The sequence below is a fragment of the Sander vitreus genome, chromosome 11 (assembly GCF_031162955.1).
Source record: "Sander vitreus isolate 19-12246 chromosome 11, sanVit1, whole genome shotgun sequence".
Taxonomy (NCBI): domain Eukaryota; kingdom Metazoa; phylum Chordata; class Actinopteri; order Perciformes; family Percidae; genus Sander; species Sander vitreus.
This window is the reverse complement of record NC_135865.1, coordinates 25,962,888-26,023,835: the sequence shown is the minus strand read 5'-3', so window position 1 is coordinate 26,023,835 and position 60,948 is coordinate 25,962,888. Positions and strand designations below refer to the sequence as shown.

General features: G+C 39.8%; 1 protein-coding gene across 1 annotated transcript; it reads right to left on the bottom strand.

The window, feature by feature from the left end:
- Positions 1 to 362: 362 nt before the first annotated feature.
- Positions 363 to 50,788, bottom strand: LOC144525579 (aryl hydrocarbon receptor-like). Its single transcript, XM_078262539.1, has 11 exons — positions 50,313 to 50,788; positions 38,984 to 39,174; positions 18,843 to 18,952; positions 12,742 to 12,831; positions 10,921 to 11,035; positions 10,183 to 10,310; positions 9,185 to 9,381; positions 8,968 to 9,077; positions 7,012 to 7,153; positions 2,809 to 4,594; positions 363 to 1,629 (listed from the first exon to the last, which is right to left on the bottom strand). Exons 1-11 carry the CDS (start codon positions 50,369 to 50,371, stop codon positions 1,546 to 1,548), a joined length of 3,012 nt encoding a protein of 1,003 aa, XP_078118665.1. The 5' UTR covers positions 50,372 to 50,788; the 3' UTR covers positions 363 to 1,545.
- Between the last annotated feature and the right edge of the window lie 10,160 nt (positions 50,789 to 60,948).

Here is a 60,948-nt window from a genome sequence, read left to right as displayed (position 1 = left end):
AACTGATACTGTACATTGCTTAATAGTTGTCCATCACGTTCTTTTAATGAACACTGGGTTTCATTATTTGGTTATCTGTCTTAGGGCAGGTTTGCGGTAATAGATGTGAATGTTTTTAACTTAAAAGTTGATAAAGCGCACTTAAATGCACCATTAGTTTTGTTAAATGTCTCATCTAGAGGGGAGGCCCATGTTCAGTGTGGACCCAGTGCATCATTCTGAGGAGTTGGCCCATGAAATGGGACACAGCTTTTGTCAGTGTGGTTGAGCATTTTTGAGAAAGAATAAGCTTTCCCTAAAAGTACATCCATTTTCGGTTTAACATAGAATATTGGGCGATCATTTAGTCTTTTACTGTAACCTTTTTGATTGTAACTCATGCTAGTTATTTGAGCATTTTGTTTAGACGAGTGCATGACTACAGTTTGGGGGAATGTGGCGTAGTATGTTTGACAAGCTTGAAGTGATTTTTGATGGACTGATTTCTTAAAGCTCAGTGACATACTTGCAGTTTACTTTTAGTTCCATTGCTTTTTAGACACGAGTAAGGTGCATCTATAAAAAAAAAAACAAAAAAAAAAACCCCACAAGTACAGGTCTTAATTAGCAGCAGTGCATTCACATTAACTCAACTGCAGCTATGCTTCTCGTTTTAAAAAATGTCACAGAAATGGAAATAATGCGACAAACCAAAATGTTTGCATCCCTGACAGAAGTTTGCAAAACATTTTTCCTGATTTCTTTTCCTATATTTCTGACATGTTTACTGTTGGGATTTGAGCTATCTCTGCATCTCCAACCGGAAAGCATTCTCCATAAAAATGCATTTACACTGCACACGTGGATTACATGTTGAGGCATTCTGTACATATGAGATTTTTGTGAGCCAAAGCAAACCTTTTGGTGAAACAAATACAATTACAACATGTATTTATACACTTTACATCAACCACATTTAAGGGGTCCATTTAAAATATACAGATTTATTTATCTGTAATAATATTAATTTCAAGGTACAGCTGAGTCTTTACACTGATTTTTACAAAGATGATAACTTCTCTTAGAAAAAGTCTCCACTTTGTAAGCATCAACGTTTAGAATGAAATATATATATATATATATATAAACTGCATGTTCTTTTTTTTTTTTCATTTTCAGGTATTTATACTTGGGAGATAAATACATTTACGTCCCTGGCTGAAAACAAGGATGTGACGAAAACCTGCTTTCCCTTATAAAAACCTATTTCTTTGGCTATTTGGATTCACTTGACCAATCCTCCTAGCTGGCTTAAGCTCCATCCTGGTAAATGCACTTGTGGCTTCATACTTCATTATTACTATAGTGTATCTTCACTAAAAACTGACAAGCAACAGCTTCTAAAACATTACAGACTGGACAAAGTATAACTGATACAGAGTGATATAAAACATATAACGACGAGGGTAGGCATGAGAGTCTGTGGATAAGCACTGATACAGGCAAACTATACTGAGTTTTGTCCTCCTGGATGTGTCGCGACAGAAATAACAAAATGGCTTGGCTCTACTTTGTCAAGTACACAGCGGCAACATCAAGAGCAGGAGCGTCGAAAATCCCATTGCTTTCAGCGGAGACTCTTTCCCCCTGCTGAATAGAGCAGAGAGGACACGTGGTTAAAGGAAAATGTGGTTAAAGGAGAAATCCAGCACAAAATGAACCTAGGGGTTAATAACGCACGTGTACCGAGTCGACTGTTCTCTGGGACATGTTTTCATGCTAATAGAATGTGACCAGTTTTAGCGCAAACCGCTAATTAGCTTATAAAGCTAGTTGTCGGGGCAGAGGGTAAAGTAAAAAGAAATCTCTATTTCTAAACCACTGACAAGGCTCAAAATAGCACCAGATTTCCACGGTCGCATAATGAGGGTCCCTACATGTAAACCGAAGCACTGAGAACTTTGTAAGTGTACAGACAGTTTATTAAAAAGATAGTTTAGAAAGACAGTACCGTTCACGTATACAGACAGGTGCCATCTTGGGAAAACAGTCACGACCAGTCGAACGACGGTCGAAGTGTGGTGCTATTTTGAGCCTTGTTAGTGGTGTAGAACCAGTGCCCTGACGACTAGCTTTATAAGCTAATTAGCGGTTTGCGCTAAAACTGGTCCCATTCGATTAGCATGAAAACATATCCCGAGAACGGTCGACATGTGTTATTAACCCCTAGGTTCATTTTGCACCGGATTTCTCCTTTAAGAGTTTCTGTTTGTTTTTTTGCCAACAGTCGCACAAAAAAAAAAATCAAAACGCTTAACTGAAAAATTAAAAATGTAAAATAATAGTTTACGTTATTTGTGAAAATTAAGTCATAAAATGAAATGTTCATAATAAACATTTAGCAAATTGATATTAAAATGAGTCTGTTATCAGTGCTTTATGCAGCACACCATACATCTCAATGAGTTGGGTAGAGTTAAGCTTTTAGCTTCAAAGATTTGATTTTTCTTCTGGATAAAAAAATAAAGATTTCGGCTTTTGCTTTTCAATTTTCTTTTCTTTATTATATTTAATGAGTGCTAAAACAATAAGTCACAATTACTATTTAAAAAAAAATCAAATATTTTATATTATACTTTACATTAGTGCAGCTTATTTCTCAAATTAGGAGAATGTGCAACACTATTATATAGACTAAACAATTAGTTAATTAAAAAAATCACAGAGTTGACAATAAAAATAATCATTAGTTGAGGCCCTACATTTAATTAAGGTCTGAAAATAATTATTTATAATGAATTATCTTGTTGGGTGAAATGATCTGTTTACCTGTGTGTGTCTTTGGTATTCCAGGTACTGCTGAATGTTGAGTGTGTGCTCTGAAGCGGGCATGTTGGGCGGAGCGGTCAGAGGGCTGACGTTGACGTTCTCCTGGCTGATGGCTGATGTGCCCACCACGGACTCACTGTGGCTCCACTGGAAGTAGCAGGAACCTTGAGGAGGACTCTGATCCATAGACTCGTCAGCCCCCACCAGGGGGCCTGGAGGCCTGGACAGAGCCAGGACGTCGCCTCCTGCTGGCCCGGATGAAAAGTGCTGGTTGAACATGCAGCTGCTTTGAGTGGCTGCCTGGCCACATGTCAGCCCTCCATGCTGCTGAGTGGGGTTCAGTCCGGTGACATCCCTTGGCCAAAAGCCGGCAGCATGTGGGAACGTTTGGCTTTCTGGCGTTAGGCTGTGGCACGCTGGCATCAGCTTGTGTCCGTTCTGCACGATGCCAGTGTGGGGCAGCTTCTGCCTGTGGCTCTGCGGCCACTGCTGAACCTGGTGGTTGTGCGTTTCAAAAGAGGGGCTTCCTTGCAGACATGTTGTGGCAAAGGGAATGGGAATATTAGGGGTGCTAGCGGAATTAAAGTCACTGCACGGAATCAGGGCTGGCAAAATGTCTATTATGCCGGGCGCGACGTTGTTTGGTTGTGGAACGGAGCTCTGCAGCAACTGTCCATTTGCTGCTACTGCAGGAGCTTGCACATTGTTTTGAAGACACTGCAGAAGTTGGTTGGACTGCGTCTGTGCTGAAGTCCCCTGAGGGCGGCCCATGTGGCTAATAGATGCCTGCCCACAGGATTGAAAAGGGCCCGAGGCGTTGGGGACGGTGAGCTCTGGAAGCTCTATAGACGGGCTGAAAATGTCCTGGAGCTGCAGCTGTTGAAGAGGGGGCAGGTTGGTGTCAACTGGAGTAATCAGGGGACCGTGGTGGGAGAGTTTCTGGGTGCTGCTGAATATCTGCGTGGACTCTACTAAGCTACGCCCTGCAATCGCTGGGCCAGTCATTGCATCCTGCTGGTGAGCATAGAGACTATTCATTGGAGAGTAAGTACGATCGGGGCTCGGTGTCTGAAACAGCTGTGGATCACCGAGTCCAGTGGCTGAGAGCCGGGCAGCCTGAGTGATGGGGTCCTGCTGATTGTTGTTGACTGCTGTGAGGCAGCTGGGAGGGCCGCCTTTTAGACAATCTTCTCCCTTCTCCTTGAACAAAACCGTATCTATGTAATCAAATATGTCATTAGTGAGGATGCTGTCCAGCTCAGACCTGACATTGCTCTGCTGATCCTGGTCCTGACTTAATCTCTTGAGGGCATTATTCCACTCCATCAGCTCTGCGTCACCGACCTCCAGGTTCTGCAATGCTGCGCAAAAGTCACCGTTTTGAGCCATTTCTTCCAGGTTGTCGATCACAGCCATCACTGACTGCTTGGCTTCCTCTTTCACTACAACAGGGTCACTGGTTGTGGCTGTAGTGCCGTCATCCTGCCACGAGTCACTGGCGATGCTAACCAGCGCCTGGCTGTCCATGAACACCTGGTCCACAGGTAGAGGGGTGTCCACTGTCCGCGGCATGTAGGCCGTTTCATCCTGACTCAGGAAGCAGTCCAGCAAAGAGCCGGGGGTCACATCCTCCTTCATTTTGCTAACTTCGCTGAATATTTTGTTGAACTGAAACTGTTGAAGGTCCACCGTGGCGTCGTTGTTGTAAAGGATGCCCTCTCCTGCGGTGAAGCTGAAGGGAAGCTGCACCCTCCTCTGACGCAGATATTCCTCGCCCTCAGCGTTGCTGAAAAAGACCAGAATAGAACACGTTACATTACTGACACCAGGGCTGCACAATATACTGTATCAACTAGCGCAATAAACACATCATGAAAGGACTGCGACATATTGCGAAAGACACTCAGAGATTTACGCACGTAACTTTATTTCTATAGCACCTTTCAGGAACAAGGCCATTTAAAGTGCTTTACATAAAACATTAAAGAGCAATTGAATTGAAAAAGTCATGGAAAAAAACAGGCTAAAAAAAGAATAAGATACAAATAAAAGAATAATAGTTAAAGTGCGGTGTGAGAAATTAATATTTTTTTTTTATTAATAGGTTGTAGGGACGAGTTTGGGAGAAGACAGGCAGGCCACAGTTACTGGGTCTGAAGAGGTAAGTAATACAGGAGAGAAGCCTTTTGTGGCAAAACCTTCCACTTCCAGTGCTCATTTTTCATTTTGTGACTTTCGATTGAATAAAAGACATATCATATTAGTCATATTTCCTCATTTAAGTTTTCTTCAAAACAGTGGTAAAATCTCGCCTCGTTCTCGTGGACCCAATCTCGTCTCGTGAGCTGGGTGTCTCGTCACACCCCTACCGAGTACACTTTAATATCTGTTTATTTATCGCAAGTAATATCCTTATCGCGACATTCAACGTTATCGCATATTGCATATCGTGCAGCCCTAACCGACAACAAGATCAGTCTCACCAAGAGAGCCAGGGCCACTGAAGTTTTTAAAGGTCCTATGACATGCTGCTTTTAGGATGCTTTTACATAGGCCTTAGTGGTCCCCTAATACTGTATCTGAAGTCTCTTTTATATAGACCTTAGTGGTCCCCTAATACTGTATCTGAAGTCTCTTTTATATAGGCCTTAATGGTCCCCTAATACTGTATCTGAAGTCTCTTTTATATAGGCCTTAGTGGTCCCCTAATACTGTATCTGAAGTCTCTTTTATATAGGCCTTAATGGTCCCCTAATACTGTATCTTAAGTCTCTTTTGTATAGACCTTAGTGGTCCCCTAATACTGTATCTGAAGTGTCTTTTATATAGACCTTAGTGGTCCCCTAATACTGTATCTGAAGTCTCTTTTATATAGGCTTTAGTGGTCCCCTAATACTGTATCTGAAGTATCTTTTATATAGGCCTTAGTGGTCCCCTAATACTGTATCTGAAGTCTCTTTTATATAGGCCTTAATGGTCCCCTAATACTGTATCTTAAGTCTCTTTTGTATAGACCTTAGTGGTCCCCTAATACTGTATCTGAAGTCTCTTTTATATAGGCCTTAGTGGTCCCCTAATACTGTATCTGAAGTCTCTTTTATATAGGTCTTAGTGGTCCCCTAATACTGTATCTGAAGTCTCTTTTATATAGGCCTTAGTGGTCCCCTAATACTGTATCTGAAGTCTCTTTTATATAGGCCTTAGTGGTCCCCTAATACTGTATCTGAAGTCTCTTTTATATAGACCTTAGTGGTCCCCTAATACTGTATCTGAAGTCTCTTTTATATAGGCCTTAGTGGTCCCCTAATACTGTATCTGAAGTCTCTTTTATATAGACCTTAGTGGTCCCCTAATACTGTATCTGAAGTCTCTTTTATATAGGCCTTAGTGGTCCCCTAATACTGTATCTGAAGTCTCTTTTATATAGGCCTTAGTGGTCCCCTAATACTGTATCTGAAGTGTCTTTTATATAGACCTTAGTGGTCCCCTAATACTGTATCTGAAGTCTCTTTTATATAGACCTTAGTGGTCCCCCTAATACTGTATCTGAAGTCTCTTTTATATAGGCCTTAGTGGTCCCCTAATACTGTATCTGAAGTCTCTTTTATATAGGCCTTAGTGGTCCCCTAATACTGTATCTGAAGTGTCTTTTATATAGACCTTAGTGGTCCCCCTAATACTGTATCTGAAGTCTCTTTTATATAGGCCTTAGTGGTCCCCTAATACTGTATCTGAAGTCTCTTTTATATAGGCCTTAGTGGTCCCCTAATACTGTATCTGAAGTCTCTTTCCCGAAATTCAGCCTTGGTGCAGAATTACAGCCACTAGAGCCAGTCCCACAATGAGCTTTACTTAGTATGTGTGTGTGTGTGTGTGTGTGTGTGTGTGTGTGGGGGGGGTTGTAGCTCTATTTCCTCATGGGCGGGCCAAATTCTCTGGGCAGCTATGGGCGGCGGGCAAAGCAGAGAAAGGGGGGGTAACCTTTCCCCTTACGACAACATAAAGGGAAGATTCCAGATCGGTCCATCTGAGCTTTCATTTTCTCAAAGGCAGAGCAGGATACCCAGGGCTCAGTTTACACCTATCACCATTTCTAGTCACTGGGGGACCATAGGCAGACTAGAGGAACTCATATTAATGTTGAAAAACCTCATGAAGTGAAATTGTCATGCCATGGGACCTTTTAAATGATCAAACACTCACGATAAAGCTCTCTGATATGCGATGATGAATTCAGGTCTTCCTCCTTTGTAGATCAGCTTGGCGTTGGACTTCACCCACACCCAGCCACGCGACTTACTCAGGAGCCTGAAAACAATCAGACCGCTCTCTCCTGTTTTAATCACTGTAAAGACAAAACACACAGCGAGATGGTTGTCAGTAAAGTGTAACTATAAGTTAATAAGTTAACTTTTCGTAACTATTCTTAAAGGTCAGCTAGGCATGTTTTGTTTTGCCCTTTATGGTTTAGTTATCATATACTGTGATTAGGGCTGGGCGATAAAACGATTTCGATATGGGATCGCAATAAAATTCCGGTCGATAACGATGATTAACTTGGACATATTTTACTCGATTTGGATAGATCTAACAGCCTATCACACAGCAGAAATAAACGCCATTCCATTTCAGAAGGTGGCGGTATTGCGCACCAAAAGTTGTCTGCCAACCGCCAAAAAACGTCAATAGAAATAGAAGTTTTTGGCTTGCCCGTCAAAGTACACGCCCATTTCCTACGCAGAGCATTGTTTGAGCTACCGGCGGTGAAGAAATGAGTGGAACTAAGGGGCATGGGCATGAAAGCGACGGTGAAAGTGAACTTGCATCATCATCCAAAGCTGAGGAAATTGTTGACAAAAAAGGTAACCGTCAATATAAACGTCAATTATTACGTGGTTTGGATATCTCAGAAGCGACAAAGCGCAGATTAACACGGTCTGCAAAACATGCCGTTGGTCGGTGTCGACCAAGACGGGAAACACAACCAATCTTTTCTGTCAGTTGAAAAGGTAACATCCCAGCGAACACAGCGAGAGTTTGAAAATGCGGGCCCATGTTAACGTTAGTCTGCCCACAAGTTTTGTCCAACGTCCTAGTGGTTCTTCTGCTGTTAGCAGCACTAGCGGGGCTGAAAAACAACAATCAATCGTGTCGTCTTTTGCGACCATTGCCCCATATGAAAAGTGAATGTGATGGTAGTCACAGCTTTTAGTTTTATTTACATTATTTTCATTTACATTACTAACTTGTACTGTTTTGTTAAGGCAGATAAAGCATGTTTGCAAAGTTAAATGTTTACATTTAGATGTTATTCAATATATTTTCACACAATATATTCTAAACCAAGCCATGTTTGCACAGTTCAGTGTTACATTATGTTATTCTATTTTTTATGTTAATAAACTATATTCTAAAGTTTAACTAATGAACCCTCTGGTTTCTTATCACGATACTCTTCAACCTGGCAGCATTATCAAATTATATAGCGTGATAAATATCGATATTGATCAATATGCAAAAAATTATTGTGATCATATTTTTTGCCATATCGCCCAGCCCTAACTGTGATGTACTCTTCTTAAAGCTTTACCATAAGGGGAACCTCTGTGTGTTTTTTGAAAGGAATAACAAAAGCAATGTCAATCTGGGAAGTTAATACATCTCCACCACAAGCAGAAAAACTGTCTGCTAAATTCCTCAGATTATCATTCTGGATAACCGTTATATTTTTTAAAAAAAAAAAAAAAAGATCTGCAGATTCCATTTGGGCCTGCTGATGAGATATTTTACTCTGGATTCAAATGTGATCTCAGTTTTAGTCAGATATCTAAAAAAAAATGTAAACCCAGGAACTTGTTATCTTTTTAAACTAATTATTGCTACGATCTTTACACTGGAAACTAGCATTTAAGCATGCTGTATCAACTAAAACAACATGGCAAAAAAAGAAGTGCCGCTGTAGCTATGATTCTCATCATATTTTCTTAAAAACAGAAGTTCTAAACAAATATTTTTCTTTGGACTTTCTAGTGAGAAACACATAGAAGTACACTTAGCTAGCTCTTGTTTGATTAGCTCTTGCATCAAACAAACAATGTGAATGTGTTGTTGCATCTTCATCAAATACCAAATAGCACTCATATTTAATGTAAAACGTACTGCGGATGTGGCTGTCGGCACAGTACATCATGTCAGCTGCGTGGATGAATTGGTAGCCGGAGCCTTTCGTACACAGTTCAGTCTCTGAATAGCCCAGGATAATCTTTCCCCTGGAGGGAGACAAGAGAAAAAAAGCAATACGTTTGTTAAGCTGGAATGAACTGCAGTTAACGAGCAACAGTTGAAAACATTGGAAGATGTCGTTTTAAGATAGTGCCTGCTATCAACGGCCATGGGTGTGAAGTCCAGCTGGTGCTTGGTTTGATAGAGGAGCATTTTAGCTCTGATCTCCACAATGGTTGGAGCCTGGACGGGCATAGCAATGGCGAAGAGTGCCAGCTGAGATTTGTTACAGTCCCCGTTCATAACCCTCTGGCCATGGAGGTACTTCAGTCGCCCCTGGAACTTCAGAGCCTGGTTTGGATAAAAAAAAACAAAAAAACATGATTAACTCAGGGGGCTTAGCATAGAAAGAGGTTAACAAAACAAAAAGGGTTTCCTGAATATTTCAAAAGAACTGCATTATAACCCCTATTTTCCACCAGGCACGTCTGCGCTGGAGGCGCCGCAGCTCCCGCAAGCAATCACGGCCTTTCAAGTCAATGCCTGATATTACACCAGTCGCGTCGCGGTGTGTCCCAGAAGCGTGCGTGAAGCGCCTCTCCGCTCCGCTAAAGACACGCGCCAGGTCTAGTTTCACGCGAGCAGCAAGGCGTTTGGACAGCCGGGCAGGAAGTTAAACAGCGAGAGCATTCAGTCAATTTACCAAAAGACAGGCCCCCCCCCCCCCAATATCGTTTATGTCTCCTCTAAAACACCACGGACAACAGGAGATTCATTTTGGAAAAACATAATACGACGTCACAGATCCTTTTTATCAGGACAATGCCAGAAAAGAGGTGTGGAGTTCAGTTACAGGAGTACTTGGAGTGGTAGATACTAGCTTAATAAACACGTGATTGTTCTGTAAAGTACTTGTAGAGACAATCAAATCTGCGAGTCGGGCAGGCAAGGCGCTCCGCTTCTGAGGCGCTCCCGGTGAGGTATGGTGCGTGGCGGAGGACGGACCAAAACCGGAACGCAGCACAGACACGCCTGGTGGAAAATCAATTTTTGTCTTGGTGACTCCATTTTTCAATTCAAGCAAAAGTAATTAAGTCACATTACACCCAAGTTTGCCAAATGTGTGACTATAACTCCAAATATCGTACGAACCAGAAAGCCAGAGGAGTTGTCCAGCAGGCAGCGGAAGCGACACACAAAGCTCCTCTCCAGGAAGGACGAGTTCTCTGGGGGAAGCTGCTCAGGACTGTACATCACTATACTACCACAACTCTTCAACACTGAGAACACAGGTAGAAAATCAAACATTACATGTCAGAAGGGCTGGGTACCGAATTCAATACTTTTTAGGCACCGGCCGAAATGCCTCTATAGTATCGAGTATCGAAAAATGCCTCGTCATTCAGTACCAAATTTCTATACCTAAAGAGTAAACCTCATCAGTGCGCCAACAAGCATGCAGCATGCTTCTAACAATATCTAACAATGTCTGTGATTGGCTGTCGCACAGAGACGGGGCTGACATAGAAGGAGCTGTGAAAGAAATACAAAGATTTGTGCCGTAACGTGTAATCTTGTCATTTCTTATCGTTTTATAAAATTGGTATCGGAAGAAAAGTATCGTTTAGGAACCGGTATCAAAGTCACGGTATTGGTATCGGTGTTGAATATTTCTGAACGATACCCAGCCCTACTGTACATGTCAGAACCATTTACCTGATCCATTGATTTATGTTACAGTAATATCGTGTCTTGTTCACACACACACACACACACACACACACACACACACACACACACACACACACACAGGTGTGGAGACTGAGCTTTATGTGAAAACCTGAATAAAAAGAAAAAAAGGCATTCTTTTTTTCCATTCACAGTTCTTACCATCTACATCCGTGCCAGCAGATGCGGGGTTTAGAGCAAAGTGAAGCTGCTGTCTGAACAAGGCCCGGTCATCAGTGTGGATGAGCTCAAACACACTCTGATGAACCACATCCGACTGTCGGCAGAGGGGAGAACACAACAGCTCGTCAGCAATTCAAGTCATTTAGACACGAGGTCAGGATCCACCTTCTATCAAAGTGTTTGTGGTGAAACAGGAGTAGGGTTGCAAAGCCTCTATTTGCCATGTCAGATGCAGATAGAAACAAACCTTTTACCACAGGCAGACCTAATTGTAAACCCTTCTAATAGAAATAAAAAAAAAAATCAAACATTTAGTCGGGCTGCACGATATTAGCAAAATATCTAATTTTGATCATTTTGACTGTTATCGTGATTGCGAAATGATTCACGACATTGGAGGGAATGATCATTTTTGTATCATTATTGTAATTTTCATTGAAAAATATCCAAATAAAAAAAATTATCGTGTGATTTTTTTTTTGCGAGGATCTGTCTGTAGGATACGATTTGTAGGCCGGGACGTCTCTGCAGCACCTCAATACTCAATTCAGAATGATTGATTTGGATATTGCACTAGTCCATATTGTGATTTCGAGTCGACTCATTGACATTGTATTGAACAACAAAAAAACATTCGCTATTTAATATCCCCCTGCAAAAAAAAAAAAAATCATATCCTCTCCATGGACTCCCTCTATGTCAGACTCCGATGCCTCATCCTCACCAACCAGCTCAATTGCTATTTAATGAGACGCTGGCAAATTATATGTACATGTGATGGCAGAGTGCACTGCTGAATGCAGTGCATGATTACAATTAGAGGTGTGAATCCTCAATGATCTCCCGATTCGATTATCATGTCTTCGATTCGATATCTCGATGCATCACGGATATATTATTATGTATTAGGATATTTAATTCATAGCTTTTCAAGCTTCAAAAACAAAACATTCTGCAGTGCTCTAATACTTAATAATTTGGTTACATAAAACTACAGCGCTGAGCACGTGGCACTTCCTGAATGTACAAAACATAGCAGAATATGTAAACAGAAAGGTTGTTAGGCCTGCATTAAATAGTAAACAGAAATAATCGATTATGGCCCGGCCGATTATCGATGCAGCATCGTCCACGTCCATGATTCGATGCATCCATTATTTGATTAATTTCAACACCTCTAATTACAATTCAGTTCAATGGGCGCACTTTTACCCAAAACATGCCACGATAAGACTTTGTATTGCTTTTTACCGGGCCAGATAAGTTCACTATTAAAAAGTATTTTTTTTTATATTAAGAATTTGCTAAATTTCCAAACTTCCTGAGTTTAACTTCCACAGAATTTTACAACAGGAGCATGTATTTGAATATGTGTTTAGCTGATTTTTTTTTTTTTTGCTAAACCATTAGTGTCTAGAGAGCATATTGACCATATTAAATGAAAGCTCAAGAGTGGTTGGGTATAATAAGTTTTGATTGACGTTTGGAAAATTTGTGACTGATGGGATGACAAAATGAATAAGTAGAAAAATATGACGACACACTCCTCCATATAGGCCACAAGGGGTCACTGAATGGTTTGATGAATAATTCAAGTGACCTAAACGTCGATGGGAGATTTTTAGACCCAAGTGTTAGACAGCACTCTCCACCCCCACTTCAATTTGTCTCCCCTCTCTCGGCTGTGACATGAATTCAAATGAGGAAAATTAACTTTTAACCGCAGTCTTTCAAGTCTAAAGGATGACTAATTGACCCTAAACAAATACTGTATCTAATACTAGTTAGCCGGCATCTCACCTGATGAAAGCCCAGGTAGTCCTTGATTGTGGAAGAGACATAAAACACCGATCCTTCTGACGTGACCACCATCGCAAACCCGTTCAACGCCTGCAAAGGGAAGAGACAGGAATCAGTCATCACATACAGTAGCTTTAAAGGGCATATACATGCCAGGTATGTAAGTGAGAGAGACACACACACACACACACACACACACACACCAAGGCGGCATGCACATATGCATATCAGATATACATGGCAACTGTAACAGGCACAAAATCACTCACAGGACAAGCAGAGACACATGCCAAAGGGCGCAAACACATTCATTAAATAACCTCATCATGTAACAAGAAGCTGTGTTATTTTTTTGATTGCGCCTCATTTTTGCTTTTTACTTTCCGTTTCATTGTAATGTTTGGTGCGAAAGGTCGTTCATTTTGAAAATGGCCACACTAATTAAAAAGAGGAAAGTCTGATCCATCGATACATATATCGTTATTGTGCATTGTTCATATCCATGTAACTTTTCGTTACATGTTTATCTGGAATTGTATCAATGATAAGGGTGTCACCAAAATGAAGTCCAGGGTTTGTACGGGTACTTGAAATCCTGGAAAATGCTTGAATTTTTATGTTGCGTTTTCAAGGTTTGAAAATTGCTTACATTTTGGATAAAATGCCTGAAAATGCTTGAAATTGTAACTGTATTTCTTTCACAACAAACACCTATCTGACTGAATAGTTTGTATAGTAAATGGAGAAATAAAATGTTGGCAAGCCTAAAATGAAACCTGCTCGCTTGCATGTGTGACTGCGATCTGCCAGGTGTGACTCCGCCCCCATGAAACCACTACTGCACCATGCCGGGAGGCGATATTACAAATCCTGTAATCAAATCGAGGATTTGGAGAATCGTGACACCCCTAATCATTAAGTTGTAGTGTTTGGTGTTACTAGGGGAGCAGTTCAGCTAGTTTACAGTAAACAGCGTCCTTATTAGCAAGGACAGCTCCGAATAGGCTTCCACTATCTATAAGTCCCCACAGAAAAAAACAGAAACTACAGTTCTGACTTGCATTTAGCATTTTACATTTCAACTTTCACCAGTTTCTATTTTTTAGAAATAGTTTTCATTGCATCGATGCATCGCCATGCAGACCTGGACGATTCTGCATCGATGCAGGAAGATGAGGAAATTTGTCTTGGACAAACAAACAATATCTGCTGTTTAAAGAATTCCACACAACATAGTGCATACACACACACACACACACACACACACACACACACATAAAGTACACAGACAAAGACTACAGCATCACTCTGCATGGACATGTTCATGTTGCATGCAGAGACTGCCACTAGCCAACTAAATTGCACACTGCCCGTTTTATAACACATCATAATAGTCGTCATAATATGTGCAGTAAGGGTAAGTCGCCTTATCAACATAAAATCCTGGTAAAAGAAAAGTAAAAAGCAGACTATACTCGATTATTGCCGAATGATGTTACTTGATAGTTTTTGTCTGTTGTCTGCTGTGTTCAGACTTTGCTACTTTCAGGAAGTGTCTTTTTTAACAGCATATGCAATAAAAAGGGAGTTCATACATATACATACATACATATACATATATATATGCATCATGATTTTGAATTGATTCAAATCGCTGACTGGATAATCGAATCAAATCCTGAGACCAGTGAAGATTAACACCCCTAGTGTCTAAACAGTCAAAATAAATACAGATTGAAGGGATGGTTCAGGTCTTTTGAGTGTGGTTGTGTGAGGTAATTCTCCACCGTCTTAGTATTAGCTAAAGTAGATGGCGGTCGGGAACCGACACGGAAGCTAAGCGATGTACTGCTGTGGACGGGGGCAGCAGATAAACCCATTTTTTCAGGCATTTTATCCAAAATGTAAGCAATTTTCAAACCTTGAAAACGCAACATAAAAATTCAAGCATTTAGCCACTGCCCCCGTCCACAGCAGGACATCACTTAGCTCATGTGCCAGTACTTGTCTGCTTCTCCAAACTAGGGGCATGCCGACCGCCATCTACTGTAGCCAACACACTGACTATGGAGCAGTACCTCACACAACCCCACTTCAAAAGATCCAAACTATCCCTTTAAATCCCATTCTGTCAAAATAAAAAACTAATATAAATCGCTATGTAATGTTATGCTACTCTTTTAACTACTGTCCATTTTGCTTTGCAGAGAACACACTTTGCAAATTCAAAATAACACCAACAGCTGCTGATTCTCAAAGGCCCTTTGTATTACACAATCACTGCCGTTGTGATCACTTTGCAGAATAAAGTGTGACAATCTGGCTGACAGGTGAGCGTAAAAACAAACAGTGACAAAGCACTGGTTTTGTTAAGAGCCACAGAGCGTGGCCACGCTTTGGCAAGAGTCACCAAGACAAGCAGCCTCACCTGTCAAAACTTCCCCCGACACGGATAGACCTGGATTAGGTCTACACAACATGACTAGCGCACAAATAAACAAAGTCTTTACTGGGCATTTATGCACCTGCTAGCCTCAGGCAATTCAGTTATCAATCAGGCCGTAAGACTTTTTCTTCCACGTACAGCAGTAACATTGAAACTGTACGAAGGTGTATTTAGACTATTTTTAATCTGAGTCTGTGCTCTTTGCTTGTTGTGATTCTTGTGTGAGCAGAGGCCTGTACTACGAAGCAAGATCAACACGTCCTGGATTTCTTTCAGTTACCCGGCTTCACCTAACCTAACAACCGCGGTCCCACATAAGCTGTATCACGATGCTGGTTAACAACTAGTTCAGTCAACCCAGGGTTTCCCAATCCAGCGGCGTGCGCGTTCACATAAAAGAGGCGGTGTTTGCACAGCACGACCAATCGCAAACATCTACCAGAGCCGCATATTTTACATAAGAAGAGGAAATTATAATTCTACATAAATATGAAGAACACAGACGTGGTTTTGCAGGCAAAACGCAATACAGTCGCTGCTTCCGAAAACAGGAAGGAAAGCTGGCAAAAAAATAGCTGACGCTGTAGATGTGTAAATCACAACACTTATTAATATCACTTCCCCATCAGTCAGGACCAAGATCTGACCATAATTACACTTGTGCACTTTCCATAAACTGTCGTTGCTTTAGCCTAGTATTTCAGTTGCAACCCTGGCAGTGGGAAGCCATCGTGAGAGCAAATGAAATATATAAAAACAAAATTCAAACTGATGTGCGCATTGGCAACACACGGCTCAAGAAGCCGAGCCGATATGTCATTCCCTCCCATTACAATCTATATATTTCATAAATATACACATCAGGGAATGCTAACGGGGTTGACGGTCTCTAAATGTTTTAACTTTTATGTGCGCACCCCTCTCTCTCTCTCTCTCTCTCTCTCTCTCTCTGCGCACCGAGCTCCGCCTGATCGTTATCAATCGAGTATTGATTGGTCAGTAGGCGGTGCTTTAACACCGGTTGATCTCTGATCTCCAGCTTAACCTGCTCCCGACCAGGTTAGGCGTTCAGCATAAGTTACCACGGCGATTGAACCCGATCACAAGTGGTCCACCTTCGTAGTACAGAAAACCCTGGGTTGAACCTGAAGTTAGCTCGTTAACGCCAAATCTCGCTTCGTAGTACAGGCCTCTGGTTAGAGATGCCTTTAGACTGAAAGGTGTGGTGGCAGTCGATCTGAGAAGTTAACTGCACGTCACCTGACCTGCTCCTCCTGACCCCAGTTTAAATTGGTTATCTTTGAAGAATAGGTGTTTCTCTCAGGGATGGGGAATTTCTCTGTTGCTTTTTACATTTAAATGGCACTCAGTCTACGCAACTACTACAGGACAAGTCCAAGAGAAAAAGAAAAGCATGTTGGAGAAGTTAATTTTATGCAAAACCTACTTTTGTACTTTATTTAATTTAATATCATATTATTACACAGAATTGCATCAGATAAAATTGTGCAAAATAACAAAATTGTATCAATTATGTGTAGTATTGTGCTTTGTGTGGAGCAACAGTTGCAGACTGAAGTCTCTGTTAGTTAACAGTGATTAGTGACAGCAGCATTATATAAATGGATCAAATATGCATTTACAATAACCAGTCACACACTATTCTCCTATATGAAAGGATTACAAGTAGCTTCCTCTGAATAGCTGGGCTCGTGGGATTGGCACTCTGTGGTTTTGGTTGACACTTGTTACAAGTGTTACGACCCCCTCCCTTTTCTGCCTGCTGTTGGATTCTCTGGCTTTCTTGGTTGAGCTGGCAGTATGGGTGGGGTCGTTAGTTAATTGGTGGACACCTGGGTAGGCCTCAACCAAGACCATTTGTACAAGTCATGTGGCATTGTTTTCTCTCTGCCTTCTCCTTCTCCTAGGCGCCACATCTTCTGGTTTGGGTTTGTTTGATCTCCTTTGTTACACAGGGTTTCCTGCAGCACTTTGTAGTTTAGGTGGCCCGCCTTAACAACACGCGCATGCCGCCTTAACTGAGTCTTCAAAAAAATAAATAAAAAAAAAATAATATATATATATATTTTATTTTTTTTATATTATATATATTTTATTTTTATATATATATATAACCGCAAGTTGCATCAACACAGTCTGTAGGAAACAAGGTAACGGCGAGTTGTAAAGATACCACCAATCACAACGGAAAGAGCATTTGCTGGCGGTGAGTGTAACTGTCATTTATTCACATTTAAAAGGGATAAATCGTCATTTCACCGTCGCGTGTGTGGAGTTTGTCAACAAATGCGTGGCAGCTGGAGCACTCCCCGGCAGAGACGGGGTGAGTGGACTTACCGGAGCGTTGGCATACGGCAGGCAGAGAGCATTTATATATGTTTCTCTGTCCTATTCTTCACATCAGTGAGGCTTTCTTCTCTGGTTTCAACGAAGTGAATAGAAATATCCATCACCTCTCGCGCGTGGATTCTCAATGTCCCGGCTGTTGCCCGGTCTTTGAGACACAGCTGTTCACAATACACGTTAGTTAGCGTAGTTAACACTACACACAGTGAAATGACGTGTCCCGTTTTTATTTCACGCATACTATCTGCTGGAGTGTGTGAAGCTATGGGCTGAGCTCTGTTATCTCAGCACAGTTTGTTTTGGAGAAGAGTTGTCCGGCAAAGTGGAAGAGTGCGTGTCACGGAGGATAATGGGAGCAATGCCAGTAAAATTAATAGCACTTTTTTTTTGAAAATAGTTTAATAAGCTTAAAATTGCACATTGCAACTGTTATTTTGAAAAGTTGGTTATTTATTGTAATATTTAGTATTTTAATTTGATATTTAGTGTAGTGTGTAGTACAGAGTCTGTACTACAGACCCCCCTGTCAAACCCGGTTACAGATGTCATTTATCCACACATCTTTCACTCATTCACACACCACCACTGATACCATTGATTCCACACATGGCATGATTCTTTTGTTAGTAGTTCATCTTGTTTCTTTAACAATAAACATTTAATTTGGCACTTTAACCTGTCTGGTCTCTCCTCCTTGTCACATGCGTTGAGCCGGTTTGTGACACAAGGGTGTAACACCAAACATGCTACCTAGGATCAGTGTTGAAGAATCTTGTTTTCAACTGCATCTAAAAGTTACACTATTTGCTGCTTGCTGTGTTTAAAAAGTAGCATTATGATGATAAAGATCCACCGGATGTCCGTCACCTTCCGCTTTCTTTGTGTTGGTACACTCCGGTGGATTTCTGAGGACTATGGTTAACTGCTCCTCAGATCTCTGCAGGGTAAATCCAGACAGCTAACTAGACTATCTGTCCAATCTGAGCTTTTGAACGAGCACATTCCACCAAAACGAGTTCCCTCCCAAGGCAATTTTGCAGAGGCACCGTTATTGCGTCTGGCGCTTAGCGCCGCTCGAGACGATTGTGACTGATTTAAAGAAATGCCAATAAACCAGAGCACCTTTTTCTCCCATCCCTGAATGCGGTGTGGACTAGCCAGACCCTCCTCTGCAGCGCTGTGGAGGAAGGTCTGGCAATATGAGACTATTGCAAATGTGACCATTTAAGATACATTTACAAGTAGCGTCTGAATGGGTGTTTTCCCCTCAGAGGTTAACTTGTCTTACCTGGAGCAGTAGGTCCCCCTCAGAGAAGCCTGCGGTGTCCATGTTGTTCCCATTCTGCCCGTTCACTCCAGAGAACATCAGACTGCTGCTGCCGCTGTTCTTCATGGTTGCTGCACAAAAGATGACAAAACGGAGGGCAGGGGTCAGCAGATGTAATATTAACATCTTTCACGGTTTAAGCTTTTTTTGTTTTTCTTCTTCCCACCAAGATACACGTACTGCTGAGATCTATGAACACACCAACATCACTGGAACTGAGTCCCTTGTGTTGGAGGCTGATTGTATAAGACTATGGTAAAAAACCAGTACGTCAAAGTTACTACTAGGTATTAGCTGTGCAAAATCTATCTAAATATAGTTCAACTGGTTTGTCTGTCAGTCTTCTTGTCTTGCTGCCCTACTGGACGTCTTTCTAACAAAACACCACATCCTGACCTTTACTTACTTTAAGTAAGTTTTCTTCCAAAAAGGCCAGTTAACAAACCTGCATTCATTATAATAATTATCTTAAAGGAGAAATCCGGTGCAAAATGAACCTAGGGGTTAATAACGCATGTGTACCGAGTCGACCGTTCTCTGGGACATGTTTTACCGCTAATTAGCTTATATATATATATATATATATATATATATATATATATATATATATATATATATATATATATATATATATATAGCTTGTCTAGCATCATTTACTGACTGGTCGTGACTGCTTTTCCCAAGGCGGCGCCTGCCTGTATACGTGAACAGTACTAGTATTTATAAACTATTTTTTAATAAACTGTTTGTACACTTACAAAGTTCTCAATGCTTCGGTTTACAGGTAGGGACCCTCATTATGCTACCGTGGAAGTGTGGTGCTATTTTGAGCCTTGTTAGTGGTGTAGAAATAGAGATTTCTTTTACTTTACCCTCTGCCCCAATGACTGACTATATATATATATATATATATATATATATATATATATATATATATATATATATATATATATATAAATATATTATATTACAAGTATATATTATATATATATATAATATATATAATATATATTTTATATAATATATTATATATATATATTTTATATATATAATATATATATATATACTATAAATAAAATTAGATATATAGTATATATTATATATATATATATATATTATATATATATATTACATCTATATATATCTCTCTCTCTATATATATATATATATATATCTATATATATCATTCATCTATCTATCTATATATATATATATATATATATATATAGATAGATAGAGATATATATAGATATCTATCTATATATCTATCTATCTCTATCTATCTATCAATAAAATTTTACTTGGCAGCAGAATCTAAATCTTGCATCTTGTCTGGAGACATACCGTTTGTAGTCTCTTGACTTTTACACATTCCAGATGCACACTATGTAGCGTGCTTGATTACTCATTTGGAAGTAAAAAGTCTATTTGATAGCTGAGAAAGTGACTTGTTTCATATGTGCCTCAGCATGTTTAAGGCTGAGATAGGCACAACAGGTTTGTTCCCAAAGGCTATAGATAGATGGACGCTCCTTTGTTCATAGGATGAGGCTACTTAAGAGGCCTGTCCACCAATCACATATGTGACTGTACTCAAACTTGAGTGATCCCAACCTCTATCTGTGCTATTTTAGAGGTCCTGTGACTTACAAAACCTGAAGTAACAGGACACCACTAGCGTTCATTTGAGCCGCTGAGTGTCGAAAACATGTCAGCCAGAGAACAAAGCCAGTTTAGACAACCATTGCCAGGTAAGGGATTACGGAAATCTTGGCAACGTCTCTGTTGTGTTTTATATTAGGGATACGTGAGGTGCCTGTTCGTTTGTTTCAAACACATAACCAAACTTCCAGTGTAGGCAGAAGTTGCATCACATTTTTAATACTACTCAAGCAGTGCATTGTATGTCCACATCGAATGACAGCCTGCACCAAGTAACTACTCAGCTCCACTGTTGGTTTTGGCTTTACCTCGGCATCTTGGTAAAGTCACTCAGCCCCTGCTGAAAGCCTTCTCACTGCTCGTCATTGTTCTCTGGGCGGCCCCGCCATGTTATGTCATGTTAAAGATCATTGCTTCTCAAATTCAGAAGAGTCCTGCTATTGTTTGGAATCATTTTGCATGTTTATGGCTGCAATGTTTGAACAAGCTTGTACTGCAAACTTTAAGCCTTAATAATGTGCAAAAATATGCAAATAAAAGTATAAATTAGCTGTAGATAACATGGCAAGGCAAAAACAGCATTAACATTTTTACATCACTGTGGTAGCACTTGAGTTTATGTACTTACTGGAGTTATATTCTGAAACTGGCTATCATAAGTTTGAAACATGTAGGATTTATCCTGAATATTAATGGCTTGTATGATTTGAAAAGGTTAATCCACACAAAATAAAATTGTGTGATGCCTATTGCTGTTACATCCATGTGGCCGCACTGTGGACATGATTCTTTTGTGGATCAATAAAAAAATATGAATGTAAAATCATGAGCGTGCAGCAGCATAAAAAAGCAAAACAAGCTATCTCAATTGTTGGTCCCCCGCCAGAAGACAGGTTCTCATTGCTGGGAGAACTGATCTGGCAGCCTGCATATCTACGCACACACACACACACACACACACACACACACACACACACACACAACACACACACAGACACACACAAACACACTGTCTCTTGTATCTGCCCCTAGGGTTTTTTTGTAAGCAATAGCCGACGAGCGCTTCCCTTATCTGGATGGCCACTACAGGAAAATCCCAGGATATGGCCTCTCCCAACCCGTCCGTCCAGTCCTGTCACGCAACTTCTTTAAGGAGGGAAGGGGCCCTGAACACTCCCCCTCAAACACAGACACATAGACACTCCCCATCCTTCAGCTCACACAGTGTTAACACAAACACCCAGACCTGCACAGCCTGACAATCACCGGTCTACAGCACACAAAGCTGCAGGTCTGACACAATGTGACCCTTTCATACAACCACTATCAGCATAAAATGTGAGTTACATGTGCAGCCGGTACAGGATACAAACCATCAAGACAGACAAAAATTTAGAATTAAACAGATATGCGCACAAACACAATTAACTATTAGTGCTTCAGCCAAACATACACAGGCAAACGTAGACTTCAAGTCCAAATAATTTGCGTGAGTATGGGGGTCTCATTGTAGCCGCCTGGCGCCTGTTTGATGTCATTCTAGTTTTCTTTCCCAGTGGGGGACTCTGCATCGTGTTTCCCCTCCCCATCGTTTCCCCGCTGCTAACAGCTCAACAGTTTATGACGCTGCAGAGTCGCTCGTGTGCACTTACAGTTCTCCATGTAGCTGCAGGAGAAACATGTTTAATGATACTTGGCCAGCGCTTGACCAGAAGTTGGAAAGACATTCCTGTGAGTTTGTGGGAGGCGGTGAAGGAGGAAAAACACAGATTCCCACTAACGTCAAACATACACACATCGCCTTCACAGAGCAGGAAAGGGGTGGGAACTAGGGCTGTCAATCTTCCTCTATAATACTATTCGAATTCCATTTGTTATTTTATTTAATATTCAAATAATATTCGAATATTAAATGCTCAAATTCATCCTGTTATTAATATTTACGATACTACACAGGCTTATGGATGGCCAATGCCACTATCAGCCACTATGTGGTTGTTGTTACACATTCTGTCCACTAGAGGGACTTCTAACGTTACAAAACAAACTTTTGAAAACAGGTGAGCGCTTCCTTATTAACAATAAAACAGCGAGACAAAATGAATGACTTTAATTTGTTAACTTTAATGTACCTTGGCTCAAGTTCGTGAATAAAATATTTAAATCCAGACCCCTGCGTGGTGTTGATCGGTCTCATAACTTTACATTTGAACCGTGTCAGTTTGTCCGTTATCGCCTGGCGGACAGCTGGTAAGCCCCGTGACGAGGAGAGAGGCCGAAAAAAAGTCATTCTTGCCCGTTTTTAGCGGCAATTCCTCGGACAGATCGCCTAGCTTGTCAGGGTGAAACGTTGTCAGGTGTGCCCTCAGGTCGCTTTCCGCCACAGTATTGTGATGATGATACCGCGTGGATGTATGCATTAAGGGAACATGTACGATTGTGATACGATTCAAATACTTTATTGTTCATCAGACTAAACAAAAGCATTTCATTTTCACATGCGTGTAGGCCAAGGCGACGAGAAAGGCAAGATTGCATATAAAACATTTAAAAAATTAATAAAAAAGCAATATTCGAATAGTAATTTTAGCATTCGAATAGTATTGATTTTTTTTAATATTCGAATTATATTCGAATGTCGGAATTCGTTCCAACAGCCCTAGTGGGAACGAAATACTGTTGCACGATATTTAGTTCAATACTGCTTGATTGTATCTGATGGTATTTAGGTGTGAATAGAAGCTAAAGACAGATTTATTCTTCGTTGAGCTGCTCTGGTGGTCTCGCTGTTCATAGCTACGGCATAAGGACTGATTTACAGTTCAGTGTGGCATTTTCCCAGCACCACTGCAACACTACACAGATGAGTATAGTGCTAATTAATCGATTAGTAGATCGACAGAACATTTTGATAATCCATTTCACGTCATTTATCACGTAAAAATGCCAAACATTGTCTGATTACAGTTTGTTTCGTTTCTCCTGTTTTATAGACTGCCCAGCTTTCTGTGGTGGAACACCCATGGGCTCCCTGACAGTAGTAGGTTTTGCCTTTGACAACTCAAAAACAAAGACCGAAAGAAACAATATCAACAATGTCACATTGGGAAATTTACAGTTTATGGATCTTGGCTAAAACAACCCCTATAACATATTAAACAGTATTGAAACTCTCATACAAAACATTTTACGGCCGCCCTAAAAGCATCTTCCAATACTTTCAAAGGTGTAGTGTGACACCAAGAGAGGTCACATTTTAGCATCACTAAACTGTTAGCTTCCTGTTTCTTGTTCCTTGAAAACAAGCCATTATAGGATTGGTGAAATGTAGAGCATGCCTTTGATGCAAGATTCCCTCCAGGCAAACATCCCTGTCACTCAGGGAATGAGGCAGCCTTTAAAGGATTTGACATCTTTTCATCATGGGGTAATTAAGTGAAATCCAAAGTACTATGAGGAGCCGACAAGTGTTTCTACATGCAATCTACTCTGACTGTTCAGGGCAAAGGAAAACAGGTCAAAGTATAAAGTAGTGTCAGTTTAGATTAGATTGTAGATTAGATTCAACTTTATTGTCATTGTGCAGAGTACAAGTACAAAGACAACGAAATGCAGTTTGCGTCCAACCAGAAGTGCAAAAAGAGCAGAAAAGTGCAATGTGATTAAGTATACACAGGACAAGAGATATAGTGCAGTGTAGACAGTAGTATACAGTTGGTTAACAGAAGGTGGTTTAGAGTAATATAAATGAAATATAAATATGTGCAGTGTATTAGCGGTTACCTTATAAGAGCAGAATAAATATGGCTATGTAATATGAACAATGTATGAACATGTACAGATATATGCAATGTAGTAGCAGTAACATAATAGTAGTAAGAATAATATAAATATATGCAGTTTATTATTATAAGAAAAACAGAAAAAATATGGATATTCAGTATGAACCATATAGACATATGTACAGCATGTACAGCTATGTGCAGTGTGGCAACAGTACCACTGTAGTGCAGACACAGTTAAGCTTGAAGCACTGAATAGTTAGAATTAAACAAAGCCTAAAACTGGCTTAGGTCATGTTTTTTTTGGGCAGTGATCAACATCAAATCAAAAATAAACCTGAAACTAAATTTTGAAATGCTTTAAGTTAAAATAAAAAAACAACAACCTATGTACACAGTGTCTACTAACTTCAATAGCATATGTATCTATGAAGTATTATTAGCATGTTGTATAGAGTTAATACACTGAAACGAAGGAGAAAAAAAAGGAAATGCTGTCACGGGTTGGAAGTCTGCCAGATTTAGAGAGAGTATAAAGCATGCCAGCAATGCATAGGGGAATATAATCTTGATTTGAAAACATTTAGTTCCAGTAGATCCTGTACAGAGATCTCTGTTCTCACGCAGATGTGCAGGAAAGGGCAGTGCTTGCAACAAATAACAGCCAATGAGCTGGGTCACTCAGTCCATAGGTTCAACCTCCCATCAGTCTTTTGATTAATGTCCCCGTTTACTTCCATGACTTTAGGGGAAGGAAACAACTTTTTCATGATCAGACAAGAGTGTCATCTCGGCATGTCAAGGAAAAGAAGGAAACAGCAGCTTGGGTTGGAAACAAAGTCCTGAGAAGAAGAAAAAAAAATGGAAAAGAAGAGGAAGGTTCTGGGAGTGTGTGCAGAGTGTGTGTGTGCAGTGTGTGTGTGTGTGTGTGTGTGTTCTTGTTTAATTGTATTCGTGGGGTCCAAAAACTAGGAATACAGTCTACTTGTGGGGTCTACTGTGGGGCTACACATGTTAAATGGTGTTGTTTAGGGCCCCCTAAGCTGCATTGAGCCAGCCCTGCAGGTTTAAAAAGGTGTGTGTGTGTGTGTGTGTGTGTGTGTGTGTGTGTGTGTGTGTGTTTTTTTTTAATCAACACTAAGCTGTTTTTTGGCTGGCTGCTCCTTTTATCTGCTTCAAAAGTAATGTCATCGGTTTTTATGTGGGCACAGAAAAAACACAAAGAAAAATTCAGGTTGCCGTGTTAGGCGTGCCTCGCATATCATATTGTCAAAATGATTCTTATCAGTCTCCAGGCGGTCGTCGAAGCTCTCGGAGGGAAGGAATCATGTAAGGGAACAGACTGAGGCCAAAAAACAAACACTTTCTTCTAAAAGATGTCTAAATTTAGCCCACAGATAGTAAGTACTTGGATGTTGAAGCTGTTGATAGACGAAGATGATTGAATATAAATGTTTGAAGTCTGGAAATATATGCAAATGATAATCAACATTAAAAGCTCATTTACACTTCTGGATAAAAATCACTGTTCAAAAATCACAGACCTGACAGATTTTAACCATGATCCTTCAATAAATCAAATGATACATCTTCTGTGTTTCTGATCCCCCCAACCAAACGTTTGAGTGGGGCACAGAAAACAAACAAGTGTTTTTTGGAAGACTCTAAATGTCACAGAAAGCCTTGGTGGGCGAACTCGGCTCGGGCCAACAGGGAACCAGGGGGAAAAAAAATATTGGGTATGAAGGGAGATGTAGCGCTGTGGTTTTAAAGCTGGAGAGACTGAGAATAAACCTTCCAGAGAATGGGAATTGGAAAAAATGAAAACATGATTAAATCTGTCTCCCAGCGGTTGCTTGCATTCTCACGAAATACTGAAAGACGAGTCATGAATCAAGAGCCAACATGCAACTTCTGTCACCCCAGTGAGATGTCCTCCTCTCACATATTGTGATACTGAGTTGACAGGTGAATTACGCTGAGGTTTTAAGGGCATGTATAAGTAAAACGCACGTCTTTCAAAAGCGACATCCTCATAATCAGCCCATCAGAATTGAAAAACAAACGAGACTGATACTCTCTCTCCTCCGAGCTGCCAGAAATTCAAACGTTGTTCTTGACCTCTTTCTTCCTTCTGTTCACTTGTGTCATGTGTATAGTTTTCTGTGTACATGGTTCAGATATCCCAAATACCAAATTATATCAAATTATAGCACACGACACAGGGTTACCACATCAACTCTGATTGCTAACAGGCCCTGGATGTTTTCAATGAACTTGGAAAGCAAATCCACATTTTTCAGCAGCAGTGAGCTACAAGCCTTTCAAAATATCCAGTGCTGCCTCATAAAGTCACGCTATGAGGCGAACAGTCCAGCTTTCTCAAAAAGATCTGCCATTTTAAGGCAGCCATAAATAGCTTGTTTCATTATCAGGTCTTTAAATCGCACTCGTATCCCCTGAAATTGCTTACGTTTGTTCTTTTCTCTAAAGCCTTTTTCTTTTACCTAACAATTTATGGGATCATTATCTTATACTCTAGGCATGCCCCCACTCGAACACCCATCCTAGGCTTATGTTTTGACAGGGATAACCCCTGAGAGTCAACCTAGGTGATCTTGTTAGACATATACAAAGACTCTGTGTTTGAGAATCCACTCATGTATACAGGGACCGTCTGTCTAAACATTTATGGCGCTGTATAACACTGCATAAATCCAGTGTTTTTAACTTTACTTGAAGCCATGTAGAGGTCTTTAAACACACTCTTAACACTTTACAGAACATTGCATCTATGTAACATCCCTCCACTGCTAGCTTTTCTTGCAAGGGCAACGATAAGACAATGACTCAGGCCGTCCCTGTCTGTGTAATCGTATTTTTTTTTATTTTATTATTCTTACATCAAAGCCAGATCATTGTCCTCTTAAGTTTCCTCATCATTTGATCCCGCCTCTGTACCATTATCTGTCTTCATTTCTTTACCTAAAATGTCAATGTTTGTTTCAGCATAAAATGGAAGCGTACACTCACTGCTACACACACTTTATGTTAAATAACAATTCAAAGTCCCTTATAATGGAACAAATGGTATATCCCATATCATGAATCATATCTGTATCTGGCCATCTGTACCAGCAATAACCGCCATAAGGCAACATAAGATAACACCACACCACATGCCACCAATTCACTCTGCTAATTTCCTTCTATTTTGACGTTGGTTTTACCATGCAAGTTGTTTTGTAGTACATTTTGTAGTGTTGTGTTTGTTATATACTTTTTTATTCATGTAGCCTGCTGTTGCTTATCTATGTATCGAGGCATACTTCACACCATCTGCCTTGGTTGTAAAGCACTTTGAGTCAGCTTATGCGGTTTTAAATGTGCTATATAAATAAAAGAAGACTTGACTTGACCATTCATCTCATTGGCTCTCCAGGTTTCACTCTTTGGATTCATTTGGGGTTGTTTGAATGGGTCTTCATGAGCAGCAGTTTGTGCCCAATATCCTTTTAGAGCTCTAATTAATCATTTCTGCAGCAGCCTCCATAATTCTCCACCAACACATGGACAAATGAAGTCTTGAAAAACTAAGAAATATTTGTGAAACATAAAACTAGGACAATCAATCACTTGTTTGCCTATTTACACAAGACTCTTACCACCAAATGAAATGACCTCTGTGAAATATGGTGAGTAATCGGATGTACTGAACAGATAACGCGCATGCACTGATTAATGAGCACTATTTTTTATGAACCACAGGAGGACTCCAGTAAACACTCATCCTGTGCCATTAGGGTTTCATTCACAATTTAAATTACTTTGTAATTTAAAAGAACAATATGTCATTTCTTTTGCCACTAGGGGTCTCTCAATCAAAACAATAACAAAAGGTTTGGTGACGTTTTGAAGTAGTGTGGGATCATGGGAGTTGTTGTCTTCCCCACCATTGTCATTGCAGTCAACTTCTTCCGGTTAGGATTTATTCAGTGTTCATCGTTCAGGAGGTTTTACCAGAGGGCCGAATTATTTCCTTCTCTCCAAAATTGAGTCAAACCGATAAAAACACTGAATAAAGCAGCTCACATTAAAAATCTGTGTTTCTCAGACACCGTTTTAGGACAGGACATCCTGGAGGGGCTGCGAGCCGAGCTACTGCTACCGTTTTCTCAGCTTGTTTTTCTGATAACTTAATATCCAGACATCTGATGACTAAACTCCTTCATGCGGTTAAATATATATAGTTTCAAACCATTTCTGACAACTTCTGGCAGACAACCACAATGCTGATGCATGTGCAAACGGACCGTTACCTTGAAAAAAATATATTTTTTATATATATATATTGGGATAAAGTACACAACTCAACAAAATATATAACATTCGTTGTCGTTTTTATACATTTTAACGCGTACAGTGACTATGTTCTTGAAAGACTCAATATGTAATATGATAATGTTCCTTCTACTAGTTTGTAAAGGTTGCATGGATTAAAGGTGCCCTGCCACACGTATTTCATTACTTTGTGGTAATGTCTGAAGTTCTACCATGGACTGGAAAAAATGCCTTGTTACCTTGTTTCAAGCCATTCTATCGTGGTATAGAAAGCCAGGAAGGAAGACTCCGCTCGATTTGTGCCAGTTCTCATTAATATTCAACGAGCTAAGCTGCTTGACTCTGATTGGCTAACAGCTAGCCAATGAGAGCCTGGCTATCAGCATCCTTTACCCAGTGCAACTGGGCGAGCTCATGAATAGTAATGAGCTCAGGTAACACCACGTCAGACTGACCAGCTTTTGTAATTGGCCTGATTTCTCCGCTTATTTCTTTTCAGTGGCTAGAGCTGACAGAGGAGGTAGCAGTTCATTTACACATTCACGACATAACACATATGGACCTAACATATTTCAAAAAATGCAAGTAAAAACGGTTTTGTGTGGCAGGGCACCTTTAATATTCTGTCTGTCACAAGAGGAGCTACAACAAAATCTCAATAATAATAATGGCGATTTTAAACAAACTCTAATCAAGTGTCTGACTCGAGAAATCAACACCCTGGTTGGAACAAACAGTAACATGTCCTACTAAAGGTGATGTCAAAGATGACTTTATTGAAAGTAGACAAACAAAACGCAGATCCAATATGTAACCTGATAATGAACAACAGATTGAGTTGTCAGAATCAGTTTTTGCCATTGAGCAGGAGAAAGTTGGCATACACTAGGCCGACACTGCATATTGTCAGAGATGTATCACATGTCACGTCAATGCCAGTGCCAACAGGGAAAGGGTGAGACAGGATGTCTATGACAACATGTTTGATGCCGGTAAAAAGCATTCAGGGGCGTTCTGTTTTAATCCACAACCTTATACCACTTTCTTACAGCAGACAGGCGTTGGACATATTCATATGGGACAACTATCTTGGGTTAATCGCTACAGTTAGTAGAGACTCCAGTCTACAGTATAGTTAGACAGCTACAATTTGACTGCTAAACCATGGAATTATGCACTATTACATTACATAATTACACGTTATATTTTGCTTCTTCATTTTCACCTACACGTGGACTCTTTCTCTCTCTAACTTTCTTCAAGGAATCAAAGTTTAAAATGATTTTTTAACATCATTATCACTAACTTAATAAAAGGACCCTGGTCAGCGGACAGGGGGCCAGGTCAGGAGGAGTGTCATGAGGTTGGCTGAAGTGTGTTGACCCAGATTTAACGCACATCACTTTGTCAGTAATCAGAGGCAACCTTCACATACACATCAATCAATCACACTGTAATTAAAGGTGTAGTCCATTGATTTACAGTTCCCTGAAGTTAGGGGGCTCACAAGAGACAGAATAGTACAAACTAGAGCAGCGGAGGCTGGTGTATCCTGCCTTTTTAATGGCAAGGTCAGGTTAAAAAAAAAAAAACACTTGACACCAGAGCCACAGAAGGCATTATACAACACAGGCTGTGGAGCACTCTGTATGACTGACACAAACGGACATTTACATGTGTAAGATTGGCGAGGAAGCAACGTGCAGCCCATATTCTAAATGTTAATGTGATCATGCTCAAGATTGCAGGAAGCACAATGTGCAGAACTCAGAAGGCAGATGTCATGAAGGGACCTGTGAAAACACTGAACAATCTCTGACTGTCCGTTTTCATACGCTAAATGTAAACCAAAGATGCTCAGTTAATGACGTGCTTCAAAATTGTCCGGTCCATTGTTTTCTCTTTTTTTTTTTAAATGAGTGCTCTCAAGGCTACGACAAACTTCCTGTTCTTTCACCTAACAGCTATTTACTAAGCGGTGCATATTTGTCTCAGAACACAATGAACATCTTCAAGTGGAAGACAATAACCCCGCAGACTATCTACACAAGGTAAGTAACAGAGCATTTAATTAATAACTTAGGTCAAAGAGAGATTCCTTATTAACTGCAGAGATAGCACAATGAAGTAAACTGTTGGTCTACAGTGAGTGCAGATCTCCAGTGACAAAGCAGCAGTATTTATGCGGTGATGGGTTGCACATGGGCTGTGTGATGTGACATGTGATTTTGATCCTGCCCTCCATTTCTACAGGGCACAGACCGTCTTTTCAGTGTGCCTGACTACTGTTGATGTCATATGAACTGAAGGAGAGGGAGTGAAGAGTAAGGCAGTGTCAGGGAGATGAGCAGAGGCATAAACACTGAGAAACTGCAGGAAGGTATATGCAATGTATAAAGCTGCACAAAGAAGAAAAATAACATGTCAGACCATCGAACTCTCCATGACTGTCTGAAGAGAATAATTTAAGTTTTTTTTTCTCCAAGTTTTTCAATAAAGTTCAATGTTCTGCCACTGGATATTTCAAATGTGCAGTAGTTAAAGCGTAACTCTCGCCAACGCAACCTAGTGTCTTTTTGTGAATGTACCCGAATCCAACTTTCGTTTTCTATTTAGGACGGAATCGCCACTTTTAAGATTTCGTTTTTCGTTTTCGGTCAAATGGCCTTTTGAATGGGAGAGTTAGGGGCACTTTTATGCTAGCCTCAAAATAGCTATTTTTAAAAACACAACATGAGATTTTTTCTCCAAGTATCACCAGGGGCTCTACACCTTAATGAAAGCATTGACAACATTGTTTGCGTACCCAGAGTTTACTAGAACAGCTCACCGTAGCTCTTGTTGTTTTTCAAAAGGCCATTTGACCGAAAAACGAAAATACGGTAAATCTTAAAAGTGGCGATTCCGTCCTAAATATGTTTTTAAACAAAAGTTTGACTCGGGTACATTCACAAAAAGACCCTAGGTTGCATTTTGGCGAGAGTTACGCTTTAAGAGCTTCCCATAGTTTTATGGTTTATTTGTGGTCAAAAACACCAGACTAACTGAGCTTGAGAGAGAGAGCAGCACTGCATTCTAGAGATGCACCGATTGACCGGGCGGTGACCGGAATTGGCCGATTTTCATGTCATCGGCCATGACCGGCGACCTGCCGGTCATTCTGACATATGCCGATTTTATGCCGGTCAAATTCACTCGGGCGCCGCATGACTTACATCGCACAACATCAGCACCACACGTGCACATGCAGGGTTTCCGCTATATACATGTAGCAGGGGGGTACTGGGGCCTGTTGCACAAAACCAGGATAAGGGATTGAGCCGGGATATTCAAGTTATCCTGGATGAATTTAGCTTTGACTTGGTTGCACAAAAGCAGGCTGAATTAAACCCAGCCAAGTAACCATGGAGATTTATTCTTTGCAGCTAGCCTGCTCCACAGCAGGCTAACAGCCAGGCTAACAGCCAGGCTAACAGCAACAGCCAGGCTAACAGCCAGGCTAAGATTAATCCTGGAGTCTCATGTGTTAAATCAGCTGCTGCTCTGATCCGAAATAAACATGTTTAACGGTTATTCCGTTGGCTTCTGAATGTGTTCTGCTTTATTTTTATTAACATGCATTACTTGTCACTATTGCGGTCACAAGTTTGATTTAAATCCTACTATTGCAGTTGTTTGGATGGTAAGAAATGGTTGCACATGCACCGGAGATAAAGTGGGACAATCCGCTGCTCTCCCCGTGTATATGCCCCGTGCAACATGGAGAGGCGGGGGGAGGCAGGGGGATCCTCCCACACCGTGCAGCGGACTCTAAAGGAGACTTTTAGCGTAAAAAACGACGACAATGGCACCTGACCAAACGTCCGTATTTTTCAAGATGGGAGTGAGAATGTGTTGGAATGCCACAAAGCTTCTTAATCTTTTTATTTTGGTGCCGTCACGCATCTTGGAGCTTGGGAGTGAGAAAAAAACCTGAATAATAGGCTATTTTGTCACTTACTTCTTTTTCTAGTTTTTGTCCAGTCATGTTTGTTCTGTATGAACATTAATTGTAGAAAGATATTTAGAATGATAGCTTATATAGATTTGTGGATATGGTTGTAAAACATATTCTCTCATTATGAATAAGGGTTTGAAAGTAAGCCTTGTCCTTAGGGTAAATTGCCCGAGGAACATGAATTCCCTCTGCTCACTTTTAAGGCAAAGTAGGCTAAATAATAAACCATTTTATTTATATAGTGCTGTACAGGCTACTCAAAGACACTTCACAGTAAAACCAGCACATTTAGCACATAGAAACAGATACAGCAATAAAACCAACACAAAACAAGCATATTAAAAGCAATTAAAACTTTGTAAAAATGTGGAGTGACTAGTAGGCCCTAAGTAGATCTTTTTAAATCCTTACACATTGTTTTGTCTGTTGGACTTTTTCCTCTCTGTCTGATATCAACAGCCGTATTTCCCTTTTTGCATATTATGTTTCACCTCCTCGTAATTTTCCATTAACAGCTGCTGCTCAGCGGGTTAAACATATGCCGCACGCGTCTTCTCCATTTCTGCATCAGTAAATCTGTGATCGATACCGTGGTCTATTTAAGAAAGCCGTGGACGTGCACTTATCCCAGCTATCTACACCTGGCTTGACATAGCTTCACCTTCTCATCCTGGCTCGGCAAACGTGCAACTGATTAAGCCACGATGAGCGGACCACACTAAGTCAAGCTGCGCTTTTTCAGTTATCCTGGATTTCTTCATTCTACTTTTGTGGAACAGGTCCCAGATCTCAGGTGAACAGTCAGCCGCTCTCTCTCCCCTCTGAGGCTGAAAAACTGGAACATGAAAACCGCACTCACGCGGGTCCCGTGAAATACGACAGCTACAGTTTATCGGAAAATAGCGTTGGGCACACTGACTTTGATGAATTTACTGCTTATCAGACCCCAGATGAGACAAGAAGCTAACGTTAACAAACGCTGTGGTCCCTCTGCCTCCTACGCCTCGCTGGCCGCTGTAGGAGACCAAAAAAAGAGACGCTGTATTCCTCCGACACGCTGTACTAACGTTACTGTTTAAAACGCTTTCTAGGTTAGTGGGGATGCATACCGCTCAAAACAAACATTAAAAACATGGTAATCTTCCCTCTGTGTTTAGTTTTGTTGCTAAACTGTGTGTAAAATGAGCGGTGACGTTAAATCATCTGTTTCAGGTAACGGCACTCCAGGGTACCGTCTATTTGCTGGATTGTTCCGAGGTAACCGTCGGTAGCTAACGTTAGCAGACAAGCCCGTTGACAGCGACGGTAGTGTTCATATTTATGCACAATGACACATAAAGCAAACTTGCTAAAAAAGGAACTACACGCTGTTTTCAGGTAACGTTACTGTTGACGTTCAAACAGGCCTGTGTGTGTGTTTTGAGAAATCTCTTTATACTGCATTAAGGCTATATTTATTTTATTTTTATTTGTTATTTATATATTATTTTATTGCCATTACCTGTTTTCATACATAGAAGTTTAGTTTGCTAAATATATCACATTTGTTTAGTTGGATATTGGATGTGAAAAGAAGGAAATAGTTCTTCCATAGCATTGCACTTTAGATGTGTGTGAATTTCCCACACCAAGAGTAATTTATATAGTTGTATTTTATAGTGATTGATTATCTATTCAAAAAATGTTCTATGCAAAATGTAAAATTTTCTATTAAAGAAAAGATAGAAAATAAATATTTGTGTGTGCTGTAAAGTGGTTAGAAAATATGAAATCGGAATCGGCCTAGAAGGATGTAATCGGTGCATCTCTACTGCATTCACAACCAAATTGATTAGAGATGTAATTTGTTTTTACAAAAGAAAACGCACCATTACAACAATGTCATGTTTTCCATGTGAAATTGAAGGATTTTTATTTTTTAAATTTTTAAATTTTTTAAATTTTTTTATTCTTTTTTTATTTATTTATATTTATTTTTTGGGCATTTTAGGCCTTTATTTTTATAGGACAGCTGAAGACATGAGGGAGAGAGAGGGGGAATGCATCAAAGGGCTACCAGGTAAGCTACCCAGGCACCCCAAGGATTTTTTTAATATTAATATTTTTGAATCATTTTGTAAAGGCTGCCTAATATTGGAAACACAGTTAGTTCACCCAGTGCTGCAGAAAGAAACCGTTTCATTTCTGTTTTCTGTGCTTGTGTCGGCAAATGTCCCTTTTGTGCAGGGATGTTTTCAGTTGACCTTTGACTAGACCATTGTGGGTGAAAATAAGGATAGGAGGAGTATGGGAGTTTTTTTTTATAGCATTTTCAGGATTATACTTGCATTTTGTGTTTGTACTACAACATGTTTACATGCTTTAATGTTAAAAAAAACAAAAAAAAACTCATACTCATACTCAGATGCGTTTTCAACTCAGACATTGTTTAAATTCACCTACCCTGGTCCCTGTCTCGATCCTGCCGGTAGCTAGCTTGCCCTGCTAGCTGATAGCCGTTAGCTGCTAGCTGCCGTCCGGGGAGTGTATTCAGACAGTATTCTGTGATAATCATCCCAATCCACAGAGCGCCCGGTGGTCTGGTGGATGTCCTGCATAGGACAGATCATGCCTTCGCAGGGAAAGGTTTAGATCATTCCCCCCTCAAAATAGGTAATTGAGCACTGTAGAGGTTATGACCATATCAGTGACTATGTAACTACATGGAAACGGGATAAACGATGTCTGTGGCTTGCACAGTAATAGCGTTACTGAAGCTTAGCTGTAGTATCGCGCTGCCTCCTGGGAATTCAGTTGTAGCAGGAAAAGGTAAACAGTAGTGTGCAGATCGGAGCATAGTGTGTGAAGAGTGAAGAGCAGAGTTGTTTATAAGGGAAGAAGTTTGGAGTAACGTAACTATGGAGAATATAGCAGATATACAACACACGGAAGAGCCTTTTGAGTTTGATGGACATCCTTATTTATTCGAACCCGAGTATACAGACGAAGAACTAGCCTCACAAGAGTTGGAAAGAACGAGACAGAGGGGAAACAGGCAGATAAACTTGCTGCTCCAAGCGCAAGCTAAAGCTAGCCTTCACAAAAGCTAGCCTTCACAAAAGCCTGGCTGAATACACTCACCGGACAGCAGCTAGCAGCTAGCAGCTAACGGCTAACGGCTATCTGGCTGTACACAATCACCGGAGGGCAGCTAGCAGCTAAAAGCTACTACCGCACTACTGTTTATTTTAGGGGGGAATAAACTTCAAGACGTGACATGACCTGTCCTCTGGAGGACATATATTCACACCACCGCCCCTCCGTGGATTGTTATTGGGATGATTATCACAGAAGCCTGTCTGAATACACTCACCGGACGGCAGCTAGCAGCTAACGGCTATCAGCTAGCAGGGCAAGCTAGCTACCGGCAGGATTGAGACAGGGACCAGGGTAGGTGAATTTAAACAATGTCTGAGATGAAAACGCATCTTGTTGACACGTAAGGCCCTGCTCATGTGGCACAGACATATTAAATTGCATTTTGTGTCTGTTAAGAGGCACAAAGGCACTCTAAAACTTGCCCCGACCACTGCCGTTTTAGCTCAGGGGACGCTTGTAGTACGTAGCTGCAGCTTCTCCGTGTTACCTGCACTGATTCGGGTCGGGGTTTTTTTCTATCGAAAGTACTTGCGTAGCTATAGCGATCAAGATTAACGTAAAAATTGGCCGGAATTCTCCTTTAATAGTTAGCAGTATGCTAACGTTAGATTGTAGTGGAATGAAGCAGCACTTTCTACCATTTTTCAGCAGTAATGCGACACGGAATTGGGGAGAATTTAACAACATTGGCAGCCCACATGACATTGTTTACTGCCGTTAGCCATGTAGCTGCTATAGTTAGCACCAATTTTTCCAGTCAAAAATAAAGGCTTTTAAACCAAATACTGCATAAACAGAAAATGTTTCAGGAGTAATGTGACCCAGAATTGGGGAGAATTTAACGACAATGTCAGCCAAGATTACATATTTTACTGCCGTTAGCATGTAGTTACATGCCACAAAGTTAACACTGCAGTGGCTGAAAAAAACAACAACAAAAAAACACTCCAGTCCTGCCTACTTGGAGCAGATGACCAATCATAGAAGGCCGGTTTAGAGTTGCGTAAGACTTAGCCGAGAGTAGAAAAAAACTGTTGAAACCAGAGCGTTCAGAATAGTTGGAAATCTCAACGTTTTAGCTCACAGGGATTTGTCTAAAATACGTTTACCTCATTATTTTAAGTGTTGGCCACGTTTAACATGAAAATCCAACAATGACAGAAAACGTGGAAAAGCATAATATGTTCCCTTAAACAACAGGATCTGAGGCAACAAGCATGCAGAAAAAGGCATGTCCATTCTTTGTGTCAGATTTATAAAGCTACATGCACACATTGTTCTCTTTTACACTGACCTCATTTAAATGGCAAGGGGTGTAGACTGCAACGTGCACTGAACTCAACTTCAGATTTTAGATTCAGTCTCTCTTTTTAATTTTTACTTCTTTTTATAGTACTTTTCTGTGTGTTTGCATGTTCTGAAGTATGTGTGAGCTGCACACATTCTCACTGCATGTTCACCTCATTTATCAACACCAGTTCACGGGTGAGAAATTGCATGTGCATAGTTTTAGTGTTAAAGCACCAATAAAGCATCTGGCCCCAGGTGTTTGATAGGAGTTTGACATGACTCCATTGATATTCCACATGTGCTGTCTGTCTATATATAAATACAGTCGAGGAAAACCATGTAGAACTTGCCATGCATGGAAAACTAGTTTTTTTTTGGTTCAAAACCATTCATTTGAACGTGTAATATATTCTGTTCCTCGTAGGGTACTAGATAGAGACATATGCTGACTGACTTTTGTCCCCTCTTGATAAATCACGTACTGTACACTTGTGCGTACTCTACTCGATGTAACAGTGTAAAATCCATACTAGAGTTATGTTCCCTGGTGTCCACCAGCTGCATATTATCTCTGAGACATCTGACACCTCCTGAGGAAAGAAATGTCTGCATATTCATCCCAACTGTCTGTTAATGGTAAACCAGATGTACCACTGCAAATTTACGTAAAGCAAGTAATCAAAGCTGGGGGAATGTTTATTATAGGTTAGAAATGTCAAGTTTTAAAAGCCCTTTGGCAGAGTTTAGGGGAAACTGACAACTGAAGTGATTACATGATGGCGCAACTGCGACACTTCAGCCTATCTTGCAAAAGTAGACAAAAGGGTGTGAGAACAAGCAGCACTGGAATGTCACAACTCTTCTGACTGCATGTAACACCTTTATTCATACTGTAGGTTCACACTGTAGGTTCACACTGCAAACAACTTGGCTAACTCCACTCGCAAGCTACAAATGTTTTGATGTATTTTGCCGTTTCATTTTTACTTTTCATTACGTTCAGCATTTCGCAGGGTTAACATTGCTAGCTATGTCAAAACTAGCTGTGTAATAACGGCACGTGTAATAACAGGTTGCATGAAATACATTATAGGACGGCTGCTATAATGTACTAGCACCCTCTACACAAATAAGTGTAGGTTCATGAAAAAGGAAATTTAATAAGACTATAAAGATGTCTAATCCTGATAAAATCTTGGCGTTGGAATCCATTCTGTGCACATTTATGTCACTACTTCACTGACTAGCAAACTAGTCTCTGATCCATCCGAGATTCAGAAGGGTTTTTGTTGTCTGAGAGAGAGCAATGCTTGAGTGCAACATGTCCATCGACAAGACCACACAGGCAAAACAATGCACAGGAAATGAACCAAAAAGTAATAGAGACAGGGACACATAAATTGTAACAACATCAGTGAAGCTTGAGGCAACCAGGCAACTTACTCGGCAGCCAGTCTGCCAACACCTCTGCTAAAATGTCTGTTTAATTCAAAGAAAACTATCATCTGTGGCTGGTGGAGATGTTACATGCGTGACTCACACATAATTGACTTCCACATGACTCATCAGGTTTTCAAAGCCAGGCTGCCTGCAAGTTTAAATCAACTTACAGTGTGGAGATTTGAAACTTAAAAAAATAAATAAATAATACATTTCATAATTGTGTTATATAATTGTTTGTTTTATAGTGACTATTGTATGTGTTGCTAATAGAGAGGGTGGAGCAAGGCAAGTATTGAGGATGTGTTGTTTCCTAAAACCAGATTCCTGAATGCTTCTCATTCCTGCCTCTCAAATGTACTGCCGGCACATTTGCATACGTTACTCATAAATCAGTTCCAGTTTCACTGATTGTAAGTGCCGGCTGGTATTTGACCTGGGCTGATCCTCACCTTTAAAGTAGCTCTTGACTCTCAGGTAACCCACGCTGAGGCGAAGGACCGACAGCTTGTCCAAACGAGTGCGAACTTCCCCTTCAAAGGGCAGAAGGTCCGTCAGCCGGTCCAGTTCCCCATTCAGCCGATCCCGGTGGCGCTTTGAAGGGTTTGATTTAACGACTTCATTGCCGTCAGAGACCTTCTTACTGTGGAGTAAAAAGAAAAACATATAGTTGCTTATTGAGGTGTTAAATATGTAGATTGTGAATGCCTGTAAAGCAAGGCTGATTCAGTTCAGGCCCTGTTCAGGCTAACCGGCCCTGCCAGAGCATGCCATGTGTTGTGGGGTGCAGTGTGACACATGCCAATTAAACATAAACCATATTAACTCTTAGCAATGCTCCAAACCGACTCAGGGAATAAAGACGCGGCCATGAATGTGACTCAAACACTGCAGTTCAGGGGAGTCAACAGAACATCAGCTCCCATGCTGAGTGTAAGATATTTTGTAAGACAAAAATGCTAATTATTTTTTATTATGGTACAAGATACTTTTTTTTTTTTAGCATGGAACAAAACGGTATCATGTTTCACCTTTTCAAGTTAGTTTAGCTAGCTCTCTATAAAGAGCAAGTAGAAACTCACCAGTATATAAAAGGAAATAGCACTGTGTTTGATTGGCCTGCACAGTGCCTTAGCAGATGATCCTGAACTGTGCTGCATAAAATGTTTTGACATTTTACTTTTCTAACAGCTGAGGCTACGTTTTTTTTCGCCCATGGCCTCAAAATGCACTACCAAGCTTGAATAAACAGCACTGGGAGAAAAAACCCATAGACTTGGCGGCGCACAGAACATCGACGTTGAGTAACAGAAAACTCTAACAAGCATCCCAAACTTATCTCCATAATATAATAGTTATAGTATAATAGTTTTTTTTTTTAAATCACAAAATGTAACGTTGACGTTTTAAGATGGTTCCTTTTTCACACCAGTCTGAGAAAATTCAACTTCTTAGTAAACTTACTTCGTATATATTTTTTCAAAGAAAAAATGTGCACATCCAAACAATTCTTAAGTGCAGGTGCGCTGGACAAAAACAAAGACTTGAAGAAAAAGAAAATCCTGCACACTGCTCTTGCCGCAGCATCACCAATTACTAAAGAAAACTTCAAAGAAAACTAACTTGTCGGCCCCTCTGGACCTTAGTCCAAAGTATGTTGTATAGAAAAACTGACATTGGCACAACAGTTGGCACAATATTTAACAAATACAAAGATGCCACGTATGGTACTGAAGATAATGATGCAATTTAGCTGCTTCAGGCTGACATTAGCTTCACAGACTGACAGAATGAGATATTTACCAGCCTGAATCATTTAAGTCTCAAATAAAACAACAATGAAACCTGCTGCTTAAATTGTCAACTGGTGGATTGTCGGCCGTTTGTCTACTCGACAGCTGTCTGAAAATAAATTGCAATCAGCGAGGTTGTGGTTTTTCTAGTGAAAGATGGACCAGTAAGTTTGGTCTTTTTCAACAGCAAACAGATTCAGTCCACTCTCTTTTAAAACATGAAAAACAATACAGAGTGGGTTTTTTTTTCTCAAGGACACAATCTTCAGCCCATAATAAATAGCACAAAACATACGTTACCACAAGTCATTCCACTGACTACTTATGTTGTTTGTCAAAATGGAAACCATTTTTACCATGACAGCAGCTTTATTTGTTCTGCTTGACTTTCACTTTAAGGGTTTGAGACCACCCATGCTCCAAGTGCAAAATACAAAGTCACGAGGCTCGCTGGAGATCGATGTCTTACTCACAAATCAGACACACGTGTTACACCGGGAGTGAAACGAAGTGTCAGTGGAAGGGTGCAACGGGGACGACGCACAACACCGCTGTTATCATGCCTCCACTACACACCTGCTGAGAAACACACTTACAGCCAGTGTAGGGGGGGGGGCAACTTTAGCCCCCATCGTCCTAAAAATCAGGGCATTTAAAATGTTTTGGGGACAAAAAAAAAAAACTGTAATTAGTGCATAAAGTTGCTTGTTTTTTGTGTGTGTGAAATGAGCCCAGATTGAAATGCATACAGTAATCACCACGTTGTGCCAACACTAGTAAATAAAAAGCATGCTATTGCTATTATCAGGGCATTTAGGCTATGTGTAACAGCACTGTTTGTGTGAGTGTGTGTTAGAGACAGGAAGGGAAATTAGATTAAATAAATGAAAATGAAATGACAGCTTAGTGTAGGATTAGGATTGTGACCTAAACTGGTAAATATCGTCTTCTTTTTTTCAAAATCTTAAGGGCAATTTTTGCCTCTCAATCACATTTTTCTAGGGGCATTTTTGCTGTTTTTCCCCCGTCATTTCTGACACTGCTTGAATCTTATTATAATAATAATAATAATAATAATAATAATAATAATAATAACTTTTCTTTATATAGCGTCTTTCATGAAGGACACTTATTGTAAATTCATTCCTACCAGGGAAGAAATAGCTAAAGAAAATGAAAAGATGAGTCTCTAAGTATGTAACAATTATGACAAAGTCAACCAAAACTATGATAGTATAAAGAAAGCTACTGTATTAAATCGTAGTATATCACATTTATGACTTATTAGGTCAAAATAAGTATCTCATAATTTAGTTTCCAACAGTCTAGCGTTTTGTGTATTTATTTGTTAAATTAGTTGAGTTAAACATCTCTGCAAAAAAGCACCAGCTGCCGGCTTAGTTACCGTCTCCTCGCCTCTGCCAGACCAGAAGGTTTTAAATATACAGCAGTCGCAATTTGCAGAACGAGTGGGGAGTCTAACGAGGTAACAAGGTTATTTACCAAATGAGATGAATGTGATGTTAATAAGCATGGGCCAATCTGTTGTTTAGTTTAACAACGTTTAATGAACAAATCCTGAAGTGCACAGCCCTCTGCCAAAAACATGTCTTTAATTTACGTGCTGACAAAAGCCTCTCTGTGTGCACTGTGAAAGCGATTAAATAATGTTATGAAATATGACTGATCGAGGTTAATTTACTTAATTGGAAACTCAAACGTTTACTTGGCCAACATTAACATCCTGAGCATGAAACTGATATGAAACTGGGTTCGACTCCGACCTGCGGCCCTTTGCTGCATGTCATTTTCCCCTCTCTTTCCCCCCCCTTCATGTCTTCAGCTGTCCTATACAAATAAAGGCCTAAAATGGCCACAAAAAAAGAGAGTCTACAGCTGTTTAAACTGACTGAGACCCAGCTGACAGCAGCAGGCTGACGGTAGACTGAAAAAGACAGAAAAACCTGCTCTGGTTTATTGCCATTTCTTTAAACCAATCACAATCGTCTTGGGCGGCGCTGAGCGCCGTACGGAGCAACGGTGCCTCTGCAAAATAGCCTCTGGAAGGAACTTGTTTTGGTGGAACGTGCTCGTTCATAAGTTGTTTTAGTCGTGCAACAGAAAACTCAGATTGGACAGATAGTCTAGCTAGCTGTCTGGATTTACCCTGCAGAGATCTGAGGAGCAGTTAACCATAGTCCTCAGAAATCCACCAGAGTTTAAAATGCCAACACAAAGGAAGCCCAAGGCAACGGATAGTCGACCTTAATGAGTGAAATCTGGTGGATTTTCCATTGGCAACAGAGCAATTCCGGAAGTGGAATGTCGTAGATATATGTAATGCAAAGCCTTATAGGTGACTCTTAAGCATGAGAAAAATGTTGTGGCTCTTTTAGATGTCCTTAAGCAGGAGTTTTCTGTAATTATTTATTAAGAGGAACCAATCAGTGATCTTTATCAGGCTGGCCAAATCTAATCACATGAAATCAGTTAGTTTCAGCCCTAAAACGCATCCTTAGCGTCAACAACTTATCCAGGCCAGTTACTACCAAAGCATATCTGCAGTTTCAGCCTGCAAATTACCTACCTAAATTCCTCTCTCAATTTCTCTCTTTACCGAAACTTTGGTTAATGATAGGCTATAAAATGTCCTCCTCTGCCACTGAATGGTCTGCAGGGAATGCAGCCTGAACTTGATTGCTGGCTTCAAACCCGAGCTGTACCTTCTCAGAAATAGAGCAGGACTGATCTCACTCTCAAAAAATGTCTAACAGAGACAAAAGCCAGCATTCAGAACCATTTTTTCCACCTTGATTTGCTATGGATCACGGGGTTGAGCAGCAGACATCAAGACGTTAATTGTAGGAATTAAGGCATATGTTTTGCCTCATCCCTCAATTTCTATTTGGTTTTTCTTATCTCGAGAGCAAAAGAGAAGAAATCTGAACCCAATCACCTCCGTCTCAGAGTCAAGGCAGGCCATGCTGCTCAGTTTGCTATAATGACACTGACGCACATTTGTCTGCTCGAAGCAGGCGCAGCGTCTGCCAGATCCAGAAGGGATGACTCTGTGGCTCAGAAGTAGGAGAAGCGTACTTTCTATACCCGATTGGCTGGTGGAAAACACAGACAAGCAAATTTGGAAATAGGATAGTTTACAGAAGCAGGCCTTAGCCTACAAAGAGCTGTCCAGACAGAGAGGTAAAAAAAGAGAATGGAGAACTTACACAAAATAACATTTGTTGTGCATAAATGTCCCAGGACAAAGATGATGAGTGAACAAAGGCAGTTGTATTTAACAATATCCTACAGAGAAGTGTTCTGCTTGTGTGTTTTCTGTTACTTTATGCTCATGCGGAGATAAAAACTCTTGTTCACTCCACAGAAAATGTGATAAATGATGCTCTCCAGTTGCATCTATAGCACAAAACAATATTAAGAAGGGGCATGAATGCATAAAAAAAATCAAGGTCAGATATGATCTTTATCACTTTGCCAATAAATTGTTAAATATGCTGCATCCAGGGGCTTCAGAGATATGCAGATGCAGAAGCGTGACACAAAAGTAATGTATTCTGCTATGTTCTGGAGAGAATGTGGATGCGTTTTAAAAAAATAAATAAAACATGTGGATACACAGTTGGGGAATTGGATGCAGAAGTTTCTATAGATGTTTTATGTTTGTTTTTTTGCGGTGACTCTGGGGGGCCACCGTTGGAGTCCACTGAATCTACCATCCTCTGGGAGGGAGCAAGCCACAAACTCTAGAGCTAACTTATAAACACTGGCTTCAGGTCAGGTTTGCGCCTGACGTTTTTGAAAAACTCTTGGGCTGGGACTGGTTTGGGCTGAACTTTCTGGCCAGAGTAGTGCTCTGGGAAGCAGCCTTTTCTGTTGTCCAATAGGGAAGGGAGGGAGGCACGCTGGTTGCTTCTATTAATGTCACGCTCAGTCCTGCCAGGAATTCACAATGTCGCGATCGCAACAATTCAAAACATCAATGTACGTTGGAACGTTTTTTTCACTCTAAAGTCGCTGAAAGCTGCTGCTGTTTCAATTCTGTCGGCGCTCTGCAGCGGGGCTGCTGCTCAGTTCCCCCCTGCGACTGACGTACACATACTAACACACCCAGTGGATGCATGAAATACCGGAGATGAGACGTACAGGATGACCTAAATTGAGGACAGCTACGCCCGTTATTGTAAGTGCAATGATAAGTTAAAGTCCAATAAGTACTTTATCAAACCGTATGAATGTGTGTCCCAGCCCAGGTCAGGAAATTAACTAACAATGTAAAGATCAACAAGCCACTGACACATATGTTCAGATTTGATTCATTCCATAAATTATTATTTTTTTGTCTTAAACCCACCAGCCATTTTCATATTATACCAACATTGTGCAGCATCCTGAGCCTTTTTGGTAAGGTTACTAGGAAAACTCAGCCTAGAGTAAGTTTATTCTCCCCGAAACAAGTTTCCTTTTTATTTTTAAAAAAGTATACCAATTTTTTTTTCTGTGCAATTTTCACTGTCTCTCGCAACTTCATTGCAACAAAAAACAAGAGACCTCGCAACTTTGATCGCAATCTTTTACAAAAGCTCCCGCAAAATCAGGCATTTTGGGCCGCAACAATCTAAAAAAAAAAGTAAATCCTGGAGGGACTGCACGCTGTGTTTTTTAACTTTTAGAGATACCGCTCCACAGTACTCTGGCGGTACTCATCATGACTGGAAAAATAAAAAATCCCAGGTTCCCATCCTGCGCCATTATTTAGATTACATTTACTTGGCAGAGACCTCTGTACAAAGCAACATTTTTTTTTCCTACACCTACACGTCAGGAGCAATTAGGGGTTCTGTGTCTTCTTTTAGGGCACTTCAACACATGGACAAGAAGAGCCGGGGGATCGAACCTCCTACCAGCTCTGCCTCGTTTGCTCTGCCCTGATCCAGCACAGTCAAGACTACCTGACGATGTATTAGACTGATAGAGAAACATAACAGCTTTCAAATTTTATAGAGATAATGATAATATAACAGTCATAAAATGAGTTTTACTGTAAGCTACATTGTTTGATTTTCTAACACTGCTTCCAACATACACAACAAACGATGGCATTCTATTGTTAGCTGTGCGCAGAGGTTTTGTTTCAACCTATGGCATAGATGGAGACATTCTTCCTGAAAGACTGTTAGACAATGATAAAAGTATTTAAGTGAGGACTTGTCTTTGAAATTGAAACAAAGGGCAAAGAACAAAGAGCAACTTTGTTGCTGTTCACTCGTACGGTTTTGGCGTTCTGCCAAACCTCTTATCAGCATGTCTGCCTGTGTGTGTGTGTGTGTGTGTGTGTGTGTGTGTGTGTGTGTGTGTGTGTGTGTGTGTGTGTGTGTGTTTGGTCCATAGAGATTACTGTGCAAAAAAACCCCACATTTGCACTGCTGAAGCATATTATGCCTTCTTTTTTATTATGCCTTCTTATTAAGGATGCCATTGTTTGCTAAAAAAAATGCTTTAGTCACACAAAGCATATGATTTATAATCCACGTACTGAGTGTGTGGAGTATGCATTACCACTGTACTCACTTGGGGGGGGGGGGGCTTTAATGAGCCATATACACTATAATGAACTCATATTTTCCTGTAGGAGTGATGCTACTGCTGAAAAAAATAAAGAAATACTGTACATGGCTGAAATGAACAAGAAGGACAAAGCAGATTCCATTTTCTGTGTTGTTAGTGTGTTACATAAATGCAGTTACATAAAGACAAAAGCAATGCAATAAATCACTGTCAGTTCTTGTCAACTTGGGAGACTATAGTTTGGGTAGAAATGTGGGCTTGTGACGACATGATGGTCCCCATGGGGAACTTATGAGTTTGCTTTTTTTGACATGGGAAGTTAAACATGAGAATAATGCCGCTTGCAAACTAGAACTGTCCCGTTTACCATTTGTTGTGCTTCAAAGCTTTGGTACTAATCCACAGCGAATATTCAAAGCTTCGCTGGTGGCACTTGAATGGCTCATTTGTGTGACGTCCTGTTGTGTTATTTAACCCCCCCCCCCACCCTCCCCTTTGTGGCACAAGTAGACTTTATATGTCACAATTATTGTTTTCAGTCAGATCGTTTATAGATGTCGACATTTCCGACCGCACTTGAAGGCAGCTTCATTTCACGAAAAAAGAAAAAGAAAAGAGACTGTGATTTGTTTTTGCAGGAAACGGTCAGCTGGTGCTCGTGTTTAAAAACTTTCTTGTGGCAGCGATAGAGGCAGTGATGTTTCCTGTTTCCTGTACGGGACTCTCACACCGCCTCAAAACGGACTGACAAGTCTGATCGCCGGTTACATGACTGGCCACCGCAGTGTGACATCGGGTTGCGTTTTTCCAAAAGTTGAATCTGTCTCAACTTTATTACAGTATTGAAGGAAAAACTAAACAAAAAAGAATATTCAAATCCCAAAATTGAAAACTGAATACCTACCCAACGAACAAATATCCTAATAGTCGAATATTCGGATCCAGCCCTTTTGCAAACTAACAATATAGTTGCTGTAAGAGTTTAAAGTGCTCATTTTATGCTGTTGGCTTTTTCCCTTTCCTTTATTGTTTTATATACACATGTTTGTGCATGTAATAGGTTTACAAAGTGAAAAAGCCCAAAGTCCACCCCAAAGGGACTTAACATCTCCAACAGAAAACACTGTTCACCAACTGCTCCAAACAGCTCTGTTGTAGTCCAGCCTTTACTTCAGAGACAAACGTGGTCACTTTGTAACACACGTTATAATGCTCGCCTAGCTGCTAGCATGGCACTCCCTCATACTATGCTTCTGACTGGCTAGTAGTCCTTACCTAGCTACTGAGCATGTGCGACTCCCAACAAAGATGGAACAGAAGTGAGATGCCTCACTCTGTAGCTAAAACAGAGAGCTCAACACACAGGGTGAAAAGAGGAGCTGCAGCAATGTGCAGTACAACAAATATATGGTGTTTTCTGAAAATTAAACCACATGAACCTCTTCTGGTACAACCTCTAAATACAAGTATGAACCTGAAGATGACCATAATATGAGCACTTTAAGGCATAGTAAGTAGAATACATTGTATGGGTATTTTAATAATGTATCAGGAGGCATGGCAGAGGAGACTGGCAACATACACAGAAGGCGTCCATGGTAATAAAAGAGAGAATTTGGATGGCTAGATCTGCCATGGAATGCCCCTGGGTAGTGACCACCGCTTTTTACAGTCAGGCTCAATGGTGCCTTTGTGCAGCTGAGCCCAGCTGGCTGTCCAGGAAACCTCAGTACTCGCTGCACAGTCCCTTTTTATTTTTGGATTTACACTGTGAACAGCCTATACCCAAGTTGCGAGATCACTATAATCACACACATATATACATATATACATACACATATATATATATATATATATATATATATATATATATACATATACATATATACATATATATACATACATATATATACATACATACATATATATATATATATATATATATATATATATGTATATATATATATATATATATATATATATATATATATATATATATATATATACATACACATATATATATATATATATATATATATATATATATATATATACATACACACACATATACATACATACATATATATACATATATATATACATACATCACATATATATATATATATACATACATATATATATATACATACATAAATATATACACATACATACACACATATATATATATATACATACATACATACATACACACATATATATATATATATATATATATATATATATACATATATATATATATATATATATCTGTTGCCTCATCGTCCATCTGTGTTTGACAATATGATTTTAAATTAACATTTAAACGGTACTGTTATTCATGTTTTCAAAGTATCGCCATCAGATTACAAATATTACTTATGTAAACAAACCTTTGCATGGATTTAGTTTGTCTATTGTTAAACCCTGTATTAAAAGTCAATCAAATAATTAAAAGTAACAGCAGTATTGTGTTTTGAATTGTAATGGAGGCCAAGGCATTTGTTTAACATTAAGACCAGAAAACCTGATGCCTTTAATCAGCAGAAGTTCAGTGTGACTTTTGCTATACGTTTCATATTTAAGTATGAAACTTTGGGCCAACCGATGAATGGCCAACATTTACCCTCCTTTCAGCTCTTTTTTGTTCTCCACCAACTAACTACTTTCTACTTTCCAATGGCCAGAATTGTCATCATTACTCCAGATTTCATTGTGTGGGTTTTACTAAGAATCAGCCTTTTACGAACAGTAAAGGGTTTAAGGTTGAAATAAGATCACTAATTACAACAAAGTGTGAATTTCAACTGGTTGACATGAGATTACTAATCAAAATCTAATTTCAAAAAGTGTGAATTTCAACCAAAAGGGTTTTCGCGAAGTTTTTCCAAACAAAGAAACTAAAACAGTGACGACTATATTTTAAAATAAAAGTACTTTTCCCACGCCAAGACGGGTGGCAAGCAGTGTGAACCACACGTCCCAGAGGGACCAACAGTGGATATGATGACAAAAAATGTTTTAATGTTTAATGTTTAAAGATGTTTAACTGTTTGTAACTGCTCTTTAATGTTTAATTTCTTATACTGCACTGTAACTCTTATTCTCATATTTGATCTGTTTTTTAAAAAATGTAATCGTTTTTATGTAAAGCACTTTGAATTGCCTTGTTGCTGAAATGTGCTATACAAATAAAGCTGCCTTGCCTACAGTATCTTTTCATACAGTGGATCTATTTCCTGACATTTCATGAACCAGAAAGTAATCTGCAGATTAATCAGTAATACAAAAAATAATCCTTTGTTGTGTTGCAACTTTACACATAATGCATTTTAAAGAGTCCCACAAAATACTGTAATGCAGTAGTCAAACTACACCTGGACAAGCTCCAACATTAATGCATTAATAACTCAACTCTGCCTAGAGCTTCAACTGATAACTAAGTACATTTAGCTGATGAAGTACAAAGTAAAACCTAAACTTTTATATGTATTGCAGTATTTCTATGTTGTTGTATACTTTCATTTAAGCACATTTCTATAGTTCTAAGTGTAATGTCATGGTTTGTGTGAAATAAACTTTAAAAAAGGTAAGAAACAAGAGGGGTTAAAAAAAAAAAGTTACAGGCACTGCAAAGCGCACGCGCGTGCACACACACACACACACACACACACACACACACACACACAGCAGTGATCCCACAACGATGGAGCGCGAGGCCGTATCAGATTACAATAACATACTCGAAACCCGCGAGCCCTCTCCCTACATCTCCCTCCGCCCTCCTCGGAGCATCGCGTGAGAGCAGCAGCCGACTCTCCAACTTGATTGTGATTAATGCGCGAGTGCAAGATATCCATGCCAGATCTGAGCTAGACGCATTCTTAAGGTAGTCCACAAGAGTGGAGAAACAAAATCACAAGAGATCATAATCGTCAAAGCAAAACGCAAGACCACACTTTACCGGGTGTTCCTCGTTATTCTGACTACTTTTGCTTTCGAGTTATAGATATGTAGTTGATAAATCGATGATAGAAAACAGTAGGATGCGGTCGACCTTAACTCGGTCTATCTTCATTTTCGCAAAGATGTGTTATTTGATTAAATAACTTATCAAATATGAGCCAATCTTTATTACAACTTTTTTTATAAGAAAGCCAACATTCATTTTAATGCCCACGTTTCTATATAACTTGCAGCATTTCATCTGAAGTAAACTGAAAGTTAACATTAGGCTCTACAGATGCCAGGTGCGTGGAACGTTACGTTAGCTAGCTACGTACTTTGTTTTTTTCCCCGTATGTGTATAGTTTTACATACTCGAAATAGCCACAAAAACGGAATGCATAAAGTAACGTTGAAGAGAAAATCTCTTAACACAACAACAGTTACTGGGAAGTCTTACTGTTTGAGAACAGGCTTCTTCCTCTTCTTGTTGGCATAAGATCCTGGGTTTCCCAACATGGTGTCACTTCGTTTAACGCTCACAAACTTGACTTTAGGCCAACGTTTGTTTGGCTTATTTAACTACTCCTTCGTTGCTGAGGCTTCCTCCATCCGTACAGGGACAGTATGTTAGTCCGTCGTTTATTCAGCCAGTGAGTCAAACTCCCAACATAAAAAAAAAGCTGCCGCCGGGGTCCGCAGAGGTTTGGTGCCGCGTTGCCAGTTCGAGTGGGCGGTCACTGACGCTGACCTTGGTCGGCGAAGTGAGACTGAGGCAGTCGTGTGAACACAAAGTGGTGAAGTTTTGTGAGAGGGGAAGAAAATGGAAATTTAGAAGAGTTTGGCGAATTCAGCATAAGTCCAACCCCTTTCTTTGGATAAACAACGAAGCCTTATTATTATCATTCAGAGTCACTTGAGTTTTCCTTTTTTTCTCCTTGCACGGGGCGTTTTCAGGAAATGTGTATGAACAGTCTGTCAGAGCTGTATGTTTTAAGGTGGACTGGACCCTTTGTGCCTGTCGAGCATGTTTTGCTTCTGCTTTTGTAATATCCAGAGTGTGCTGCGATTTTGGACTTAGTTGGGAAAATATGTTCTTTGGCTGAGTTTTCTGACCACAGCAGGAAATATTGTAGAAACGTTTCCCTAATAACTTCTATAATATCTGATGCACATATCATATTGTTTGTGTAACTCACTACAACTTGGCTTTAGTCTCATTTTTCCACTATATCACTGTGTGCTGTTGTAATTTAAACCTAAACTATGCAAGGATCTCTGACCAGAAATTGTATATGTGTCAGAGACTTTGACATACACTCATGCACTTTATTCTTTAAGAATAAACTAATGTGTATGATAACTGATTTATTTAAACTAATAAAAGTACACAAACTAAATCCAAGAGACTCTTATTAGAGATAGGTTTAAAAGCCCTTCTTGGCATGTGAATGATTTACATTTCAGCTTCAAGCAATACAAAGTCCAGTATGGCCACTAGCTCCTGCAGATTTTATACAAGAGTGAGGATAAACATTTACAAAGGTTTTGCCAAAAATGGCAAATCAAAAATTTTCATAATGGGGGCTTTTACTTGTAAACTATGCTCCTAGTCAGGCCCCTATTTTACCTTATTACATGACCAAATCTATGTTAACACTCAAACCAACTCTGTGTACACCCACACATGTGATTCAACATCTCATTCCAAAACAAAGGTCATTAAGGCCTTCCACAATATTTTGGATTTGCTCCCATTTAGCCACAAAAGCATTAGTGATCCCGGCCACTGATGTTGGGCGATGTTTCCTCTCCCATTGCGCTTGAATCTCTTCTTCGCCAAACTGGAAAACCATTTCTTTACGGACCTGGCTTTGTGCATAGGGGCATTGTCATGTTGAAACAGGAAAGGCCCTTTCTCAAACTGCTGCCACAACATTGGAAGCACACTATTGTCTAAACTATCATTGTATGCTGTAGCATTAAGTCTTCCCTTTTAAGTTTCTTGGAACTAAGGACAGCTCAAACCACAGAGAACATCCCCAGACCGAAAAGTAGGCACAGATGTGTCCACATACATCTGGCCATATGATGTCTTAGCAGGTTTGAGTATGTGTAGTAGTGTATTCATCCTGACAAAGTGGTGAAATTAGTCCGTATGCATGTCAAATATTCTGGATTTTTAAATGTGCTGTTGATGGACACTAACACTTTACTTTAAGTCCCCCCCATTAAGCATTTACAAACATTCACTGAATGGGTTCTAAAACACTATAATGTGGTTATAAGCAGCTAAGGACTTTTTTGTGTCATCAATGTGCATCTTTGTCAGTTATAATTCCTCCTGTAGGACTAGATCGGGCCTTATTTTTCTGTCCGAGCCCGGCCCGCGTTCGACAGAGCAGTAACCGAATCCGGCCCAAGCCCGACAGGAATTAAGATATTTCTGTCCGAGCCCGACACAGTTAAAATCCAAAAAATGTTCTCATACTAATGACACATGTAGCCTACGTTTGTTTGTGTGGAAAGCCCGCTTTTATTAAGCAACTGTAGGAAGGCATTCATAAATGTCAACAGATGAGCGCATCAGCACACACGGGCCAACAAGTGCACGTTAACACAGGCGCGCACCTATAATAAGCTGTTTTAAATTTAAAATGTTAAATGCCTTATCGCGCTGATGTGACCGAGCCCGACCCGAACATCATTTCTAAATATCCGTCCGAACCCGGCCCGGCCCGTCGGGTACCGCCAGGTCCCGACAGTTCCCAACAGGCTTGGTTCGGGTATCCATCCTCTATGTAGGACATGTTTTATATTTTCAATTGGGTTTTACTATAGGCTATTGTCATTCATTATCTGTATATAGGCCTACAGCAGCCTCCACCTATGGAGTTGATAATAGGCTACATTAAAACACTTAGGCCTAAATCTGCTTTAGACTAACTCTTGTGTAATAAACCATTTATTAACGGTTTATACTGTCTATCATTGTTGTTGGGTGAAAACCTTGTATGTCCAAAACTATTAACTTTATTGAGCTATTTACCTCAGACGAAGTCACCACGTCACTGTTTAAATATGTAAAACCCACAGATGTACGTAAAGGGTGACTAATAGAAATGATTTATGAAAGGAAATTAAAATGATGAAATATGGCGTTTCGAGGTCATTGCCCGACAGCGACGTTATAAATGATAAATAGGTGGACATAAAGTAAAGTGTCACTCACAGCTGAAAAAAATCAAGACATTTGAGACACACCTAGCTAAAACTAATGCAGTCTGATACAACAGTTCTTGAGCAAATCTTACCATCATGAAAGTTATAATATTCACTTTTTTTTTGCCAAAACCATTTTAGAAAGCTGTTGATTGGACTTTGAGGTCATTTTGGAGGCTGCAGTTTGTGGTGGCGTGTATACCGACAGGTGTTTTCATTTTTTTGTCCACCCCATTTTAGATCAATGAGGGTAGACTAAATACATAAATGCCTCTCCGTATAATTGTTTGATGTTTTGATTCCCCTGGTTATTTGAAATGCAGCCTTGTACTTCACCTCGCCACACATCAGTGACAGTTAGAGACATGTTGCAGACAGTCGCCATGGAGACCATTCACACCCTAAGCTCTCCCCAGCGTTCTTCTGTAAACACAAGTGTTTATCTTGGGCACACTGTACTTCCTTAAAACAGCCGTCTATCATGTTCACATTCCCTGCTTGGAGTTTGTCAAAATGGTTCAAATGTTAAACTGTTTCCTTGATGGCGCAAAACAAAGCCCTTTTACTTTGAATCATGACAGGCTGACATTAAAATCCTGACTGCATTCTGCACACACACACAATAACAACGTGTTTTTTGCCTTTTGTGTCACGTGTGAATTATTTCACCTCTACTTTTTTGATTCGAGGATTGTTTCTCGTTTTGCTGTCTTCAGTGAGCCAGTTTTTCTACAGACACGGTTTTATTTGTTTATGCCACTATATTGTAATAATATAAAAATGGCATGGCAACAAAGTACAAGGTGCAAAACATTTTGGGAAAAAAAGCAGACATGTCATGCTTTCATGAGGAACTTCAGCAGTGTTTGACAGTTTGACTGCTGGATGATAGAGAGACGCCTGAGGTGGAGGCTTTGACATGGAAGCGCTGACATGTCTCTGTCTCTGAGGAAGGATACTCTTTGCCTTGCAATAGCTATGAACGATCTAAAAAGGACACGTTCACAGTCATAGTTACAGTCTCCTGATTTTGAGTTCTGGCAACAACTGTCAACATTACATTTTAGAAACGGTCGGCAAACAACAAAGTTTACATTGTGGCATGTGTTTGTTGTGGGTTGGTCTGATCACCGGTATTTAAACTCAGGGACGTGCACAGGTTACAGGCTATTGTGGCCCGGGCAACAGCCCGTTTGCCCTGATTGGCTCAGCTGCCAATGGTGTTGTGGTTGCATCAATATGATAAGCCCATCATAAGTGAAGCTCTATCAAATTAAATCTCCATATCATTAAACTTGTGTTCATTTATTTTGCCCTCAGCGATGCCCTCTGCCCCCCGTCACGTGACTTTGTTTATATATTCTCACACATGGAGTGACGGTTTAGAAGAATCTTTGGCACTGCATTTAAAAGAGAGGGAAAGCCCTTCAGCCTTCAGGTGAGTTTTGGAAGTTATGGAGATAATGCCAAATGCCTTGTGAATAGTAAAAAAAAAAAAAATCCACTTGAGCGTTGAATAATGTGCAGCTTTAACGTTTGCGTCACGTCGCGCAGCACCGCCTTATACGTATCATGCTACGTTATCAACTAGAACTAATGACAGCCTATGTTGCAGCAGCAGGCTAACGTAGCTATGCTACGACCGTTACATTAGTGTGGCTCTGTAGAGAAGAGAGAGGATCAGGGATGTGATGGTTTGGGCTCTCTGGTCTTGAATCATGCTAGATTATACTTTGTTTACAGTCAATATGTTACGTGAATTTTCAACCTACAAGCAGATGTAACGTTAGTGAAAGCTTATTTTGTTATGATGTGATACATTAATGTCCCTATTGGTTAATGTAATAAACTTAGCTTCTTATTCTTTTTTTTAAATAAATGTAGAGCCTAATGTTAGTTGTGTGTACTTATGTATAACTATAAGTTGAGAAGAGAGAGAAAGAGCTCAAAGAAGCAGCTAAAAGAACTGCAGAGTGAGAGAAGCATTTGATAATGTCAAGCAACCATCCTACATTATTCATCTAATGTGAAGTAGACCTATTTTATCAGAAGCATTTTATTTAAGTTGGAGTAAGCTATAACTCATTAAAAACAAATGTTTCAATCAATAATAAATGCACATTATGCCTGTGCTGTGCATGGCATTGTTATGTTATTATTTTATGTGTAGACATAATACATACATACATACATACATACTATGTATGTATGTATGTATATATATATATCTCAACAATCAATCAAACATTTATTTATATAGCACTTTACAGCAACCAGCAGGTATCCAAAGTGCTTTACATCAGAAACCAAGAATAAAACAACATATCATACAATAAAAAGAATGAAACATAGAAAACAGTAAAATCAGAAAAAGCTTACATAGAAACAGGAGGAGGAGAGGGAAATTGTCACACCACTACTACATATTAAAAGCCATTCTAAACAAATAAGTTTTGAGTTTGGATCTAAAAAGAGCTACATCTGTCATTGCACATTGATGACATCTGTGTATATATATATATATATGTATATATATATATATATATATATATATATATATACATACATAAATATTATTTATGGCGCTAAATCATAACAAAAGTTATCTCAACCAGAATCATTGCAGTCACAGTCTAAAGGTCAACTGGCTGCACTTGTGTCTGTGTTCAGTTGTCTTTTAGTTTTTTAGCAGTGAAAAGTATACTGTATAAGTTTCTTTATTCAGATTCTAATAATTCTATTCAAGATAAGGCCCTACCACAAGGCTCCAGTGCAGAGAGTGCGGGAGAGCATGCGGAGCATCACTCAACAAATCAGACAGCTACATGATGATCGGATAAGTGTTCCTATAAAAGGGCCAAGTCAGTAAAAGTGTGTTAAGGAGAAATTAAAGGTACATTATAGAAGTTATTCAGAATTATAAGGTTTCTTTTGGAAACAGCTCCATCTTTGACGAGTTGGCTGAAGGGGGTGGGGGTAATGTGCAAACGTCTGTGCACGCCCCTGGTTGAACTCCTTTGTCGCTTTACTCCCCCGCCAAAAAAAAAATGACACTTGTGAATCCGCTGAGATCATAACTGAATCTGTGAAAGTAGTTGAACATTTTTTTTTCCCTTTAATACAATTTTGATGATTGATTTGATACATACAGTACACCATCATCATTTCTCACGAGTGTAGTGGTAATCTGCATGTAATCATATTACTTTTCTGTCTTTTATGTAGTAGTGTTTGGTATCCAGTTATGACAACAGTTTACTGCCTGGCGAAAATGAAGAACTACTTCGTCATACCTGTGTCAACATGTGTGTCAATCCAAGACCCAAGACATAAAACATAAAATAGTTCAGATGTTGAAATACAGTATAGGAATACAATAGGCTATATAATATACCGTGGAATACTGTACAGTACTCCACGATTTTGTGGAGTATTGTTCATGAAAAATCTAGTTAAAGAGGTACGTTTTTTTTGGCAGCACTGTCAAATCACTTAATGTTGACATCGCCATCTCCATCCGGCCGCTCCCCTGAGAGCTCGTTATAGATATAACCTACCTGTCCACAGACTGTGACGGAGACCCGCATTGAGCAGGAGAACACAGCAGCCAAGCACTGAGGGAAATGGGAAATGTGAACATGTCAGCTGCTATGCTCCAGAATTTGGCGTGTGGTTGCTGGTGAGCCCTGTGCAACTGTTCCCATGCATTTAATCCACTCTGGGTGCTTGTTTATTTGGCCCTGGTGCATTCCTGTGTGACAGACACCAGTGCACAGCCATCAACACCCGGCTCAATATCTTTATTTCTCACTAACTTTAGAGCAATGTTTTATTCAGGCCAGCAGTGGTTTCCATTCAGGAAGGCCAGCTACCTCACTGCCTTTTATTGTTCTCCACCCACTGCATAACTTCCCTCAAACTTATTACAACACTGTTTTTTTTTGTTGTTTTTTTACTGTTTTGATTTCCTCATTTGAACAGTTCAGTCTTGTCCTGGGGTCCGCTGCGCTCAGAGACAAAGTATTTAAAGCTGAGGCAATGAGCCACACACTTGTAGAGAAGTGTGATTAATTCTTTCCTTTGCCCTGTGCAAGAGGTATGAAAGCTCATTCGCACCGGGAATATTAATGCATTTGTCAGGAACGATCAAAGTCAAAATTATTTATTTGAACATTGATGACTTTCTTAGTGAAATGTATGACTTCATATCTCCTACTTAATACTGCATCAAATACATATTATGAGATAATCATAGTTTTAAGATGCAGAGTCATAAATAGGGGTTAGCCTATATTACTAGGAAGTGTTTATGAGATACTATCTCACAATGTTGACTTCCTTAGTCCTAATTAGTGTGTGTTGAGCAGGACACTGTTGTATCACGCATGTGTTGAAACACTTGACGGGCCAGGCGCCACAACTGGCAGCATATTTTTGTGTTACATTTTATGTTATTCATTATGCAGTTCACGGCAGGTCTGTTTTATGAAGATATTTAAATTAAGTACTTAATGTCACTGACCCAAAACCGCATATCGACGTCCGTGTACTACGCCTTGGCGACATTGACATTGTTATGTAGTGTGGGGCTGTTGTGATGTTTTTAAAAGTAGTTTATGCTATGCATTACGAGGTGTTTACGTGGTTGCCAATCCAAAATAATAAAGGAGTTGTTACATGTTACATGAACATACACCATTTTGGTTACATGTGGCATGAAGTCTGAGTCTTTCTGTCACTGCAAACCTTCAGTTTCCTCCACACTACTCTTTGCGATTCATTGCAAAGGTGCGCAAGCGTGGAACAGATCGTGCAGTGTGTAAAACAGGATTATCATCTGCGTATACGCGAACATCTTGCGCATGTCGGATCGATATATATATATATATATATATATATATATATATATATATATATATAACCTACCCTGAATGAATTAAGTGTAAACAAATTAAATAAATAATCATAATTTGAATTTCTGCTACATAATTTCCAAGTCATCATCATAATTATCAGATATTAACTCATTATTTCGAAGCACTTAACATTAAGTAATAATTCTGATTTACTACAACAAACTTGAGTTTATTTTTTTTCGCTTTTCAAACTTTATTAGTGTATTTGTTTTTGGTGGTGGGAGTGGGTTTCCATAAGAGTTGATGCTGCTGCAGCTGCAGTAACATGGGGGGGGGGGGGAAGCAGACAACGATGCATCGACCGTCAGATACTCTCTCTCTCTGGACTGCAGAGTCCTTTTTCAAACAGGCAGAGGCTTGACATGAAGCAGAACTGCTGCCCTCTGGGAAAGGGAAGAATCGCGTGTGAAGGACAGGAGGGCAGTTTTTTAACACAGTGAGATCTAACTGTGATCCATTATACCCTCAACCACGGCGCCATTAAAATGAAGAGAAGGTCGTATAATAAAGCAGCCTGTGAGTGTCATGATTCCTGTTCATTTGCACTTGTGTGGTCAATTAGTTTCATGTGCGATGTTATTAGTTGAGAATGGCAGTTACTACTGTGTGGTTGGTGGGGCAGCCAGACAGAGAGACTGAAGAAAGTAGAGCAAAAGAAAGAGAAAGAGAAAAAAAAAACTGAATGAAAGTAACAATGTCCATGGCTGATATTGTTTGAGGCGTGCATACTGTTACTGGTTTGAGGAGGTTAGAAATGGCAGGACTCATTAAATGTTGATTCATTGTCAATATTGTGTATTTTTTGTTTATATTTTGGGAGTCAAACTAAAAAAAGAATAGTTACCTTTACAGGAATGACATACAAGCACACATACAGTGGTCATGGGTTTAATTTCATTTCATTTAATTGTTTATCTCGAACAATCAACAATGTTGCAAAAAAAATAAAAATAAATAAATAACAATTAAAACCCCAAAATTCAAAAAAACAAAAAAATAAATAATAAAAAAGTATAAGTTCGAGAAGGAGCAGGCAGAAGCAAATTATTAGGTCTTATTAGGTCCTGCCCCTACTTCACAATATCATATTATTACAAAACAAATAGATATGCAAATACAGCATACAATCTTTCAGGTCTTATAATTGTCATCCTGTGTCCCATATGTGGCTACTTAAACTCTACGTTAACATTAAGGGAAAACTTAAGGGGAAAACTTTTTGCATTTGCATGTGAACACTGACATAAATGTTTCACTGTGATGATCCAAAAAAAATCTGGAAGGCATTACATATTTTTATGAGACAGCCACATGCTTCCTCTAATTGACATTACATACTGGCTGCCATTTTTTACGTGCCAAAAAGCACATAAAAAATACACAGAGGTTCACACTGCCTCCTTATTGCTTAACAACCCTTAAACATATTTACGGGATTTGATGATACTCTGAAAAGCTTTAGCATCAGGGTTGAACACTTGTTTTTGCACATGTAGCAATAGGTAGAAATGGACATGCAATAAGTGAAAAAAAACATTTAGATACATTTTGGTAGTGTCAATATTGGGGGCTGCATTTTCATTATTGATTAATCAGTTGATTGTTTGAGTCTATAAAATGTCAGAAAATAGCAAAAGATGCCCATTATTATTATTATTAGGTGATGTCAAACAACTATTCAGTTTGCTGCAGAGACAATGAAACTAAACTGCAAATCTGGGAAATCAAGATGCTGAAACCAGAGCATGTTTGACATTTCTGCTTGATAAATGACTTCAATGATGAATTGATTATCAAAACAGTTACCAATTATTTTCTGTTAGTGGACTAATGAGTGATTAATTGTTTCAGCTCTAGTCAAAATAACTCGCATCCCAAAGCAAAATGCTGTGAACCCTTTTTAAAAGAACAAAACACACACAACATACCAGGTAAATTACACAACTCTGCACAATTATTTCATATTGAGCATGCTGCAGTTGCTCCGCTGTGTTGTTCACTTTCACACGGAGACTTTATGTAACATCACATGTTCTAACATTGAGAGTGCACCATTTTGGCAGTTAGTATACCAACAATTACTACAACAGCAGATGATACAAGGGGTGAGCCCGTGGATGTCAGCCAAGCTGCAACTATGAAACACTGCTGTTGTAAGATGCATTACAGATGCAAATCACAATTAGAAACACTGGAACAAAGGTTGTTTGATAAAGTCAAGATAAAGCATGTTACTGCTGCCGAGTTTTCTTTGTATGATTTAAGGCAGGTGTGGAGAGAAGAGCAGAAAATGTAAGCTATTTTGGTTGCCATGCTTTTGAGTTGTTTTAATGATAAACAATGCAGGCAAACCTCCTCCCTGCTGGCACTGTTAAAGCCAGTCCAAACTACAGAGAAGTGAAATAAAACCTGCTGTAAAAACCAACGGAAATTTGGCAGAGATAGATTTGCCAAACCCCTCAGCTGGCCTCACAGGGCTGCAGCCGTGAGACCTGAATGTAGAGTATTGTTGTTTTACTGTTGACTAATTACTCGGGTTCCTGTGGGGGTGCGAGTCTCGGTGTGTCAGGATGTGAACACAGGAAAGTGTTGGTACTGTACCGTAACTGTGTGCATGAGAATGTATTCATCCCTCAACGTTGGCTGCAAAGACCTATTGCTTGCACACATTTCGTTCACAGCATTCCCCCCTTTCCGTACACGTTGCAACTTCTTTCCAATCTGCTGTGTCATCTATTAAAGTAAACTAGTTTTGCCAGTTCTTCTTTCATCAGTGGAATAACAAAAAAGAATTAAAAAAAAGCAAGATGTTCAAAATGTTTTGACAAAAATAAGAAATTGGGCTGTCTATCAATCCATCCGTCAGTCCAAAACAAGATAAGCTTCAATGGCTGGGGTGTCCTCTAGCTCACCCAGTAAGAGCGCTCACCCCAGATAGGCTGAGTCCTTTGCAGTGGC

What these genes read in the sequence shown, in the direction of transcription:
- LOC144525579 (XM_078262539.1), bottom strand. Translation starts at nt 50,371, where the DNA reads ATGTTGGGAAACCCAGGATCTTATGCCAACAAGAAGAGGAAGAAGCCT. An exon ending in AGTCAAGAGCTACTTTAAAG is followed by an intron (nt 18,953 to 38,983) that starts GTGAGGATCAGC and finishes TCTTTTGTGCAG; the next exon opens with CAACCATGAAGAACAGCGGC. An exon ending in TGCTGGCACGGATGTAGATG is followed by an intron (nt 10,311 to 10,920) that starts GTAAGAACTGTG and finishes CTGTGTTCTCAG; the next exon opens with TGTTGAAGAGTTGTGGTAGT.